At 44.8% G+C, this 71,116-nt stretch overlaps 2 protein-coding genes across 38 annotated transcripts; both read right to left on the reverse strand.

Moving 5' to 3' along the window:
- Positions 1–11,305: 11,305 nt before the first annotated feature.
- Positions 11,306–39,968, reverse strand: B4GALT7 (beta-1,4-galactosyltransferase 7). 37 transcript variants are annotated; one of them, XR_011425421.1, is made up of 11 exons: positions 39,799–39,961; positions 38,624–38,792; positions 37,906–38,067; positions 35,865–36,227; positions 34,446–34,535; positions 32,902–33,127; positions 31,706–31,789; positions 31,336–31,440; positions 30,311–30,812; positions 16,489–17,823; positions 15,718–16,063 (listed from the first exon to the last, which is right to left on the reverse strand). XR_011425421.1 is itself a non-coding variant. In XM_070233815.1 (9 exons), exons 1-9 carry the CDS (start codon positions 39,869–39,871, stop codon positions 30,657–30,659), a joined length of 1,428 nt encoding a protein of 475 aa, XP_070089916.1. In that variant the 5' UTR covers positions 39,872–39,938; the 3' UTR covers positions 30,042–30,656. The 37 variants fall into 37 exon arrangements, 13 of the variants coding, with proteins under 13 accessions (XP_070089916.1, XP_070089912.1, XP_070089913.1 ...); XR_011425423.1 differs by lacking the exon at positions 34,446–34,535 and adding an exon at positions 16,228–16,357 and having other exon boundaries at positions 39,799–39,959; XR_011425426.1 differs by lacking the exons at positions 34,446–34,535; positions 38,624–38,792 and adding an exon at positions 16,228–16,357 and having other exon boundaries at positions 16,489–17,125; positions 17,754–17,823; positions 39,799–39,957.
- Positions 39,969–42,827: 2,859 nt separating this feature from the next.
- On the reverse strand, positions 42,828–46,433 carry TMED9 (transmembrane p24 trafficking protein 9). The gene is made up of 5 exons (XM_001502151.6): positions 46,156–46,433; positions 45,886–45,986; positions 45,158–45,283; positions 44,650–44,796; positions 42,828–43,696 (listed from the first exon to the last, which is right to left on the reverse strand). The coding sequence occupies exons 1-5, from the start codon at positions 46,337–46,339 to the stop codon at positions 43,547–43,549; spliced, it is 708 nt and encodes a 235-aa protein (XP_001502201.1). The 5' UTR covers positions 46,340–46,433; the 3' UTR covers positions 42,828–43,546.
- Between the last annotated feature and the right edge of the window lie 24,683 nt (positions 46,434–71,116).

The following is a 71,116-nucleotide window of genomic DNA, read 5'->3' on the forward strand; positions in this document are numbered from 1 at the left end:
CGTTGTGGGTCCTTCTAGTTGTGGCATGTGGGACGCTGCCCCAGCGTGGCTTGATGAGCAGTGCCATGTCCGCGCCCAGGGTTCGAACCAACGAAACACTGGGCCGCCTCAGCGGAGCGCGCGAACTGAACCACTCGGCCACGGGGCCGGCCCCAGTTCTTTTTATTTTAAAGGGTAAAAGTGTTGTCGTTGTTGTTTTTGTTAGGGTTAGGGTGCCAATTCAGAACTTCTTGCTCTCGGGTTAGTTCCATATAAGGACCTGTCCCAAACAGTACACTTTCCTTTTCTCTTTTAAAACCACTGTTTTTCTCTAAAGAGGTTAAAATCGAGTCTGGTTGACATCTTAATCACTCTTCTTTAGTCTCTTCGTTCTGGGTGATCTCCACAGCATTCAAATAACCAAGTCTCAACTAAACCACAGAAGTGAATGCGCGATGCCTGAAGGGCATACTCGCAGGCCATGCTTCGAGGCGCAGATTAGCCTCAGGAAGGCCTCCAGAAAGAGGGAGAGCCTTCTGTTCTTCCTGGAAGACGTTTAGAGTCCTACAAACTTTCTCCCTGGAGAAACGCAGGTCAGAGGGTGGCCATGAGGAGCTCTTCCACCAGAACAAGCTATTTTAGTCTCCTAGCCACAATACATGGCCAGGACGAGTATGTCAATGTTCCCCAGAGCCTCACGCTTACAAAAGATCAAGCAAAATTCAGCTTTGCAAGAAATTGCTGAAACTAAAAGGTATGACTCTGAATCTCTTCTAGAAATGAAGCAGGATCTTCCCAAAGGGCCTGTTTAATGCTTCCTCAGAAAATGGGTCCATCAGTGCTAGAAAAACTCAAGCGCCTCCAGGAAATATGAAGCAGCTGGATTATAATGAGGGTGCTCTGGGCAAAGGCGTTCAAATTCTGTTAAAAAACAAAACAACTCCTATGGCCATATTGAACATCTGGGGGAGACGGTTTCCTCTGTATAGGCTGTCACTGGGTCGCCCAGCACTCTCCACGGTTTAGTTAAGCTTGTGGGGGAGGGCGGCAGCACAGATCATAGGGCTTTGTAACTACCATTAGATTTGACCAATGTACCTAGAATGTTTTCTCTGTTTGTTCTAGAAAAATAAACTCCCCCTAGAGTTTCTTTCTGTTGGGAACATACTTAATCCCATCAGGGGTCCTCCCTGGGAAGGGAGACAGTATGCAGGAGCAGACGCTGTGAAAAGGAAAGTGAGGGTTTATCACAGAGAGAACAGTGCCAACACCAGGCCCTGGCAGAGGGGAAAATTGCCCTGCTGTAACGAGCAGGGCCTAAGTCTGGGGTGAAGTCACACAACACAGAACCGCAGGAAAATGCAGACAGACAGGGTTGGAATCCCAGCCTCCTGCCACTCACTCGTGGTAGAGACCTTGGGCAAGGAGCTTAGCCTCTCTGAACCTGTTTCCCTACCTGCAGAGTAGGGGGTTTCCTGGCACCCAGGAAGTGAAATGTGGTCGTTATTGTTATTACTCATGAGAATGTACAATGTGAGAAAACTCTCTAAAAGCAGAGGTCTGAGTTAGGACCTAAAAGCCAGAAACATCTCAGGTTCTAATCTCAGAAGGTGTCTAGTCATCTGCACAAAACTCAGCCATGGCTTCCGTTTGTGCTTAGTTCATCCAAACTGTGTAAGTCATTCAGGAGCGACAGAGGAGTGTGCTGGCTTGGAACTATCCTGGGTGAGAAAAAAAAGTGTCACCGTGCTTTAATTCTCACGAGCTGTGATAGCACCTTGACTGGCAGGAGCTGTGGATGGAAGCGATAAAAGATATCTCAAAAACAATGCTCTCATTCTTCAAGAACAAAAAGCCTCCCTTCATCCGGGGGTATGCTGAAGGTAACTAAATTTGAGCACCTATTTTCTGTGCTACGTGCTTCATATGTACATCATGTTGTTTAACTTACAGATGGGGAGACTGAGGCTCGGAGAGGGAAGGGAAAGCCGCACAGCTAGCGAACAGTCAGGCCAGGGTTCTAGACTAGTTTCACAAACTCAGCACTACTAACATTTGGGGCCAGATAGTTCTTTGTCGTGGGGGCGGTCCTGTGCGTTTTGCGGTATTTAGCAGCAGCCCTGTCACATACCCGCTAGATGGCAGTAGCATCCCCTGGGTTGTGACAGCAAAATGTCTTCAGATATTGCCAAGCGTCTCTGGGGAACACAATCACCCCAGGTTGAGAACCGCTGTTCTATGTGCAGAAGGCACGCACCGTCACCAGTGAACTACAGACGTGCTGTCCCAGGGGCTGGTCTGGAGGAGTCCTTCGGGCCGAGGTCAATGCTGGTGCATCTGTAGCAGCTGAACAGTTGCTTGAAGTCAGAGACCCTCAGGGAAATCACTGCTGTCAGTAATTCGTCTTCCTTATGTGTTGATACTCTAGTTACTGAGGCGCCTGTACTAATTACTGAGGATAAGTGATTACCACATGCCATTTTAAATCTGCATTCAGAAGGCCAATGGGAGTTATAATAGTCTTTGGAGTCAGGAAGGGTCCTTACGCACCGATAAAAATATGTGGGCTCTGCTTCCTTATTCTTTCTTCTCCGATAATTCCGCTTGCTCTGACTCAAGTTTCTCTCTATCCACACTTAAACTCCAAATGCAAGATAAATGCCAGAGAAAAAGATTTTTATAAGAGTGGTAGAAAAATTGGCTCTCAAATCAAAGAAACTAAAGTTCAAATTCAGACATTTCCTCTCCAGGTAGATGACTTAAGCAAGTCACTTAACCAAAGCCTCAATTTTTCTAATAATGTCTAGTTTATAAAAGAAGGAAGTACAAATTAAATAATGTCATTTATTTAATAATATCTAGTTTATGATGTTGTACATATTAAACTAGACAGCATGCATATAAATAGCCTAATAGTGGTCATAGTTACTGTTTATTGTGATTACCACATGCTAGACACTGAGATGGGTGCTTTATGCAACGTTTATAATCCTTAAAGCAAAGTTGCAAAGAAGGTATTGCACTTTTGAGTGGAGGGAACTGAAGATGGAGACTGGCAATCCACTCAAGATCAGAAAACCTGCGGTACGTGTTAGAATCCACTAAAGTCAAGAGATGGCCACATATCTCAATGATATTCCCGCAGTTAGCAGAGGAGCAAGCTAGAATTTTTTTTTTTATTGAGGTCATAATATTTTATAACATTGTGAAATTTCAGTTGTAGATTATTATTTGTCAGTCACCACATAAATGCACCCCCTCACTCCTTTTGCCCACCCCTCTTCCCCCTTCCCCCTGATAACCAATAAACTGTGCTCTTTATCCGTGTGTTAGTTTATCTTCCACATATGAATGAAATCACACAGTGTTTGTCTTTCTCTGTTTGGCTTATTCTGATTAACATAATACCCTCAAGGTCCATCCATGTTGCTGCAAATGGGACGATTTTGTCTTTTTCTATGGCTGAGTAGTATTCCATTGTATATACATATAACATCTTCTTTATCCATCCGTCAGTTGATGGGCACTTGGGCTGATTCCACGTCTTGACTATTGTGAATAATGCTGCAATGAACATAGTGGTGCACAAATCTCTTTGAATTGTTGATTTCAAGTTCTTTGGATAAATACCCAGTAGTGGAATAGCTGGGTCATATGGTAGTTCTATTTTTAATTTTTTGAGGAATCTCCATACTGTTTTCCATAGTGGCTGCACCAGTTTGCATTCCCACCAGCAGTGTATGAGGGTTCCTTTTTCTCCACACCCTCTCCAATATTTGTTATTTTTTGTCTTGGGGATGATAGCCATTCTAATGGGTGTAAGGTGATAGCTTAGTGTAGTTTTGATTTGCATTTCCCTGATGATGAGTGATGTTGAACACCTTTTCATGTGCCTGTTGGCCATCTGTAGATCTTCTTTGGAAAAATGTCTGTCCATATCCTCAGCTCACTTTTTGATCGTTTGTTTTTTTGTTGTTCAGTTGTGTGTGTTCTTTATATATCATAGAGATTAACCCCTTGTTAGATATATGATTTGCAAATATTTTCTCCCAGCTGGTGGGTTGTCTTTTTGTTTTGTTCATGGTTTTCTTTGCCTCGCAGAAGCTCTTTAGTCTGATGAAGTCCCACTTGTTTATTTTTTCCTTTGTTTCCCTTGTCCGAGTAGACATGGTATTCAAAAAGATCCTTCTAAGACTGATGTCAAAGAGTGTACGCTTATATTTCCTTCTAGGAGTTTTATGGTTTCAAGACTTACCTTCAAGTCTTTGATCCATTTTCAGTTAAATTTTGTGTATGGCAAGAGATAATGGTCTACTTTCATTCTTTTGCACCTGACTGTCCAGTTTTCCCAACACCATTCATTGAAGAGACTTTCCTTTCTTCATCGTGTGTTCTTAGCTCCTTTGTTGAAGATTAGCTGTCCGTAGATGTGTGGTTTTATTTCTGGGCTTTCAGTTCTGTTCCATTGATCTGAGTGCCTGTTTTTGTACCAGTACCATCCCGGGTTTTGTTTCTGTTGTTGTTTTTGTTTTTAGATTGGCACCTGAGCTAACAACTCTTGCCAATCTTCCTTTTTTTTTTTTCTTTCTGCTTTTTCTCCCCAAGTACCCCCAGTAGATAGTTGTATATTTTAGTTGTGGGTCCTTCTAGTTGTGGTACGTGGGACGCTGCCTCAATGTGGCCTGATGAGCGGTGCCATGTCCGCACCCAGGATCCGAACCAGTGAAACCCCGGGTCGCTGTAGCGGAGCATGCGAACTTAACCACTCAGCCATGAGGCCGGCCCCTGTTTTTGTTTTTGTTTTTTTTTTTGAGGAAGATTAGCCCTGAGCTAACATCTGCTGCCAATCCTCCTCTTTTTGCTGAGAAAGACTGGCCCTGAGCTAACATCCGTGTCCATCTTCCCCCATGTTATATGTGGGATGCCTACCATAGCATGGCTTGCCAAGCGGTGCCATGTCCGCACCCGGGATCCAAACCACTGAACCCCGGGCCGCCAAAGTGGAATGTGTGCACTTAACCGCTGTGCCACCAGGCCGGCCCCACCATGCTGTTTTGATTACTGTAGCTTTACAGTATATTTTGAAGTCAGGGATTGTGATGCCTCCAGCTTTGTTCTTTTTTCTCAGGATTACTTTAGATCTTCTGGGTCTTTGGTTGCCCCATATGAATTTTAGGATTCTTTGTTCTATCTTCATGAAGAATGTCATTGGGATTCTGATTGGGGTTGCATTGAATCTGTAGATTGCTTTAGGTAGTATGGACATTTTAACTATGTTTATTCTTCCAATCCATGTGCGTGGAAGATCTTTCCATTTCTTTATGTCACCATCAGTTTTTTTTCAGTAGAGTCTTATGGTTTTCATCGTATAGGTCTTGCATATTCTTGGTTAAATTTATTCCTAGATATTTTATTCTTTTTGTTGTGATTGTAAATGGGATTGTGTTATTGAGTTCTCTTTCTATTAGTTTGTTATTACAGTTGCATAGAAATGCAATTGATTTTTGTAAGTTGATTTTCTACCCTGCAAGTTTGTTGTAGTTATTGATTATTTCTAATAGTTTTCTAATGGATTCTTTAGGGTTTTCTACACATAAAGTCATGTCATCCGCAAACAGCAAGAATTTCACTTCTTCATTGCCTATTTGGATTCCTTTTATTTCTTTTTCTTGCCTAATTGCTCTGGCCCAAACCTCCACTATTATGTTGAATAAGAGTGGTGAGAGTGGGCACCCTTTTCCTCATCCTTTTCCTCTTCCCTAAGTTGTTATTGTCACAACTTATTCTCTCTTGTGTTGTGAGTTTGTGGTTAAAATGACGGGATTATATTTATTTTTGGTGTTTTCCTTCCCTTTATCTTTAATGTTATAATTAAGTGTTTGTTAATCTGTTCTGATAGAGAGCTGCAATTTTCTGACTTTGTCTGCCTATTTATCTTCTTACTTAAGGCTTTGTAACCTCCTTTTCTTTTCAGGTATGAGGGCCTTCTTGAGCATTTCTTGTGTGTGTGGGCTCTTGTGGTGATGAACTCCCTTAGATTTTGTTTATCGGGGAAAGTTTTTATTTCTCCATCATATCTGAGGGGTATTTTCACTGGATACAGTATTCTTGGCTGAAGGCTTTTATCTTTCAGAATTTTGAATATATCATTCCACTCTCTCCTAGCCTGCAAGGTTTTCACTGAGAAACCTGCTGAAAGCCTGATAGGGGTTCCTTTGTGAGTTATTTCCTTCTGCCTTGCTGCCCTTAGTATTTTTTCTTTGTCATTGACTTTTGCCAGTTTTACTACTATGTGCCTTGGAGAAGGTCTTTTTACATTGATATAGTTAGGAGATCTGTGGGCTTCTTTCACTTGTATTTCTAGCTCCTTCCCAAGGTTTGGGAAGTTCTCAGCTATTATTCCATGAACAAGCTTTCTGCTCCATTCTCCTTCTTTTTTCCCTCTGTAATACCTATAATCCTTATGTTGCATTTCCTAATTGAGTCAGATATTTGTCAAATAATTTCTTTTTAGTCTTAATTCTCTCTCCTTCTCCATCTGAAGCAGTTCTATATTTCTGTCCTCCAGACTCCTGATTTTCTCCTCCATATTATCAGCTCTATTATTCAGGGAATCCAGATTTTTCTTTATCCTATCCATTGTGGTTTTCATCTCCAGCATTTCTGATTGACAACTCTCCAAACTGACATACAGATTCCATGTAATCCCTACCCAAATTCCAACTTCCTTCTTTCTCCCTCAGAATTTGACAAGCTGATTCTAAAATTCATAGGGACATAAGGAACCAAAAATAACCCAAAAAATCTTGAAAACAATAGAGTTGGAGGACTCACACTTTCCCATTTCAAAATTTACTACAACACTACAATATTTAGGACAGTACGGTATTGGCATGAGAATAGACATATAGAATAGAATCTGGAGTCCAGAAATAAAGTCTCACATATATGGTTAATTGATTTTCAACAACTGTCAGCCAAGACAATTAAATGGGGAAAAGAATAGTCTTCTGAACACATGGTGCCTGGAAAACAATATTCACATGCAAAAGAATGAATTTGGACCCTTATCTCAGACCATATACAAAAATTAACTTAAAATGGATCATAGATCCATTTTATTTAAGAGCTGAAATTGATAAAATTCTTAGAAGAAAACAAAGGTGTAAATCCCTGTGGCTTTGGATTAGGCAATGATTTCTTAGATGTAACACCAAAAGCACAAGCTGCAAAAGAAAAATAGACTGGACATCATCAAAATGTAAAACTTTTGTGCTTTAAATGAAATGATGCCATTAAAAAAGTGAAAACAGTGCCAGCCTTGACAGCCTAGTGGTTAAAGTTCAGGGTGCTCCACTTCTGTGACCTGGGCCTGGTTCCCAGGTGCAGAACCACACCACTCATCCGTCGGTAGCCATGCTGTGGTGGCGGCTCACATAGAAGAACTAGAAGGACTCACAACTAGGATATACAACTACGTACTGGGGCTTTGAGGAGAAAAGAAAAGAAAGTGAAAACAGAACCCACAGAATGGGAGAAAAATTTTGCAAATCATATATCTGAAAAGAGACTTGTATCTAGAATATATAAAGAACTTCTACAACTCAATAATTTTAAAAAACCCAATTAAAAAATAGGCTAAGGATTTGAATGGACATTTCTCCAAAGAAGATATACAATGACTAATAAGCACATAGAAAGATGCTCAACATAATTAGCCACCAAGGAAACGCAAATCAAGACCACAATGAGATACTCCAAACCCACTAGAATGGCTATAATCAAAAAGGCAGATAAGTGGTGGCAATGATGTGGGGAAATTAGAACCCTCACATACTGCTTGTGGGAATGTAAAATGGTGTAGCGGCTGTGGAAAACAGTCTGGCAGTACCTCAAAAGTTAAACAGAGTTACAAAGGACCCAACAATTCCACTCCCAGGTACATAACAAAGAGAACTGAAATGTGCCCACACACAAATCATACATAAACGTTCATAGCAACATTACTTATAAGAGTCGAAAAGTGGAAACAACCCAAATGTCTATCAACTTATGAATGAATAAATAAAATGTGGTATTTCCATATAATGGAATATTACTTGGCCATAAAAAGAATGAAGTACTGATACGTGCCACTACATGCACATTAAGACATTATGCTAAGTGAAAGCAGCCAGTCACAAAAGGCCACATGTTGTGTATTCCTTTCATATGAAATGTCCAGAAGGCAAATCCACAAACCAAACGTAGACTGATGGGACCTGGGGGAAATTGGGGAGTGAATGCTTCTTTTCGAGGTGATGAAAATGTTCTAAAATTGCGATGATGGTTATACGACTCTGTGAATAGACTAAAAATCTTCAAGTGGTTGAATTGTATGGTTTGTGAATCATATGTCAATAAAGCTGTAAGACCATGGCACCAAAGAAACAGAGCACAAATCCGCACCTCAGGACCATAGGGTAGAAGGGTGGTGTGGAGTGAGGTGTCCCCACCATGAGGGCCAACACCCTCAGCGTGTCCCCACCCTTTCCAGGGACACCCTCCATCCCTACCCCCACCACCATTGTCCCCACCTGTCTCCGAGAGTCCAGCACCCTGCCCCGTGTTCACTGCTCTGAGGAGCCCCTCCCACCTGTCCACAGGGAGCCACCCCTATTTAGGAGCCAGCCCTTCCCTCCCAGTAAGTGGTCACCTCCACTCTGTGAGCCTGGCCAGCCCTCCCAGGCCAACCCCGCAGTAGGTCACCACAACTGAATCACCCAAATGAACCCAACCTTCCCAGCCCTCTAAGGGAGCTCCCTCCTGCCATGCCTGGTCCTCCTTCCTTGGGAAGAAGCTTCCCAGAGTCCAGGGAGCCCGGTCCACCCTGGCTGGTCCCCCCTCACATTTGAGTGTTCCACATCTTCCTTCACAATAGCTCAGTGACTTGGAGCCTCGTCTGGCGTGAGTGCCTTGATCACTCACTTCTCCAGCAGGACCGTTGCTGAGAAGGAATGGTGTGATGTGCCTCCATTCTCCAGGTGTAGTTTCTGCTGGCCAAAGGAAGTTCAGGGTCCAGCAGTGGTCACTCAGCTCTGGAGGCAGCAGCTCCTGACCTCTGTGGTGCATCATGAAGTCCAGCCTCCTCCTTACTGTCAAACATCACTCACGTTCTCTGCCCAGGTGCTGGGGCAAACCCACAGTCTCTGGGAGCAGCTTTTCCTGAACGAGATCAAGAGGAACAACACGTGAGCATGCCCAGCGGACAGAGGGATCAGTGGGCTTGGATTAGTTACATTCTCACTTGGTGAAGACACTGCTTCACTGAGGAGGACAGAAAGGAAGCCAGTGAAGGAGCACAGACTTTTTCCCATGAATTCGGCGAATGTCGATGACTGAGACATGCTTGGCCTCGGCCTCTATTCAAGGCACTGAGAAAAGAGCAATGAGCAAAATAAAGTCCTGCTCTCATGGAGCTTACACTATGATGAGAAGGAAGGCGGAGGAAAAAAAAACCCAAGATATTTTCAGTTATAAGGGGTATGAAGAGAATAAAACGACTTGATGGAGTAGCTGGAATGGAGCAACTCTCTAGACAGAGGTTCACAGAGGGCCTCTGAGGAAGTGACATTTTGAGCTGAAATCTGAGTGTCAAGGATGGGCCAGGTGGTGAAGGACCGTATAGATTGTTGTGTCTTTCTAGTTTTTGGAGAGCCTAGGGATCACTGAGGCCAGTGTTGAACGGGTAAGTGATTAAAATAGTCAGCCGTGGACCCCGGGCACCAGGAGAAGGGAAGAGGAACTGAGCCACGAGAACTGCCGTTGCCCCAGAGGAGGAAGCAGCAACAGGACCAAAGAGGCTAAGCACTGACCTGCTTCCACCTCCTCTTTACAGATAAGGAACCAGAGATTCAGAGAAGTTAAGCAACTTGCTCGAAATCACACAGCTAAATAGTGGTAGAGCCAGGACTGGAACCCAAATCTCCTGGCTGCTAGTCTATAATCGGAAGATATTCTTGGGTGGGAACGAGACCCCAAATCTGAGCCCAGAGCCTGGCTTTGAACTCTGGCTTCTGTGCATCCAGGTCTTGGGGTGAGATCCTTGGAGGGAGTCACTGAGGCTCTCTGGCTGTATTCTCTCCCTACTAGTTATGGTCTTGGTATTCTGCCAGCGTACAACGAAGGACGTCTGCTCAGAGCAGGTTAACCTTCCAACACGCAGTCCTCCTTTCCCTCAGATAGTGAATTGCCATTTTAAGCAGAAGCCTCTATAAATATTTATTAAACATCAACTATGTGCCAGGTACTGGGGATATGGTGGTGAGCCAATACAGACACGATCTCTGTCATCGTGAAGCTTAAAGTCAGGGTTAGAGATATATAACAACAAAAACAGCTGCAAAATTGTGACAGTGACAAGTGTGAGGAAGCAGTGACACAGGCGCAATTGCGGGGGTGGAGGGGGTGGTGGGAATTTGATCCAGCTAAGGAGGTCTGGATAAGTTTCCTTGAGGAAGTGACACTTGAGGCGGGACCTGAAGGAGAATAGGAATTATGCACGGAAAGAGGGGCTGAGAAGAGGTTCCGGTCTGAGGCAACGGCCTGTGCAACCTCCCTGCGGCACGAGGGAGCGTGGCAAGTACGAGAGGGAGCGTGGCAAGTACGAGAAGGCCCCTGCGGCTGGAGCACGGAGTGAGGGGAACTTGCAGTTTCTCAGAAAAGCAAACTCGGCCTTCAGATGAACACTCATGGTGAAAACAACTGAGAGTGCTAGATGTGTAATCTTAACAGCTGTGAGGAGCTGACAAGATAGAATCAGATTAAAATGGAAGGAAAATGGGAACACAAACGGGCAATCTAGTGCCGAAGCCACTTGTACCCTAAGGATTTTGCTAAGCCTCAAAGTTTGGCTTGACTTTTGACGGCCTTGAAGGGCCAAAGGGGAGAGAAATCAACGCCCAGCAGTCACTCCTCAGGTGGGGAGCCCAATAGCAGGCCGCCCCAGAAACACCTGCGGCTCCAAAGGCTGGCCGGCTCCGGGCGGGCGTGAACCCGAGGAAACGAGTCTTCTTGGATTTGCTCCCTGCTCACCTTGCCTGGGTGGTGTGGAAACTTCAGCCCCGCGCTTGGAATAGGTGGTTCTGGATCAGTAGTGTCCCCAGATACCTGGCATACGCAGACATAAATCCTTACCACGGGGAGGCACCTTTACCCTAGGCCTTGATTATTTCTACAAGTGATTTTTCAGTTGCAATGTCCACTAGTCAAAGATAATTAGGCACACAAGGAAATAAAAGCCATGAGTGAAAAAGAGTAATAGCAAACAAAAAAGCAAAAACACAAAGAGTTTAGAATTGGATTTACTAGAAACAAACTATAAAACAAATACATTTAAAAGAATAAAAGGCAAGCTTGACAATATTTGTAGGGAACCAAAAAATTAGTAAAATTTCCCGTGAACCTCGTAACAACTTTGTGAGATGGATGTTATCCCAGTTTTAGATAGGAGAAACTCAGGCTCAGAAGGGTTGAGTAACTCGCCCAAGGTCTCACCCTAGTCAGCGGGGGGAGCCGGATTCAAACCCAGGTCCTTCTGACTTCAAACCCTATTCTCTTTCCACTGTAGCACAGGTAAATAATTATTTGACTTAAGGAGTGCTTAATCATCCTATTAATGACTATTAAGGAAGGTTTTCATCTTGCTCATTGTTTCTAACCAAGCTGAGGCTAATCTAAATCTGTGATAGTCATAAAGCTTATGCAAATTTTTACACGAGTCAAGGTCCAAGTGGGCAGGTCATAGATTATGGGACGGTGTGGCCTTTAAGCACAGGGGATTTGAGGCCACCGTCTTAGAGATTTCAAAGGCATCACAACATAAAATATCTAATGTATAGATTTGTCGATGGTTACTGATTGTTGAACATGGGCCAGGCAGTGTGCCAGAGGTTTTCTCAAATACACTCTCACATTTAACCTCAGAGCAACACTGCCAGGTGCATGTCATGAACTCCAGTTTACAGATGAGGAAACTGAGGCTCAGAGGGCCAAAGTAACCTGTCCACCCAGGATTCAGACTCCCGTCTCCTCACTTCCTTTCTGCTATACCACAGTGTTGCCTTTCAAAAAAATGTCTCTCAAGACTAAAATCTGAGTGAAAGCCACTTTATGACTACTAGGCACTTTTAGATTTAAGCCCCAGACTAACGACTTTATGGCAGCAGGCTGAGATCAGCTGGGAGCTGGGAACCACCTGCCAGACTGTGGTTTGTGTCCTTTGCTCACCTACGCTCAGGCCACGGAATCTGAGAAGTCACTTGTAGTGGCTGCTCCTGGTGCTTCAGGGCATACACTTCCCGGGAGAGCTAAGACCCTCATGAGGAAGAGAAATGTCCCTGTATCGAGAGAGAAAGCACCTGAACATCACCTCAAGTGGTAGGTCCCCCCAAGCAAGGAAATGAGGCAGAACCGCCAGCATTTACCATTTATCAGAGCTGATCCAGGCCCAGCACTGTCTGTCTTCCTCACAACAGCCCTGCGAGGGAGCTGCCATTGCTCTCCTCATCTTACAGGTGAGGAAATTGAAGCCGCTTGCTCCGAGTTACACAGACAGTACCAGGAAGAGCCAGTGTGTGAACCCAGTGCATCTAATTCCAGAGGATTGCATCCCTCACAAAGGAAGCTGCACACCTGGCACCTACATGCTCAGTAAGGGATGGTGATGATGATGACCATGACGACAGTATTAAACTTACGAGCAAGAAAATGGATTACGGGTCGTAGTGTAGGCCTGCACTGTCCAATATGGCAGCTGCTGGCTGCAGGGGGCTGTTGAGCACCTGAAATGACTAGTATGACTGAAGGACTGACTTCTTAATTTTTATTTAAAAGCTGGAGCAGTGTAAAAATTTTTTTCCATTAAATATGACTTTATTGTTTGGGTAGGACTACATTTCACTTACCATTGCATCCTGTTGGGTATTATTATTGTGTTGTGGTGCACATGCTAGGCATGTGTGTCATTTCTAATATTGCACTAATGAAATGTTTATATTGATTATATACTGAAATGCTATATTTTTGATATATTTGGCTAAGTTAAACATATTATTAAAATGAACTTAAACTGTGCCTTTTTACATCTTTAATGTGGCTACTAAATTTTAAAAAATTACATAAGTGGTTCATTATATTTCTGAGAGCACGCTGGCATAAATCTTAAGAATTTAATTCAGAACATTTGAGATATTCTAAGCAATAGGAGTAATTTGTCGCTTTTCTGTTAAGTAAAAATTCACTTTCAGTAGTAGTGATCATTCTGTCCATAATCATTTCCCCTAGAATGGTTGATAACCTCAATAGAAGCTTCCACAGGAAGTAAAAACAAACCAAAAACTAAGATGAAAATTCCTTCTCTCTCTCAATCTCTTTTTAATAGCACAGTTGAGAGAGTAACCTGGCTGCAGGCCCGAGATTTCTTCCGTATGCCTCTGCCTTGCCCCAAATCTACTGACCCCTTTCCTGTCTCAGGACCAGGCCAGCAGCCCTCTTTTATAAACTGCCTGCAGTTTGGGGATTACCCCTGTCCTTTGGGAAGGCCCTTTCTATTTACCTTCTTTGACTTCTATAAGCTGCAGCTGTTGTTGCCCATTTTCTTCTTTTCACGGCAGAAAAAGAGTAACTGGAAACGAATCAGCCTGCCCGGTAGTCCCTTCCATCCAAATCGTTGCTTAGCTCTTAATGCATTCTACTGCATTTGACCATTGGGCATTTCCTGAGCTTTTATGAGGTCTTTGTTCTAGCCCAACCCACTGATTTCTGCCTCGAATTTTTCTTCTTTTCTTTAACCAATGAGCATCATCGGTCATAGTGGATTCTGAAAGAGATACTGGAACACCAGAGAATAGGAGCTCTCTGGATTTCCAGCTTCATCCTTACTGAGTAATATTCCAAAGTTTAAACCAACACTCTGATGATTTCTGCCAAGCAGTGCAGCTTCCAAAGTCCAACCCGACCTTCCCTCGCTCTGGAACCCCCAGACCCAGTGACGGGAGCAATCCTACCCCCAAAGGGCCTGAAAGTGTCCGAGGGCAAGGGAAGCCCAGGACGGGACTTTTTCTGAGCTCCTAGGTGATGAGGCCCGCCACCCAGCACCCCTCCTACCTGCTCCCTTTCTCCCCAGAGGCGCCTTCTCCAGGACACCTTCTGGGATGGACAGCAGGGCCTGAAAGCCACTAGGCAATGGCAGGGCCCTCCACAATTGCTACCAGTCTTGCCTTCACTGTTCAGGCTCTTTGCTGTGGAGTCATGACGTTCCCAGCTTTAACCAAACACGGCCATTCACAGGCCTGGGTAAAGACTGGCCCTTACACGCTTGGCTGACCACGTCTTCTGAAAGGCACTCTTTCTGAAGAAGAGGAAGCTTGTACTTTCCCGGCCCAGCCTACTCCCTGTCCCTTGTAAGTTGGTTCCTGGGCCAAGAAAGAGTTCTCAGCCACAGCTGCTCATTAGGACTAACCTGGGGGAGCTTTTAAGTCCCGGGGGCCCGGGCACTACGCCAGACCAACTCAATCAGAACCTCTAGAGTGGAACCAGGCACTGGCGGGTTTTTCTTTTTTTAAAGATTGGCACCTGAGCTAACATCCGCTGCCAATCTTCTTTTTTTCTTCTTCTTCTCCCCAAAGCCCCCCAGTACATAGTTGTATACTTTAGTTGTAGATCCTTCTAGTTCTGCTATGTGGGATGCCGCCACAGCTTGGCCTGACAAGAGGTGCCATGTCCACACCCAGGATCTGAACTGGGGAAACCCTGGGCCGCCGCAGTGGAGCGTGTGAACTTAGCCACTCGGCCACGGGGCCGGCCCCGAGGAGCTGCGATTTTTATTGCTCCACACATGATGCTAGGGGGCAGCCAGGGCTGAGAACCGCTGCGCTAGATTCAGGAGTCCACACTGTGTCCTTCTAGGCCCCCAGCTCCCCTGTGATGATCTCTCTTGGGCTCGTTTCATGTTTTACCTAAATTCCAATTTGTGTGATTTCAACTCTGCATTTTCATTCTTCCCAGGAGCATCAGGCAGGGGCCATTTTACATAAACCAACCAGGCCTTCGGGGCTCCGACTCTGATGGGAGGAGTCAGGAAACAGGTAGGACACATTGCCCCTCCTGGAGCAATGATTCTCAACTCTTAAAGCATATGCTGGGGCCTGCCCCAAATGGATTTAACTGGTTGGGGATGAGTTCAGGAACTCACTCTTGTTTGAGAGTTCTCCAGTTGATTCAGATGCACAGCCGGAGTAGGGAATCACTGGCTGGTGAACTCATAGATCCCAGATCATACTTGAATGTTCTCAGACATAGCTCATTTTCTTAATGTGTTATTTAAAACAAAACCCTACATTTTACTTTTTTCAAATCTTGCCATCAACTTTCCTTTGCCAGCAGAAAGCCACCTCCATAAATACCCCCATATAGGGCCTACATAGGAGACAGATCTTGAAACATTCAATGTTGGACGCGGTCCAGTTCTCTAGGAGCATCTAGTGACACATCGTAAAAGCCTAGAACACACGCATTTGTTTCTCTGTTGTTGTAGGTGTCCCTCATGTGAAGTTTTGAAACGGCCTGCATCTCTCTGTGAGGCCTTCCAAACCCTCAGCAAGCTCGGGCGCATGTTGAGGTCAGAGCTGCTGACACAATGATGGAATGTGACTCTTTATGAAACAACATACAGATGGCTCCATTCATTCTTTTGAAGCCTTTCAACGGTTACAAAAGTTACTATTTATTGGGTACTCATGTGTCAGATACCACGCACTTTATCAGATATTTACACTATCTTGTTTATTCTCAGCAGCCATGCAAGGTAGGCAGGTATTAAAAGTTCTGCTTAAAGATGTGGAAACTGAGGCTCAGAGAGGTTTAGTGACTTGCCAGAGGCGGCAGTGAATTGACGGTGGGGGAGGGGTTCACGCTTCCTCTGGCTGTGGCCAGAGCTCCAGTTCCAGCGGCCTGGCTGACCCAGGCCTACTGACTGCTCTCCTTCCACATAAGCCCACTGGCCCTTCGGTCTCTGCCTCCTCCACTTCCTGCTTTGGCTTCATTTCTATGAAAAGCAAGATGATTTAATTATGTGTTAATGAGTCTTCTAAGGCAGCAGAAAGTGAGGGGTAGATGCGACAATGTTAGGAAGCTGTTTTCTTTCCCATGCTGGGGTGAGATTCTGGGCTGCTACACAGAAAGGGCAGTTGTGGTTGGGCAAAAATTGACCTGGATGCGGCCGTCTGCTTTGTATGCTGTAAGGGTGAAAAGAAAACAGTCCCTGGGACTCGAAGACTGGTCCTGAACCTCCTTCTTGCTCCAGCTTCTGGTCCCCAGGACTGTCTGAGGTCTAAAGCCCCTGCAATGAGGGTACAGGGTGGGTCACAGCTGTGAGGGAGGAAAAGTCACCTCAGGAGGCAGGTCAGGCCCTAAAGCACTTTGGGCTTCCCATCCTTAAAATCGAGAATTTTCACAGCATGTTCCACTGACCTCAAGGCTGGAAGGAACTGAGCAGCTGAGTTGCTCTGGGCTTCCTCCTGTCCTGGCGAAGGGGCTTCTGGGAAACACCGACATCGGGCCTGGGAGCTGGGCTCTGCTCCACTGAGTTCCCAGGGAGGAGGCAACTGCGTCTTCAGGAGATCCTTCCCCGTGCTCCTCTGTGCTAATTAGGAAAAGGGAAACAGCCGCCCAGAACAGGTGCTGCTCTTCAGGGGACTGCAAGGGTTGTTCTTAAAAAGGCAATTGGTACAAATGAGCTTAAATGAAGCAGAATTAAGACTGGCAGGAAGCATGGCAGCTGCCGGCACACAGGTAAACAAGGTGGATGGAGAAAGTGAACAAAGAAGATGGAGCCAGGTGCGGGGGAGGGGGTCCAGGTTTTCAGGGCAGGACAGGAGAGCAGAGAACTGAACTGAGCAGGAGAGTTGAACTGAAACATGGGCTCTTCCCGGGTCTTGAGCCTGCCAGCCTTTGGACACGAGCCACACCATCGCCTTTCCTGGTTCTCAGCCTTTCAAACTCAGACTGGAACAAAAGCACCAGCTCTCCTGCGTCTCCAACTTGCCGACTCACCCTTCAGATCTTGGGATTCCCTTGTCCCGTGAGTGGCAATCACGTGAGCCAATTCCTTAATATAGAGAGATACATATCTCGATATAGGCTATTGGTTCTATTTCTCTGGATAACCCTGACTAACATGTCTGGTTTACTCAATGTCAGGGCCGACCACAGTATCTCACAGGATTCTCTTTCCTCTTCTGCCATCAAACCCCACTACATCCTTGAACCGTAGGCTGGATGGAGAATGTGCCCAGAACGGCCTGGGGAAAGCAAAGGTCCAGGAGGACCAGTTCAGTCCTGGGCCAAGCCTCCAACTTGCCTCTGGGTGGGTGGCAGGACTGCTCCCTCAACAGCCATGGCCTTAGGTGATAGGGCCATTGTGAAATGGCACCACTGAGTCCCTCCAGCTGGCAGCTGGCTCTCTAGTGAAAGCAACAAACCCAACAAATACTCGAGAACAGACCCACCGTCTTCTCTCTGTGTGGTGTACAGGTTGTGGGGGATTCCACCACGTCAAACCTGCCTGACCTCTCTTCCTAAGGACTCCTTAACCTCGGGAGGATTGGTACTCGCCCTGTTCCAGACCCAAAGTAACAAGATTTCTTCCCAAAGTGGGGCAGGGCCACCCCCAGCCCTTGGAAGAACTGTCAGTGTCCACAGGGCAGCCCTTCCTGCGGGCCCCTGGTACTCCTCACTTCGCGTCTCGTCGGAAGCTTCTGGGCACTCCTTCTTCAGCTTCTTTCTAGGAGCCTCTTCTGCTTGGTCCTGGAACCAAACATTCACCCACATAAGTAATCCAGTTAGACAGTCTCTCTTTCTGGCCTTAGCCACCTTCCCTCCCACCCTCAGTCCAGGGAGGACCCCCTCTGATTCAGAGGTCCCTGTACTGAGGGAGCCCAGCATCGCCCTGGCGCCTGCTAAGGAAGGGCCTCCTCTCATCCATCCTCCACTGCCCTGCATGCAGCCCAGCACCCTTAGAAGCCCTTCCCTGACCCAGGTTTCTCAACAGTGGCCTTGTTGACATTTGGGGCTGGATAATTCTTTGTGGTGGGGGGCTGTCCTGTAGGATGTTTGACCGCATTGTCTGTTACCAACTAGATGCCAGTTGCCACCTCAGCTGTAACAACCAAAAATGTCTCTAAACATTGCCAAATGTCCTCTGCCCTAACCTAAGTTCTTTCTGTTTGTTCTCTAGCGCCACAGCAGAACCCGGGCTGGGGCTGGGGGCTGGGCAGGGGTCCAAGACAAGGAGAGGAAACCAGTGGGAGGGAAACATGCCTTCAAGACCAACCCTGCCTCAACCTCCATGAAGCCGGGCCCCTCAGACCCAAGCTCTTTGAAAGCTGTCTCCTCTTGGCGCTCACCATTCAGTTTTTGCTCCCCTCCCTTTTGTCCTATATGGTAGTTTAAAGTTATTATTATTGTGGTTAAGAACACTTAACATGAGATCTATCCTCCTAAAAAGTTTTTAAGTGCACAATATAGTATTGTTGACTTTGGGCACATTGTACCCCTTTTAATAGATTTTATGTTTTAGAACAGTTTTAGATTTATAGAAAAATTGCAAAAATATTACAGAGAATTTCCCATCTACTTGCACCTATTATTAACATCTTCAATTAGTATGGTACATTTATTACAATTAATGAACCAATATTAATACATTATTTTTAACTAAAGGCCACAATTTATTCAGATTTCGTTTGTTTTTACCTAATGTCCTTTTTCTGTTTTAAGATGTCATTGAAGATACCATATTACATTTTCAAAAATTTTACTGAGGTCGTATTGGCTTATAACATTGTGTAAATTTCAGGTGTACACTATTATATTTCAGTTTCTGTGTAGATTGCATCACGTTCACCACCAATAGTCTAGCTTTTATCCGCCACCATACACATGTGGCCCTTTATCCCTTCCACCCTCCGAAGATACCATATTACATTATTGTCATGTCTCCTTAGGCTCCTCTTGGCTGTGACAGTTTCTCAGATTTTCCTTGTTTTTGATGACCTTGATAGTTTTGAGGAGCACTGGTCAGGTGCTTTGTAAGATGCCCTTTACTGGAATTTCTCTGCTGTTTTTCTCATGATTAGACTGGGGTTATGGATTTTTGGGAGGAAGGTCACAGCCATAAAGTGTTATTTTCATCACAACATACCAATGGTACATACTGTCAACATGGTTTATCACTGTTGATGTTGACCTTGATCAACTGGCTGGGATAGTGTTTGTCAGGTTTTTTCACTGTAGAGCTAATCTCCCCCGCCCCATCTTCTGTACTCTCCTCTTTGAAAGGAAGTCACTATGTGCAGCGCATGCTTAAGGATGGGTAGTTATGGTCCCCTTCCTTGAGGGCAGAGTATCTACATAAATTATCTGGAGTAATTCTGTGTAGGACATTTGTCCCTTCTCCCCCACTTATTTATTCAATCATTTATTTCTCAATATGGGTGCATGGATATTTATTTTATCCATTGGGTTATAACCCAATACTACTTTATTTTGTTGCTCAAATTGTCCCAGCTTTGGCCACTGAGAGCCCTTGAAGTTGCCACCTGTGTTCCTTTGATATATCCCCACCAATTTCTTTGTTTTAAAAGTTCTTTTACCTTCTGGAACTACAAGATGCTCCAGACTCACTTTGTAAATTTCCCATTTCAGTCCTAGAATCAGCCATTTCTCCAGGGAGCCCTGGTTCCTTTTATTGCAGAATGGTAATAGGAACCAAGACATGGGCACAGCTGTGCTCATTGCTCCTGCAGTGTCATTGCTTCTAGGTCCTCTCAGCTGACAGAACAAGGAAACATATTTGTGTATGATACCTGTGTATACACATACATCTGTAAATATTTCTATATATGTAGCCATCCCTATCTATACTAAACCGAATGTGGGTTCATACTGGTGTATCCGACTCCAGTCCATTACTACATGGATCATTCTTGTCTTCTGCTTTGCTTATTTATAAGCCCCCACTCCAACAGCGAGAAACCTGGCTCCCACCTCTGCCATCCATGTACTTAATTGCTCGATTCTGGTATATGGAATTGCTATCCCAGACTCCATATTCCCACGGGAAACAACTTTCCTAACTAGAGGACAGTGCTCATATGCAGTTCCTTCTGCCTTTAGTCTTATAGACACCACTTATTTCCAGCATTACTTAGGTCAGCACCTTCTCCCCCTCCCCCTTCAGTGAGGTGGTTTTGTACATTAAATACAGTTAAATTCTCTTGTCATAGTCTGCATTCCTTCCTGGGATTCTCTGACCTCCTAAATGATTTTTTAAATTTGCATACATGAAGGTTCACTCTTTGTGCTAAAGGTTCTATAGGTGTTGACAAACGCATAATGTCACGTATGTACCATTACAGTATCATCAGAGTAGTTTCACCACCCTAAATGTCTCCCGTGATACATCTAGTCAACCTTCCCCTCCTCTCCCCAGACCTTTGCCAAGCACTGATATCTTTACTGTATCTATAGTCTTGCCTTTTCCAGAATGTCATATAATTGGAATCATACAATACGTAGTTTCTTTAGACTGGCTTCTTTCACTTGGCACTATGTATTCAAGGTTCCTCCATGTCTTTTGGTGACCTGATAGCTCATTTCTTTTTAGTGCTGAATAATGTTCCATTGTACAGATGTGCCATAGTTTGTTTATCGGTTCACCTATTGAAGGAAATCTTGATCACTTCTAGTTTTTGTTGGTTTATAAAGCTGCTATAAACATTCACATGCAGGTTTTTGTGTAGACATAAGTTTTCAAATCAGTTAGGCAAATACCTAGGAGTGAGACTGCTGAGTCATATGGTAAGATTATGTTTAGCTTTGTAGAAAACTACCAAACTGTCTTCCAAAGTGGATCTAACAATCTGCACTCTCACCAGTAACGGTGAGAGCGGTTCCTGCTGCTCCACGTCTTCACCAGCATTTGGTATTGTCAGGGTTTTTATTTTAGCCATCCTAACAGATGTGTAGTAGTAGCTCATTGTTTTAATTTGCATTCCCTAGTGACAAATTACGTTAAGTATCTTTTCGTATGTTTATTTGCCATCTGTATATCTTCGTTGCTGAAGTGTTTTTTCAGATCTTTTGCCCATTTTTTGTTTGTTTTTAAATTTTCTTATTGTTGAAATTTAAGATCCTTTGTATATTTTGGATATAAGACCTTTATCCGATATTTGTTTTGCAAATATTTTTTCCCAGTCTGTGGCTTGCCTTTTCAGTCTCTTAACAGTTGCTTTCACAGAGCAGAAGTTTTAAGTTTTAATAAAATCTAACAACAATTATTTTTTTCATGGATCATAGTTTTGGTGTTCTATCTAAAAACTCATTGCCAAACCTAAGATCACCTAGATTTTTTTTATGTTTTCTTCTAGAGGTTTTATACTTTGCCTTTTATATTTAGTTCTACAATCTGTTTTGAGTTAATTTTTGTGAAAGGTGGAAGGTCTGTGTCTGGATTCTTTTTCTTTTTTTTTGGCATATGCACGTCCAATTGTTACAGCACCATTTGTTGAAAACACTAACACTTCTCCAGTTGTTCCAGCACCATTTGTTGAAGAGACTATGTTTGCTCCATTGTATTGCCTTTACTCTTTCATCAAAGATCAGTTGTCTGTATTTGCGTGGGTCTGTTTCTGGGCTCTCTGTTCTGTCCCAATGATGTATGTGTCTATTTTTTGCCCATACCACACTGTCTTACTATAGTTTGTAGTAAGTCTTGAGGTCAGGTAGTGTCAGTCCCCCAACGTAGTTCTTCTTCAGTGCCCCGTTGGCTGTTCTGGGTCTTGCAAACTTTAGAATCAGTTTGTTCATATCTACAGAATAACTTGCTGGGATTTTGACTGGGATTGGATTGCCTATAGATCAAGGTGGAAAGAATTAAAATCTTAACAATATTAAGTCTTCCAATCCATGAACACAGAATGTCTCTCCATTTATTTGATCTTCATTGATTTCTTTCATCAGAATTTTATAGATTTCTGGATATAGATCCTATATATTTTGTTAGATTTATACCTAAGCATTTCTTTTTTTGGTGCTATTGTAAATGATACTGAGTTTTAAATTTCAAATTCCAATTGTTCATTTGTGGTTTATCAGAAAGCAATTGAATTTTGTATATTAACCTTGTATCCTGTGACCTTACCATTATCACAATAATTCGACTTTTTTTGTCTATTCTTTGAGATTTTCTACATAGACAAACACGTCACTTGTGAACAAAGAAAATTTTATGTCTTTCCTCCAAATCTGTATGTTTTGTTTCCTTTTCTTATCTTATTGCAGTAGCTAGGACATCCAGAATGATGTTGAATAGGAATGGTGAAGGGAACATTCTTGCCTTGTCCTTGATCTTAGGGGACAGTATCCAATTTCTCACTTGATGTTAGCTGTAGATTTTTTGTAGATGTTCTTTATCAAGTTGAAGTCTCTTTCTATTCCTAGTTTGCTAAGAGTTTTTATGATAAATGGATGTTTGAGTGTGTCAAATGCTTTTTCTGCATCTATTGATATGATTGTATAGTTTTTCTTCTTTAGATTGTTGAAGTCATGGATTACAAATGGTTGATTTTTAAATGTGGAGCCCATCTCACACATATGGAATAAATCCCATTAGGCTGTGGTGTATAATTATTTTAATACATTGTTGAATTCAATTTGCTAAGATTTTGTTACAGATTTTTGGATCTATGTACCTGAGAGATATCAGTCTGCAGTTTTCCTTTCTTCTAATGTCTTTATCTGGTTTTGGTATCAGGGAAATGCTAGCTTCACAGGCAGAGTTAGGAAGTATTCCCTCTGTTACTATTTCCCGGAAGAGGTTTTAGAGAATTGGTATCATTTCTTTCTTCCGTGTTTTCTAGAATTCACCAGTGAAACCATGTGGGCCTAGTGATTTCTTTTTTGGGAAAGTTATTATTGTTGATTCAATTTCTATAATATATATAGGCCTATTCAAATAATCTATTTCCTCTGTATGAGTTTTGGTTTGTGTCTTTCAAGAAATTGGTGCATTTCATCTAAGTTATCAAATTTGTGGGCATAGAGTTGATCATAATATTCCTTCATCCTTTTAACATCCATGGGATCAGTAGTGATGACCCTTCTCTCATTTCTGATATTAGTACTTTGTGTCTTTTCTTTTTTCTTAGTTAGGCTGGCTAGAGCCTTATCAATTTTATTGACTTTTTCAAAGAAAAGATTTTGGTTTCATTGATTTTTTTCCTATTAATTTCCTCTTTTCAATTTTATTGATTTCCACTCATTTTATTTCTATTCTTTTGCTTGCTTTAGGCTTATATTGGTCTTTGTTCTCTAGTTTCCTAAGTTGGAAGCTTATATTATTGATTTTATATCTTCTTTTCTAATATATGCATTCAATGCTATATATTTTGCTCTAAGCATTACTTTCACTGCATCCCACAAATTTTGATAGGTTGTACTTTCATCTTCATTTAGTCAAGAATATTTTAATTTTTGACTCATCTGGTTTTTAGAAGTGTTTTATTTAATCTCCAATTATTTGGAGATTTTCCACCTATGTTTCTGATTTTGATTTCTAGTTTAATTTCATCTGAGAGCACATTTTGTATGGTTACCATTCTTTTAAATTTGTTAAGGTGTGTTTATGGCCAAGTACATAGTCTACCTTGATGAATGCTCCATGTAAGCTTGAGAAGAATGTGTATTCTGCTGTTGTTGGATGAAGTATTCTATAAACGTCAATTAGATTCAATGGATTGATGGTGGTGTTCAATCCAGTTATATCCTTACTGATCTTTTGCCAGCTGGATCTGTCAATTACTGGTAGAGAGGTGTTGATGTCACCAACTATAATAGTGGATTTGTCTATTTCTCTGGCAATTCTATCAGTTTTCACCTCACATATTTGGATGTTCTGTTTTTAGGTGCATACACATTAATGATTTAACAATGTTTTCTTGAAGTATTGACCCTTTATCATTATATAATGCCTCCCTTTATCCACAATAATTTTCCTTACTTTGAAGTCTGCTTTGTCCAAAATTAATATAGGTACTCAGAATTAGTGTTAGCATTCTATTTCTTTCTCTATCCCTTTACTTTTAATTTATTTGTGCCTTTAAAGTGGGTTTCTTGTAGACAACATATAGTTGAGTCTTTGTGTGTGTGTGAGGAAGATTAACCCTGAGCTAACATATGTTGCGAATCTTCCTCTTTTTGCTTGAGGAAGATTGTTGCTGAGCTAACATCTGTGCCAATCTTCCTCTATTTTATGTGGGATGCTGCAACAGTGTGGCTTGACAAGCAGTGCTAGGTCTGTGCCTGGGATCTGAACCCTTGAACCCTGGGCCGCCAAAGCAAAGTGTGCGAAATTAACCACTATGTCACCTGGCTAGCCCCAAGTCTTCTTTTTTTTTTTAAGTCTACTGAGTTTGTCTTCTAATTGGTATATTTAGACCTCACATTTAAAATGATTTATATAATTGAATTAACATCTGCCGTGTCTGTAACCATTTCCTATTAGTTGCACTTGTCCTTGTTTCTTTTTCTTATCATCCCTCTTTCTGTCATCTCTGGTTTTAATTTGGAATCTGACATGATTCCATTTTCTTTCCTTTGTTAGCATATCAATTACACTTCTTTTAAAACATTTTAACTCATTACTCTAGAGTTTGAAATATGTATTTACAACTAATCTAAATCCACTTTCAAATTACACTTTACCATTCACAGGTAGTACAGGTACCTTATAACAAGCTATTCCCAATTCCTCTCTCCTGACCTTCATAACATTCCTATCATTCATTTACTTAGTCCAATACTATAGTCCTCCAACACATTGTTGCTGTTGTTACTTTGAACAGGTATCTATTACATCAATTAAGAATAGAAAAATAGAAGATTTTATTACCTTCATTTATTCCTTGACACTCTTTGTTTTTTTAATGTAGATCTAAGATCTATATCATTTCCTTCTCACTAAAGAATTTCTTTTAACATTTCTTGCAAGGCAGTTCTGCTGGCAATAAATAGCCTTATTTTTTGTTTATCTAACAAAGTATTTCTCCATATTTTTTTTCATTGCAGTAAAAGTCACACAACATAAATTTCACCATTTTAACCATCTTAAAGTGTACAACTCAGTGGCTTTTTACTATATACACAATGTCTCCTTCACTTTTGAAGAATATTTTCAATGGATAGAGAAGTCTAGGCTGATGCAGTTTTTTCTTTCAATATTTAAAATCCACTTTATTCTTGTTTGCGTGATTTCTGACAAGGCTGTAATTCTTATCCTTTCCCTGTATAAGTATGCTAGGGTTTTTTCCCCCTACAGCTTCCTTCAACATTTTGTTTGTCTTTGGTTTCTACAGTTTGAATATGATAAACCTAGGGGTTCATTTTCAGGGGGTATTTACCCTGCTTCTTGTTCTCTAGGCTTCCTGGATCTGTGGTTTGATGTCTGCCATTAATTTTGGAAAATTCTTAGTCATTATTACTTGAAATGTCTCTCTTGCTCTGTTCTCCTTTTCTTCTCCTTGTGATATTCCAATTGTTCACGTTACACCTTTTGAAATTGTCACAGTTCTTGGATATTGTTTTTTGGTCTTTTTTTTCCTCTTCGCATTTCAGTTTGGGAAGTTTCTATAGACATATCTTCAAGCTCAATGATTCTTTCCTTGTCTGTATCTAGTCTACTGATGATCCCATCAAAGGCATTCTTCATCGCTGTTACAGTGTTTTTGATTTCTAGCATCTCCTTTGATTCTTTCTTAGAGTTCCATCTCTTTGCTTACATTATCCATCTGTTCTTGCATACTGTCTACTTTTTCCATTACAGCACTTAATGTATTAGTCTTTTTGTTTTTTTAAAGATTTTATTTTTCCTTTTTCTCGCAAAATCCCCCCAGTACATAGTTGTATATTTTAGTTGTGGGTCCTTCTAGTTGTGCCGTGTGGGACGCCGCCTCAGCATGGCCTGACGAGTGGTGCCATGTCTGCGCCCAGGATCAGAACCGATGAAACCCTGGGCCGCTGAAGCGGAGCACATGAACTTAACCACTCGGCCACAGGGCTGCTCCTAATGTATTAGTCTTATTTAAAATTTCCTAGTTGATAATTCCAAAATGTGTCATGTCTGTTTGGTTTGATGTTTGCTTTGTCTCTTTAATCTGTTTTTTCCTTGCCTTTTAAAGATTTTATTTTTCCTTTTTCTCCCCAAAGCCCCCTAGTACATAGTTGTATATTTTCAGTTGTGGGTCCTTCTAGTTGTGGCATGTGGGACACCACCTCAGCATGGCTTGATGAGTGGTGCCAGGTCCATGCCCAGGATCCAAACCAGTGAAACCCTGGGCCGCTGAAGCGGAGCACGCGAACTTAACCACTCGGCCCCGGGGCCGGCCCCTCCCTGCCTTTTAGGACGCCTTATAATATACAATTTATTGGGTAAAGGGACTGATGTAAACAGACCTTTAATGTGAGGTGTGATGACGGTCTGCCTAGGAGTTGGACTGACTTTAATATTTACTGTAGTTTTAGGTGCCAGTGGCTTTAAATTCCTCTAGTGTCCTTGTTTTTCTCTACTGCCTTTGAGTTTCCCCAAGAACTTCTTCTTTAATAGTCTGTGGCTTGAAGCTCTTTCAGCTGTAATCTACTATTGTTATACTGGAGCCCTGGTGATGTGGTGGTAAGGTTTAAGGAAGGGGAAGCATTTTATGACTTTATGATTAAATCTCTTAAATCTCGTTTAGTGGGTCTGTGTCCCCAGTTGTGACCTTCACAGGTGTCTCTGAGCTTTGTCCCCCCTTCCTTAGGTGTAGCAGAAAGGCTAGAGGGGGCTGGAGTTGGGTGATGGTCCTACCTCCTAAGTGAGATAAGACTCTGACAGTCTTTTCACCTTGAGAGAAGGCTTTCCTTAGGGAGACTGCTGTGCGCATGTTTTTAAATGGTTACTTTTCTGTTTCCCCCTCTAGAGACAGGAGGGGTTTTTCTTGGCTGTGCACCATACTCAGCCTCCATCAACTTGTGAAAATCACTACTTAAGCATTCCTCCCAGTCTGTGGCTCCAGCAGCTTCTGCTCCAGGTCAGCTGAGCTTGGCTGGGACTGTGTTTTCCTGCCTCACCAGCTTTTAGGGGGGCAGTTTGCCCTGAAACTTCAATTCTCTGATAAGCCCAACAGAAGTAGTTCCTTTTCAGTTTGTTGAGTTTTTCCTTTCGTAAGGATGGGAATGATGACTAACAAGCCCTTTAGATGTTGAAGCTGAAACCAGAAGTTGCTTTTCCCTTTTTTTTTTTGGTTTTTTAATGCTCTCAAGACATGAGGGCTGAGATGGCAAAAAGGCAGTGTATATCCATTTGGCCTTCTGGGAAAGAGTGTGCAGGGAAGCAGACCCTCTGTGAAGGGAAGGCCCAATGGTATACACATCGATCGTGGCTCCTACAGATCCCAGGGGCTCAGCAGACACTGCCCACCCACCCCACCTTCACTACCTCATTCTGGCTTCATTCTCTCTTCCTCCTCCAGACTGTACCCTACTGTCCACCTGGATCCTGCCCTCCAGGTTCTTTCTATAACACATATCTAACCGTATGTCTCTCCCTACTAAAAAACCTTGCACCCCCAGAATAAAGTACAAATTGCTCAGTGTAGCATTCAGATCCTCATGGTTCCCCCTAATGTTCCCTCTGCTGCCCGCCTCCCCCAACTCCTGCACAATATTGGGGTACTAGGGATACTCTGAACTACTCCCAGGTCCCTAAACATATATGCTTCCTCCAGTCTCTCTGCCTTGCACATGCTGATCCCTCCAGAAACCCTTCCCATCCTGACTGGCAAACTGACTCCACCAGTAAGACCTCGCCTCCTTGGAGGGGTGGGGGGCTTCTCCAAGCACCAGTACATTCCTCAGGCACAGTGCCATGCTCTGGGTCCCACTGATGCCCCAAGGGACCTCTCCAACAGCCAAATCCCCATCTTACTCTAGGCAGAGGAGGCATGGGGCAGACACTCTGAATCTCCCTCATGGCCCTGTTTTTGTCCCAGAGGTGGGAGGGACACCAGACCATGTTGGCCAACCCTCCCTGTCAGCCCTCTCCAGCTAAGCAGAGGAGGAGGGAAGGTCTGGAGAGGAAGGAACATCTGTGCACAGGCACCTGCTGTATAGGCCAGAGGTGAAGGAAACTGGCTCTTGAAGGTAGATTCCAGGGGCACAAATACCAAGCTCCACCACCTATCAGCTCTGTGACCTTGGGCAAGCTACTTACCTCTCTCCTTCACCATCCTCATCTCTAAAACAGAATAAGAAATAGGACCTAGCTCTGAGGTAGAGAGGCCTAGGGGAAATACTGCAACGCAAAGCATTTCTGATGCGAATGTTCAACAAGTGCTAGTCATTACAATTACAGCAACCACGTGGGCCAAGCGCTGTGCCAGGTGCTCCTATATCCTGGCTTCATTTCATCCACGCCCTGGGCAGTGAGGCAGGGATGTTAGTTCCATTCCACAGAGGAGGCAACCAAGGTGCTGAGAAAGAAGAGGAGCCGTCTGCTTCTTCCCCTTGCCAACCACCGCTCAGCCGTCTCCCACTCTCCTAGAACGGCCTCGTGGAGGCCCGGGCTGGGGAGTGAGGGGAGTTGCAGATTCAGGCTGCATCACCATGGATGCCTCGATGATGGTGGTGGTGGCAGTGGCCATGGGGAAGTGTGGGGCCGCAGGGTTGGAGAGGTGCCCCAGCCCAGGCTGAGTCGGCTGATCTTGATTTTCTTCTGCTCAGTCCACTCCCCTGGTGCAGGTGGAAAGGAAGGAACCCCCCATTTTTCAGGTCTTCCTATGTGACAGATGAGTACAGAGCCAGGAGCTTTGATGTCACATCCATTCCCACCAACTCCAAGAGGCTGGTGTTATGCCCCCATGTTACATAAGTCCAAGACGACAGAGACAGGGAGACTGGCATACAGAACGTATGCAATTCCCCTCTCCTGGGCCTCAAGTTGAGAAAGTCCCTCCCATCACCCCTGCACCGTAACCATGGTTATTTGCCCCTCAGCATAGTGAGTGAAGCTGAACTGCTGGTTGAGGTCAATCTAAGGACCCTCGGTCACACATCTGAACAGTTATGTGGAACCTGAAGCTTCACTCATCTTTGCTTAAATCTCTTGACTTACGTACAGGTTGTACAGTGCACAATCTGTGCAACTACACACAGCAGCCCTGAGATCATCCTCAGAGACAGAGTGTTTTTGGACCAGAGTTGTTGAATCCACCCTCCTGAACTCTGGGAGCTCAATCTCTTCCCTCTCCAGTATTTCAGCTGCCCTACAGTTAAGCAAACCAACCTTAACTGGTCCCAAGTCTCCTCTGACTTCTGCCCCAAATCTCTGGCAGTCAGACACCTTGAAGGAGTGATTTACCTTGCAGGGTTCCTCCGCTCCCACTCTCTCATTGGCCCCAGGCTTCCCTCCAGATGCTTCCTCCAGGTCACTCCCCGATTCCATGGCCTCCTTCAGCTCCCCTCCTTCACCTCGCCCTGGCATTTGGTGCTTACTGCTAGTCCTCCTCCTACTGTGGGAACACTCCAGGGATTCTCCTCCTTCTCCCACCTTCCTCCTCCCATCGCACAAATGTGCTCCTCCGTCCCTCAAGCCGTGACCGAGTCATTGCCGACGCGCCCTGCCTACCCTAAGTCCAGTCCTGTGGATCTGTTTCTGTGCATCTCCATGAGGCAGGATGAAGCCCTCCTCCCAGAGTCAGAGCCCACCAGAGTCTGGCAGTGGTCAGACCACCCAGAAGGGCAGCAAAGCCTGGAGGGCTGTGGGAGGTGGCAGGAACCTGTGCCTTTGGCTTCTCTCCCACCTGACTTCCCCTGGCCGTGTCATCCCTAGCCCTGCCCCAACTCCTTGCCAGCTTATAACTAAGAGAGGTGTTACCTTTTGCCACACCCCATTCCCCTAAGCCACAGGTGACAAACTGGTGGTCCACAACACATTTTGTTTGGCCTGCCATACTTTTTTAAAGTTTCAATTCATTGCTATCATTTTAAAATTAACCGATTTCACTTAAGAATCCAGAATTCTCGTTTCTTCTGAAAAATCAGAAGATCTGGCAACATTAGGCCCACACTCCTGTATGGTGACATCCAGCTGGAGCTGGCTTCAGTTGTTCCCTTTCTGTGGGGCTTGCATTCTGGTTTCTGCAGCTGTGTCCCTCCCAAACACCCTGGCCACCCACGTCAGCAGCCTGGGGTCTAACGGTACCTCTGCAGGAGGCGGTCCAGGGGAAGGAACAAAAGCCCGCAGGTCTCAGCACGTGAAGGAGGGCAGAGCAGGGCAAGCAGGAGGCCGGGCAGAGTTCCAGGCAGAAGCCACATCCTAGCCTCTTCCATCACTGTTTATTGCCAGCAGCATCCCAGGCACCCTGTGTGTGTCCTGTCCCAGCTCAAGCCTGCCTCTGGGAGTGGGGCTGCTGCAAACACAGGGCTTGCTGTCCACTACTTCAGGCCACTGCATATCCTGCTGGAGCTGGCCCGGGGCCTGAGGCTTGGTCCTGGTCCTGAGAGGCAGTGCAGCCTAGAGGCACTGGCTTCCTTACTGTCCAGCCAACTCAGCCAAATGTGCACCAGGGGGTAGCTGCCTTGTCGCAGTCCAACATGATGTTGAGAACAGTGCAGGGGGCCCCTCCCACAGACAGTGCTGTACGGGAATCCACACGGTACTTCACGGTGCTCAGGCCTCCCTCCCGGTCCACCTTGAATTGCTCCTGGGAAGAGAGGGCAGAGAGAGCATATACTTAGGGCTTTGTGGGTGCCAGCTGTCCGCTGATCCCCCACAACCTCGTCATCAGCGGTCCTGTGATTCCCACTGAAGAGAGGAGGAAATGCTGCTCAGAGATGTGAAGCTTCACCCACGGCTGCCCCCCACTGGTAGGCAGGAGAGCAGGGATTCTTCAGCTGGACTAACTTGGCTTCTGGAGAAGCGGCTGTTTGAGGGATAGGGACTCCTGTGCTGCAGGTCTGCTGCGATTCTGGCACCTTCAGCTGAGGCCCGCCCCCTCTCCAGCCTGCAAGGACTCTGAAGTCTCGGCTGACCCACAGTGCCCAGCGCCCAGCCACCAGAGCAGGGCATCCCAGAGCAGCCACCAAGCAGAATGCCCATCAACTGGCCTGGGCCGAGCAGGGCAGGATGGGGCCATTTGGGGCAGAAGGAGAACTTGTGAACTGTTTGGGCCTGTTGGTTATCCACATCACCACCTGTCCATCCCCAGTCAAGGGACCAGCCAGCACCTGTTTTTGAGCTGCGATGCGCTTCTGGTCCCTCTTCCGCCAGGCTGGGTCATGCAGGTGGTGAAATGTCTTGTACCCAGTTGTGATTCCCGAAGGGCGGAAAAGCTAAGGAGGCCAAAGGTGGTTGGGTCAGGCTGCCCCTCCTGGAGCCCTGGCCCTCACACAAGTCCTCTGGACTCCTACTGCATGCCACAGGCAGGGGCCTGCATTCCCATTCTGCAGAAGTGGTGTGCTAGTCAGGGGGCAGGGCTGGGATTGGAACCAGGGCTGCCATCTCCAAGCCCCAGGAACTTCACCTGAGGACAGAGAAGGAAACCTTGGGGCAGCCACAATGATGGAGGAGGTAGCAGGGCCCTGGGTGGGGTGTTACCTGGAGCCCGGCTCCTTTGATGCGCCGGTAGAACTCGTCGTCCTCGCGGCCCCAGCCCCAGAAGCGGTTGGACATCCCATTGCACTGACACAGAGACAGACAGCGTCACTTGCCCCATCCTCCCAGGGGCGCTCTTTGGTCTCCTACTATTCGGAAGTACCAGCCCGAGCCAGGCTAGGCCAGGCCAGGCCCGGCCCCCTCCCCTGGTGGTTCCGGACACCCAGATGCTTACAGTTCCTACAACCTCTGTGGTACAGGGGGAACAGTCAGCACATCCCAGTCCCTTTGCCTGTTCTAATGGGGCCTTGAACTTGTGTGAGATGATTAGTTTCTCAAAAGCGTCTGACTGGTGGGAGGGGACCTCTCTGGGGAGCTGGTGATGGGCAGAAGTGCCAACTCCTGCTCGATTTCTGCCTGCTTCCATACTGCCATTTCTCCTACGGTGGCTCTGCCCAGGTCTCTGCCTCTGTATGAGAGAGGGACAGTTTGGCTCTACGGCAGACGCCTATTTTTGACACCCAACTTGGAGCTTCATTTACATAAAGCTGGTTTCAGCCACAGCTTGAAGAGAGGAGCAGGAGATGGGGGTCTAAGCCGCTCAGTTCTTCCCACCCCACCCACCCACCTTCACTCCCAGCCACAGTGACTGACTCAGGGATGGGCCCATGACTCAAGTCGGGCCAATCAAGAGCCAGCGCGAAGCAGTTCTGGGGCTCTTATCTGGGCTGTTGGGGAAGGGGGCTCCATCTTCCAGTGGACTTGGGCCTAGATGGATGCAGGCTGCAGCTATAATAACCACCTTGCATCCTGAATGTCTGAAAATAAATCCAGTCTAGAGAAGGCAGAACTGAGAGATGGAAGGTGAAATGGTGCCTTGGTGAACCTGTCTCAGAGGCTGGGCAGGCCGTACCTGCAGCCAGACCCTCCATCCCCAGCCCTACCCAGAGCTTTCCACTTTCCCCAGTCTCTGAAGCCAGCTTGCACGGGGGTTTCTGTCACTGCGGCAGAATCCTCCCTGGCTGACTTGCTCAGCCCTGCTCCTTTCTCATGTCTCTGACTGCTCCTGGGTTCCCCTGCGGGGCTCAGGCAGGACTCCTCCACCCGCAGGGCCCCAGAACTGCTGCTCCTCCTGCCAGCGCCCCCACCCAGGAGGGCGCTCCCTGGTTCTGAGCAGGGCAGGCTGGGCTGGGCCTCACCAACTGGTAGTGCTGCTTGGAGAGCAGCAGGATGCCACCGACGTAGGTCTTGTAGTGGTAGAGCGGGTGGAGCTCTGGGGAGGCCACGTGGAAGGGCCCAGCCTCAGGGAAGCCATAGTCCAGCTCCTCGTTGAGAGGAAGCAGATCCACATCGTGCATGGCGATGTAGTCCGTGCTGTTGCTGCTCTCCAGGAAGCCCACGTTGATGAGTGCTGCCCGGTTGAACCTGTGCAGGGCGGGCAGTGACCTTGCTCTCCCCCAAAGTCTGCATGACAGACTGTCCTCCACAGCACACCCCCAGTGCCTACACCCCCCTCCAGCCCAACCCTGCCTTCACTGTGGGGCTGCCCACTGCACGTCTGCCCCTCCACTCATCTCACAAAGGTTTGCTGAGCACTTCCTGTGTGCCAGACACTGTTGAGAGCTCTGGAGATGCAGCAGTGAGAACTCAAAACTCAGCCCTCAAGGAGCTGACTTTCTAATAAGAGGAGACAAAATCAATAAGCAGGTAGGTAAGAAGCCAGACAGTGGGAGGTGGCGTGGAGAAGAGTAGAGCAGGTGAGGAGAAAGTTTGCTGGGGTGGGGCGGCTGTTCTGTTAGACAGGTGGTTAGGGAGCACCAGGGCCAAAGGGTGACATGTGAGCAGAAACCTGAAGGCATGAGGGAAGGAGCCCAATGGAAATTGGGGGAATGGGGCTCTGAGCAGAAGGGAGAACGACTGCCAAGGCCTGAGGCAGGAGGAGACACCAAGAAGCCAAGCATAGCGCATGGAGGGGCTTAGGGGATGAGGTCAGAGGGTGACAGGCCCCTGACAGACTTGGGCTCTGACCCTGGGCGAGATGGGGAACCTTTGGAGGGCTTAGAGCAGAGGGCTTCCTGCGACTTAGGGTTTAAGAGGATTGCTCTAGTCGGGGTGTTGAGAAAAGATTGGAGGGAGATGGGCTGAGAGGCCATTACAATCATTCAGGCAAGAGATGGTGGTGATTTCGCTCAGGGGAGTGAAGACAGTGAGAAGTGGGCAGATTCTAGACGTATTCTACTGAGGGACTGGATGTGTGTGAGCGGGGGAAGGAGGAACTGAGGATGACCCCAAGGCCTTCTGGCCTGAGCAAGTGGAAGCGTGCGGCTGCCCTGTGCTGAAATGGGGATGGGGACAGGGGAAGCAGGTCTGGGGTGGGTGGGGAATCAGGAATTCAGTTTTTACCAGTTAAGCTTGAGAGGCTTCTGAGACTACCAAATGAATGGTTGCTCAGGCAGCTGGATGTGCAAGTCTGGAGTTCAGGAGAGAGATCTGGACAGGGACACAGACTTGGGAGTCACCAGGAGAAGAGATGGGATTCAATGCCACGAGATGCCCCAGTGAGTGACTGTAGCAAGAACCGGGGATGCCAAGCACTGAGCCGCAAGGAGCACCCAGGTTGAGGGATCAGGGAGATGAGGCAGAACCAAACAGGAGGTGGGAGGGGTGGCCAGTGAGGAAGGAGCAGAACGAGAGAGCTGCCCCAGAGGTCAAATGCAGAGGTTTTAAGAAGGAAGTAACTCACTTGGCAAACGCTGCCGAGAGGTCGACAGGATGAAGGCTGAGAACTGGCCTTTGGATTAACAAGCTGGGCTCACTGGTGATGTCAATGGAGCTGTTTCAGAGTCATGACAGGGTAAACGTCTGAGTGGAAGAGGTTTGAGAGAGCGAAAGGGAAGGAGCTTTGCTACAAAGGGAAGCAGAGAAATGAGGTGACAGCTGCGGGGGATGTGGGATCAAGGGGGTCTTTCTTTTCCTTTTTTCTTTTCAGATGGGAGCTACTTCAGTATGTGTGTAAACTGATGTGAATGCTCCATGAGGGAGGGAAAACTGACCATGCGGGAGAGGAGGGAGCCAACGGCTAGAGTGACGTCCTTGAGTAGGAGAGGGGGACAGGGATCCAGTGCCAGAGTGGAAGTGCTGCCCTGGGAGGAGCTGGGACAGTGCGTTCACGGGGACACATGCACAGAAGCTGGTGGGCCCATCCAGGGGGCAGGGACTTGGGAAGTCCTCTTCCAGTTGGTTCTGTTTTCTAAACAGAAAGCAAAGTCAGCAGCTGAGGGTGAAATGGGGGGAGTGAGGAGAGGAGGTGTGCAAGGCTGCCGCGGGGAGGGGAGGCAGCAGACAGAGGAACGCGAGGCTTCCAGGCAAGGCTTCCTGAGCCAGGGCTCATTGTCAGCAACGCGAGCAGCATCTCTGGCCACTTCCAGCCACCCAGGGGCAGATGTGGAGTAGTCAGAGTTGGGTTTCGTGAGGCGGAAGTTATGCCAGGCAGAAGGGGGCAAGGGAGTTGAGGCGTGTGCGGGAGAGTGATTTTAATGCTGAGCCACGGAATCCAAGTTAGGTAAGGAGAAAGTGAGGACAAGGAAGGTGGGCAGTGAAAACTGGGAAGACCGTGGACTAAAGGGCCTGGTGGGGCCCAAGAATTGCTGGAGTGTGTCTCCCAGTGGAGTGAGTTGGCAGGAAAGGAGGTGGGGGTGAAGTGTGAGAAGCTTGAATTGTGACCACGGAGGGGAGCAGTTTTTGGTAAGGGTAAGGATTTTAGGATAATGCCAGACTGTGAACAACTTTAAAGCCTGGTCTTGAGCCTCCCTTTCCCTATTCCCTACAGCCATCCCACCCTTCTACTGTGCTGGCCGAGACACCATCATCCCAGACGACTATGAAACCACCCAACAGGTCTTCCCGCCCCTTCTCTTGTCCTGATATAAGCTATTCCACATACAGCAGCCACAGAGATCTTTTAAAAATGCATATCAGATCTGGGCCCTCCCCCAAAATTCCCATCACGCCCAGTGAAAGAATGCTCCCTCCCATGCTCCTGCCACTGCGCCAGGTGGCCCACTTGGCATTGGACCACTGCTGAGAAAGGGAGCAGGCCCTAGAGGCCTGGGCAAGGTAAGGCCCCTGGAGAGGGGGTGCTGGGTCAGGAGGCAGTCCCTACCTGAAATGATCCACCTGGTTGAGCACATAGATGTGGTGCTGGATCTTCTTCCTGCTCAGGAAGCGGTGCATGTGGGGCACAAAGACCAGGAGCTCCTCAAAGCGTTCACGGAAGGGCACCAGCACTGCCAGGCGATGGGGACCCCATGATGCATCTTCTTCCCAGTGCTCAGGGGGTGGCTCTGGGGGGCACACCCGGGGTGGGCCTGGGGTCTCCTGCCCTTGTCCCCTGGCTGCCCGGGCCATGTCACCAGAGCAGCTGAGCTGCAGCCAGAGCAGGGAGAGGAAGCCCAGTAGGAGACAGGCAACGAAGAGGTGGAAGACGGAGCATTTCCGGGGGAGGCCACTGGGGAGCAACCTGGACCTAGGACAAGAGCAGAGACAGGTCAGAAGGACAGGGCCGAGCTGGGGCCTTGTGACAGACCCCTTCTCTGGTTTCCCCACAAGTAGGGCACACATGACTTGTCTGCCCCAAGCGCCTGGGAATTAGTGCAGAAGCAACTTTAATGCTTTTGCTGATGCTTCTACTGGGCATCAGAATCCTGCTTACCACCCTAGGTCCAGCTTGTGCCATCCCACCTCCAAGAAGTCCTCTGACCACTCTCGGGTCACAGAGCTGCCGCATTTCCTTGATGCTCTCTTACTTTCTGTGGGTGAGTCCTGGTCAGACCGTGAGCTGCTCGTGGGCAGGGACAAGGCTCCTTGTCTCTTGCACTTGCCGCTCCTCAGGACAGTGGCTCATGTCTTGAGCTGATGGCAGGAGTCCCGCCTTAGAGACCCCACCCACTGCCTTCCATACCTGCTCCCCTGCAAGTTCACCCCCTTGGTTTTGTCCTGCTTCTCACACCAGAAAGCTCCCCAAGACAGAGATGTGTGCTGGCATCAGTCCCCGTGAAAAGACCAATTGTTTACTCTGGAAAGATTGGACCTGCCCCCAAACCAATACAAAGCCAAACTGACAGTGGCAGTTCATTGAACAAGTCTCAAAGCTTCAGTCCAAGAGGCAGCCCATGTGACAAGAGATGAGAGACAGATGAGGGAAAGAAAGATGAGGGGCTGCATACAGCACCCAGGCTCATTTCAGAAATGAAAAACAGCTGAGTATCTTAGACACTGGGGTAGTGTGGCTGCGAGAGACGGCCCTTTCGGTTAGAAAGTACTAAGAAGCAGGCGGAATTTGCCTGATTCCTTTGTCCCTCTCTCTGGAAGTTTCTGAGGAGGAGCTGAGGAATCCAAGACAAGGGAAGCTTCCTCTATACTACTCCCCCTGAAACAATCTGCAACCTCCTTTCCAACCTTTACGAGTCACCAAGTCACTACCAGGTCTTACAGACTCTACCTCCTAAGTGTCCCTTTGCTCCTTCCTCACCCAGTGCCTCTCTTTTAGCTCAAGTCTCATCTGGTCCTTGCCCTTCCACCTCACAGATGATCCTCCCCTGTTTACAAGATAATAGCAGAACCCTTGGCCCGAGAGTCAAACCCCTCTGTGACCTGGCCCCAGCTGCAGTTACCCCTTGCCACTCGCCCAGTGGTATCATACTGGTTAACTCAGAGCTTCTCCACTCACCATACTCCTTCCTGCTTCTGCCCTCACACAGCCTGCTTCTTCCGCCTGAAATGCCCTCCTTATTTTCTCTGCCTGGAAGCCCCCCAGCTGATCCTTCAGGACCAAACTCCAATGGCATGGCCAGCACCATGTGACCCCTGCCCCCATGTGCACACAAACTGAGATACACGCTCCTTCCTTTGTGTTCCCATGGCATCTGGTACTTCCCTCTTTGAAGCCCTTACCCACAGGCAATCAGATTCCTATCTGTGGCCCCAGCACTCGTCAGACAGCAGAAGGCTTGCTAAGTGAGTTACAGGAAGTGTTCAAGCAGTTAGGGCATGCTTTAAGTCACAAACTAGAGCCAGGCCAACTCCTGCCTTTCTCTAGAGGCACAACTGCCAACCTGGAAGCCAGCATCCCTGAAGCCAGGCCAGGTCCCCCATGCAGCAGAGAGGTGGTCCGGTAGGACATCCTTGCAGGGCTCCTAACTTACCCCCTGTTGTCCTGTGGTGGGGGTTTGCGCTGGGGAGCAGCGGAGCCCAATCCTGCAAGTGGCCTGGGAAGGCTGGAACCTCTACAGATTCTTTCTCGCCCTCCTGGCTCTTTCTGGGGGAGAGGTGGAGACCGGGGAGATGGACACAGGGAAATATCCCACCTTCGGGGGAAGAAGCAGTGACTATTATCCAGGGGTACGGCAGTGATTGGGCATTCCATGCACTTTCACATGCTGTTCCTTCGGTCCAGCCTCCTCTTCCCACCACGATCACGTTCCCATGGGCAATCTGATCCTGCCTCTAAGGGCCCAAACCGCTGAGCAACCGAATTCAGAGCTGAGTCCCAATTCCCCAGGACAGTGGACACTGAGAACTGTTGTTCCTGGTGCCACCTGGTGGCCAACTCCAGATGTGCAGACCTAGCTGCTCCCAGGCCCAGGCCACCCTGCTCTGATGGGTAGATTGTCTCCATCAATCTATAGGCCCAAGGCTAGTAAGAGGCAGATTCAAACCCAGGTATGCTGGCTCTAGAGCTAGCACTCTAATTGCTCCATTAGCCTGCATCTGTTGCATGGATCTTTGTACCCATGTGTGAAAAGTACGAACTGACATCAATACATTTTTCTGGGAACAAGGTTATGTTCCAAAGGCTTATGGAAATGGATCAGGAAATGGAAATTCTCCTCCGTTACCCTTCATTTCTTCCCTCACACAAACCTTAGTGACACAAGGTTTGAATCATCAGCTGCTCTGATTACAGAATCTCCAAACTGCAAAGGTAACTGGAAGACAACTAGTCCCTCCTCTGTGTCAGGCACAGCGTCAAGAGTTTTACATGTGTCATCCTCAGTCCTCATACAGCCCTGCAGGGTGGATGTTATGATCCCTGTTTCAGAGATGGAAAGGCTGAGGTCAGAAGGATTAAGTGATCTGTTTCTGGTCACATGGCTATTAAAGAGGATTGCTGTCCATGCCTGATTCCACAGTCCAGGCTTTCTTTCTATTGTATTCCTTTCTTCTTATTTCAACACCAAGTCTGAAAAATCCCTAATGGCAAAGACTCGTGCCCGTTCTATCCCGGAATCTTTTGGCACCTGGCAAACTTAAGAGAAATAAAGGGAATGAGGTATCATTCACTGGGTGGAGTCCCACTATCATGTGTTCTGGGTGAGAAGAGTTTTGGGGGCACATCTCAAGACTGAAGTGTGGGTGTCTTCCCAAATTTAAGTGGCCAAATAGCCTCCCACCCACCCCATTCCCCTTCTACTTTAATAGGAAACATCATTAGCTAAGGTCTGAGTCCAGCTCACACCTAATGACATGGGGCAGGCCCCATCCAAGTAGAGCTGCACAGGAAATGAACTAACGTTCTGTGTGAGGAATGCCTAGTAAGCGCCAGGCAGAGCATACAGAGCTTCTGTCTGCTGTGTTCTTCTGGGTGGTCAGCAAATGACGGGGAAGCATGAAGACGGGCGGGTAAAGTCTGAGGCTACATGGATGCAATGGGGGAGGCAGAGACCAGAGAAACGGAATAAACACCCTCAGAGACTAGGGAGAGACATAAAGACACAGATCCACTGAGAGAGGTCAACGGAGTCAGAGAACCGCACGAAGACAGACAGAGGCCAGTGGAGAAACACAGAGAGAACCATAATGAGAGAAAGACTTGTAAAGACAGAAACAGAAATTCAAAAAGGGGAATCAACGGAGAAATACAGAACCCCGGAGTGACGGAGACGGGTAGAGACAGAGACCCACACAGAGAGAGACATAGACCCTCAGAGAGCCCGCAGACACGGAGAGGACGGCCTCGGGCTCCTACATTCCGCGGGCCGGCCCAGAAAGGACTGGCACCCGGGAGGACGGGGCCCGGACCGGCCGCCGCCGCTCACCTGCCGTCCTCCCAGGGCAGCTGCGCCGCTTTCCTCCGGGAGGGGAACATCGTTGGGGGAGGCGGCGGCGCATGGAGCTCGAGCTCCCAGCCGGGCCGGGCCGGCCTCCCGGGCCTACGCGGCGCCTCCGCCTCCTGCCCCGCCCAGGCCGCTCCGCCCCGCCCTTCGGTCCGCTGGGTCCACCGCTCCGGCCGCACCGTCTGCTCCCCGAAGCTGCCGCGTCAAAGGTTCCGCGCGCGAGGAACACGTGAACGCTCCAACCGCCCGAGTGACTGCTAGCTGCCCTCTACACTCCGAGAAACTGAGGCCCCTCAGGGAGCTCTAGTCACTGGGCTCGGACTGCATTGAGACTCTGGGCTTCCAAACGAGCGCCCTGGGACAATGTGCGTCTTCCTCCTCGTCCCAAGGGAAGGCGGGGAGCATCTGGGCATCCCTGCTGCCAACCCAGGTGCATTCTTCCTCCGCAACAAGCTTGGAGGGGGCAAGGCCAAGCTCAGGGCTGTCTTGGGTTCAGCCGATACCCCAAGTAGTAGTTAGGAGTCAGGCACTAAAGACTTATTGACTGGATGAGAAACCTGACTCTGCCAATTCAGCTGCTTTAGGTCAAGGCACAATCTCTTTGCGTCTGTTTCCTCATCTGAGGGTATAAATGGTGCCTGATGTACATGGTTGCTGTGAGGATTAAAGGAGAAAATGCAAATACTTGGTACAGTGATGGGTGCAATAGTCAACTCTATATAAATGATAGTGATCATCCAGGAGAGGGCTACTTTGTGGAGCTGAGGTGAGAACTGAAGAAGGGAATAAGGAGATTGAGTTCCCATGTCTGCGCTGTCACCGTGCGAACTTAGCCCCAGCTGGGCCAGCCTCCCACCTGTGAAGAGAGCGGCAGAGTTATTAGAATTGATTTCCTCTGCTCTTCCAGGCAAAATTTAAGTTTCTTAATAAATAGCTAACATCTATTAAGTTCTTACTACGTGCCAGTCATTGTTCTAAATTCTTTACTACTGTCATCTCATTTATGAGTATTGTACGTATTATGCCCACTTTAAAGATGAGGGAACTGAAGCAGAGAGAGGTGATTCAGGACGTGAGCCGAGACAGTGTGGCTGCACTATCTGTGGTCTCAACCACTCTGCTTCTGAGAGGACTTCCTTCTGAGTGGGAAATTAACCATTCCCAGCAGCCCCCATTCTCCCTTAAACCCAGCATACAACCCCCCTTCCTGCTGAACTCTCCCAGGGCACAGCACTGTACACCACAACCTTGGCAAATCCAACCTCGGCCTGACTGACGCCCTGCAGAGACCAACTCGGTAAGGCCAAGGATAGAAGCAGGGAGAGGGGACTGTGACCTGGAGAGCACAAGCCCATCTAAAGGAGACAGCTACCATTCAGTCCAGCTAAGTGTTGTAGTCAGGATGGAGCCCCCCTAATGTCAGATCTGATTTATCTCAAGAAATCAGATTTCACATAAAAATCCAAATAACTAACTTTAAACTGTGACATCCACAGTCATGTTGGTAATAACTACCCCTAATATGATGGGATGAGAAAGGCACTTTACTTCTGCAGTCTTCCTTTCAAAAACCCAGAACTTATCTAATCATGAGAAAAAAAGCAGACAACTTCCAAATGAGGGAAATTCTACAAAATACTTGACCAGTACTCCTGAAAACTGTTAAGGTAATAAAAAACAGTGGAAAGTCTGAGAAAATGTCACAGCCAAGAGGAGCCCAAGGAAACAAGACAATTAAATGTAACATGGTATCACAGATGGGATCCTGGAACAGAAAAAGGACATCAGGTAACAACTAAGGAAATCTGCATAAAGTATGGTCTTCAGTTAAAAATAATGTATCACTATTGATCCATTTAATTTTAATAAACATACCATACTAATGTGCGACATTAATAGGGGAAACTATCTTCACAATTTTCCTGTAATTCTAAAGCTGTTCTAAAAGGTTTCTCTAGGGGCCAGCCCAGTGGCGCAGTGGTTAAGTTCGCGCACTCTGCTTCTTGGTGGCCCGGGGTTCACTGGTTCGGATCCCGGGTGCAGACATGGCACCGCTTGGCATGCCATGCTGTGGTAGGTGTCCCACGTATAGAGGAGGATGGGCACAGATGTTAGCTTAGGGCCAGTCTTCCTCATCAAAAAGAGGAGGATTGGCAGTAGTTAGCTCAGGGCTAATCTTCCTCAAAAAAACAAAAAATTTTTTCTAAATGTGGACACCTAGGTGGCGATATGAGTGCAGATTACATCCTCCTAGCAGTTCAAGTAGCCTCCAGACTTGTCTCCTCACCCCCAATCTCCTTCTCACACACTGCTGGATAAACCTTCCATCAAATTTTACATTCGGGGTCTTCTCAAATTTGAACAGTGGATAATGTCCAAATCTCTTACCTGGAGCTCAAGGCTCTTCTAACTCTAACCAACCTTCCTTTCCAGCTTTCTCACCCTGACCCCCACCCCCCTACAACACACACACCTCCAGCTGCAACCATGCCCATCCAGCTGCATAGCAACGGTTTGCCTCTGCTTCCCCCAACCACTCCCACCCTGCCTTCTTTCCTCAGAATCCTTCCTCTCCTTCAAGGGCCTTGCTGAAAACCCGTGCTATTGGTTATGTTCATCAGTATCCTCATCCCCACCAGCCCAGGGATTTGTCCTTCCCACACCTGCAGCATTCCTCTGATGAATGCACACTACCTCCCCTAACGAGGCACTTCCTTGCAGCACCATGACAATTCGGTCCACCTATTCTGGACAAGCAGGACAGCACTTCATAAGGGAGCTGGTGCAGAGGAAATGTGGATTTGAGGTACCCAACATACTTGTTGGATTGTCTTGGCAAAACATACCTTCATACCTGCCGCAGGAAGGTATGGAGAGGATGGAAAGAATGAGGTTCACAGGTGGGTCTTCATCTTGGAATGTGAAATGCTTTGCCCACTGGGAGAACGGACATTCCCTGAAGCACCTTGCAGTGTTATGCTCACTGATAGTAGAGTAACTTTACACTGGACAAGAAGTCAATTTTTTTTATTGGGAAACCAATGTAACAAACCTAGACTTATCGAAAATGAAATCAGTAACTAAGACTCTGCAGGCCCCGTCCCCAACCAGCACCAAGGCCTCTGCTTGGCCTGACCCCAGTTCCTTGAGCCCCAAAAAGGACAACCATGTGAAGAACCCAGGGTCAACCTCAGGGGCACTCTCCCACACTGCAACCCCCTCCACCCCAACCTCAAGTGACACACACACCCTGGATCAGCAGGCTGGGTCTAGACCCAAGGGGGGAACAGTGAGGTTCCCAGGGTGGCAGGGAATCACAGCTGCACCTCAACATGCCCCCAATCCCCAGGTAGCAAAGGAAGACAGAAGGAAGACTGGCTTGCCCACCCGCTCCCCTCCCCACAGCCACCCAGATGACAGCCTCACGTCCCTGATCAGTAACACTGTGATTCTGAGGTGCCAATGGGGTTCCCAGTGGCTTCACCAGCCCCTGGGTGATTACTGCAAAAAGCTAGAGCCCAGGGGAGAGGGCAGGCATTTGCCCCACCACCTGCTCAGTAATAGCCAGCCAAGCTGCTGCCCTCAGCTTGTGCCTGGAGTGCCTGTGGCCCCTCTCCCCTCCAGAACATCCACGGCTGGGAACCAGCCCTCCTGCCAAAGAGAAATCAGTTCCACGAGGCCCTTTCTCCCCCAGCCTGAGAGGAAGGATGGCCTGTGAGGTCTGGGATGGCTACACGAGTTTCTTGGCTTCAAAGAAGCTCTTGAGGTGTCGCATCTGCCAGACGCCGATGGCTACGAGGATGAGGGTCTGCAGAATGGACCACCATAGCACTCGCTGGTTGGTGCTCTCGCTGGTCTGCCGGAAGCGCTCCTCTCGCCACTGTGGGAGAGGAGAAAGGAAGAGGAGCCTGAGTTGGCTGGGCCCCACCTGGGGCTGTTAGAACTGCTGGGTTCCCTCCCCGGAGGATGCCTCAGGGCCAACCGGCTTTGCCCAGGTTCCGCCTGCAAAGAGCCACCCCACCTGGGGACTGTATCATCCTCACCAGCTAGATGACCTCAGGCAACCTGCTCATTTCTCCTAAGTCTGTTTGCTCACCTGTCAGACACAGCCCTCACTGGGTCCTACCCTGGAGCCTAGGGGAGAGGTAAAGTAGTTGTAGTATCATGCCACCTGCTAGAACTGTCCTGAAGCACTCGGGAGTGGACTTGCTCTGAGCCCACTGCCCAGGTATCCCAAATTGCTCCTTGAAGACTGTAGGCACAGGTTGCAAATTGGTGGGCCACGGGATGGATCTGGCCCATACATGGGTTTTGTTTGGCTCACACAATGTTTTGCCAACATTTAAAACCCCGGAAATTTCACATTAAAAACCTGGACGTCTAGCTCCTCTTCAAACCCAGGGCTAGCATTTCTGCAAGGCAGCCCTCAGCTGACAATCAACTGAGGTTAGATAGGTCACTGTCCTACCAGTCCTTACGATCTCAGATTCACTCACTGTACCTGCCTGGCTCCTGGACACAGGTGAGTTTGAAACACCTGGTCCTGGGAGCACCTGGAGCCATGGAAACAGCAGCCAAGGTACTGGTATCAATTTCCACTCTGCCACTGTGTATGTGTAACTGTGTGATTTACAGCAAAGACAGCCTCTTAAGAGCCTGTCTCTCTCCAATTACAAAGTAGAGTTAGTAACAATCATCCCACCTTTTAGACTTGCAATGCAGCTCAGACAAGTAAGTCCCTTGGGTTTCATAATGAATCTGACATGCAGCTCCTGGGTGAGTCAGTTGGCAGCTTCTGGGAAGAAGCCCACCACTCCCGGCCCAACCTCTTACCCGCTGGTAGTTTTGCTCTTTCTGGATCTGTTCCACTTGCTCCACCAGTTGTCGCACTCGTAGCTGCAACTCACTCAATTTGTCTTTGGCAGCAATTTCTGCATAGTCGTTGGCATGTTCACCCACCTGGATGTCCAGGTGAACTCTCTGGGGACAGTTAAGGAAATTAAGGAGAATCAGGCAGCTCTGCTCCATCTTCCTGCCAGGGACTGACAGCTGGTCCCCCCACCTTCCTTCGTTTGCTCATTTAGCCAACACTGACTGAAGCCTCCTCAGTGTCTAGCCCTATGGGGCTCCAGGCACACCGGCAAGAATGAGCCTTGGCTGACGGTCTGACCAAGGCATATAAAAAGAACTCAGCAAACATGCCCTACATGTTCACTGGAAACCCAGTCTTGTTAGGTGACACAGAATCCGACACACTCATTGCACATCCACAGCACCACCAGTCCCCAGCCTGACCAGGGGCTAGAGGTTGACAGCCAGGAGTGACACTGGGTCCACTTACCAGCATGCCTCCAGCAAAGAGGGAGAACTTGGTGGAATTGGAGTGCAGACAGATCTGGTGCTCACCAGGAGTATGAGAGGTGAAAGTGAACCTGCCTTCAGAGCCATACTGCCGGGCCAGGATCACCTGGAGAGAAGGGGCTTCAGTGAGTATTATGTAGCTTGTCTGAGAACTATTTGGGGCAGGGGTGAAGAGTATGACATTAGGTTGACATGTGACCGCTTTTGGGAAGAGCTTTCCTTTATTCATAGCTCATGCCCTTTCAACTCTTTTGGTGTGATTCTTTTTTTAAATGGAAGGTGACAGCTACGTCTTTGTCAAAATTAAAAGCTGCTCATTCTTTTCCAAAAGTACGCTATTCTGTGAAATCCTGAAGTCTAGCTGTCACAGATTTAGAATTGACAAAACTCATTGATTCCCAGCACCACAATTAATCCACTCATCACACCTATAAGATAGATGAATTTCCATTTCACAGACGAGGAAAATGGCTCGGTGAAGGTATCTGACTTGGCGGAATCATGCAGCAGTGAGAAGTTGAGAGGAGCAGCTAGCTAACACTGCAGCAGCCCAACTTTGGGCTGGAGTGAAAATCCGGGATCTTCTCACACCAACTGTTTTTACCAGTTTAGCAGATGTGGAAACTAGGAGCGGAGGTACCAGAGCCTGCTGAGTCTGGCGCTGAAGTGCACAGCAAAGGGCTCGGCGGGGCTAAGGGGCCGGCTCACCTTGTCCTCTGGGTCCTTCACCTCCACGAACATGCCAAGCCCGGGGGTAGCCGGCTGGTACTCTTCCCGCTGTTTGTCATACAGTTGCGTCCGGTAGTTTCCTGCAGGGAAGCCGGGAGGGCCCAGGTCAGAGAAGCGCGAGGGAGCGCTGAGTCCGCGGCCGCCAGGGCACCGGGCGGCCAGCTGCCCGGGGCTCTGGACGGCTGACTCTCCCGCACCCTCCGCCCCAAGACTTCGGTCTGGTTCCAAACTCTCCCCCTCCCCCCGCACCTATAACCATGGTCTCGTCCGGAATCTCCTCAATAAAGCACTTCTTCTCCGTCTCCCCGATGTGGAAGTAAAGCGTGCCTCCGCGGGCCGCAAAACACAGCAGCAGCAGGAGGGCCCGAATCACCCTGCCCAGTCCCGCTCCGGGCCAGGGCCCGACGAACAGCACGCCCTGCTCCGCAGCCATCTTGCCCCACCTGCTCGCGCAGCCGCAGCCGACCGCGCCACGTAGCCCAGCCGCCGCCGTGGGGCGTGTCGGGACAGCGAGTTCCGCAGAGTGGACTACAAGTCCCGAGATGCCCCGCGGCCGCGGCGCGGCAGTACCTGATTGGGGCGCGGCTTCTACCTGCGACCGAATTGGGGCCCCAGAATTGAAAGATTCTTTCCGCTGACCTTCGTCGAGGCCCGGTGACTGTTGATGATTATCAGCTTTTTACAGATGATGAAAGTAACGCAGTTTGTTTGAGCCGGCGGAGCGAATAATGAGCAGAACAGGATTCGAACCGAGGATCCCCGACTTTCCTCGGCATAGCATCTACCACTTGGTTTGCTTCTATTTTAAAAAATTGAACTTTGAGAAAAATGACACAAACAATGCAGGAATTTATCTTCGGGAAAAAAAATACCAAAAAGAAAAAAGCCATGGCCTCCCCTTACCTCTTCTTTGCCACGCGGACCACCCCTCGTTCCCCCAGGCCTCATCCACTATTAAATCTGGTCTGTATGCTTTCACACCACCACACACTCATCCACGCAGGCTTTGCTGCCGGATTCTGGCCATGATGGCTCGTCTCCGGACCGGGTTTCTGTGTCCCAGTGACCTGCAGGTAAAGGGATATTGGTGGGGGACTTGGGGCGGAGCCGCCCAGTTTTGGAGAGCTCTGCATTCATTTTGAGATCAGCAGAAGTCTGGGTTTGCCCGTCGTGTCCTTCCTGGATTTTATCTAAATTTCTGTGTATTTTGGCAGCTCTTCGGAATTAGCAGTTTATGACTGTGCTACATGAAGGTTTCACAGAAACTTCTCTTTTTTTGTTTCATTTGGCCCTAGGGAGGGAGGTTTAGTGGAAATGTGTTCACGTTTTCCCCCCTCATTAGAAAGTCTTTACCTTATTTTTCTTAACAGTAACAATATTCCATAATATGAATGTACCTTATTTTTTTTTTTTACCATTCCTCTGATGAAGTGCTTAAGATTTCTTTCCTCCTAATTATTTGCTCTTATAAATAACTCTGCGATAAAAATTCTTGTTCATTTTCTAAAAAGCGTTACTGTAGAACATAGTTTTGTTGATAGCGATCACAAAATTGTCCTCCCCAAAACTTTGTATCAATTTACAGTCCCACCAGGAGTGTGTCAGAGAGTTTACTTCCCCACACCCTGGTCAAATGTTAACCTTTTTAATCTTTGCAAAATCAGTGGATGAAAAATTGTATTTCACTGTCCTTTTGAACTTTTCCTTCCTTGGATACTGACCATTTTTTGTTGGTCATTTGTTTTCTTCTATGAATTGCTGGTTGTGTTTTTCTTAGTGCTATTGTAACTACATACTTTACTCCTGATGTAACCTCCATTCAGAATTAATAAATGATAACATTTTATAATAATAGTTTCAGGTATTTTTAAAATTAAACTTTTTAAATTGAGATAATTATAGATTCACATGCAGTTGTAAGAAGCAATGCAGAGAGATCTAATGTTCCCATTACCTAGTTTCCCCCATTACAACATCTTGCCCAAGTATAATACAATATCACAACCAGGATATTGACATTGATACAGTCAAGATGCAGAATATTTCCATCGCACAAGGATCCCTAATGTTGTCCTTCCTATTATAGCCACACCCAGTTCCCTACCCCTTCCCCCTCCTTACCCCAACCACTGCTCTGCATTTTCCGTTTCTATAATTTTGTCATTTCAAGAATGTTGTATAAAGGGAATCACACAATATGTAACCTTTTGAGGTTGGCTTTTTTCACTCAGCATAATTCTCTGAGATTTATTCGGCTTATTGCATGTGTCAACAGTTTCTTTTCACAGTAAAAAGTAACCATTACACACAATGTATAAAGATATAATTTTGTGCTATCAACAACTGAAATGGGTGAGAACAGAGCTGTTAACGGAGCAGAGTTTTTGTATGTTATTGAAGGTAAACTAGTATAAATTCAAATTAGAGTGTTATAACTTTAGGATGTTAAATGTAATCCCCATGGTAACCACAAAGAAAACAGCTAAAGAATATACACAAAAGGAAATGAGAAAGGAATTTAAATGTTTCACTACAAAAAATTAATGAAAAATAAGACAATAAATACAAGAAATGAGAGACAAAAAAGCTATATGGGAAATAGAAAACACATAACAAAATGACAGAAGTCCCTCCTTATCAATAATTACTTTAAATGTAAATAGGTTAAAGTCTCCAATCAAAAGACAAAGACTGACAAAATGGATTAAAAAAAAAATGACCCAACTATATGCGGTCTACAAGAAATTTGCTTTAGATCCAAAGACACAAGCAGGTTTGAAAGTGAAAGAATGGAAAAGGATATTCCATGTAAATAATAACCAGAACAGAGCAGGGTGGCTATACTAATATCAGACAAAATAGACTTTAAATAAAAAAAAGTTACAAGAGACAAAGAAAATTATATATTAATAAAAGATTCAACACAGCTAGAAGATATAATGATTATAAATCATTACATAAATATTACATATTTACATATGTAATAACAGACCATCAAAATAAATGAAGCAAAAAATGTCAGAATTAAGGGAGAAATAGTTCTACAGTAATAGCTGGAGTCTTCAATATCCCACTCTCAATAATGGATAGAACAACCAGACAGAAGATAAGTAAGGAAATAGAGGACTTGCACAACCCAGTAAGCCAACTAGATCTAACAGATGAATACAAAACACTCTACCTAACAACAGAATACACATTCTTTTCAAATGGATGTGGGACATTTTTCCAGGATAGGTGAAATAGTAGGCATATATTGAGACAAATTAAGTCTCAATAAGTTTTTAAAAGATAGATATCATACAAAGTATCTTTTCTGACAACAATGGAAAGAAGTTAGAAATTCATAACAGAAGGGAAACTGGAAAATTCACAAATTTGTAGGAATTAAGCAACGGATTTTTTTTTTTTTTTTTTTTTTTTTTGGTGATTAGAGCTATTCACTTATTTATTTAACCACCATGGATTGAGCACATAGTTAGTGCCAAGCCTTATGCTTGGTGTTAGAAATATGTTGGTGATTCAAAAACAGACACATTCTACCTAAAGCAATCTATAGAGTCAATGCAATCCCAATCAGAATCTCAATGACATTCTTCACAGAAATAGAACAAAGAATCCTAAAATTTATATGGAACAACAAAAGACCCAAGATAGCCAAAACAATCCTCAGAAAAAAGGAACAAAGTTGGAGATATCACGTGCTCTGAATTCAAATTATACTACAAAGCTATAATAATCAAAACAGCATGGTATTGGTACAAAAACAGGCACACAGATCAATAGAATGAATTGAGAGCCCAGAAATAAAACCACGCATCTATGGACAGCCAATCTTTGACAAAGGAGCCAAGAAGATACAATGGAGAAAGGAAAGTCTCTTCAATAAAGGTGTTGAGGAAACTGGACAGCTACATGCAAAAGAATGAAAGTAGACCATTCTCTTACACCATACACAAAAATTAACTCAAAATGGATTAAAGAGTTCAATGTAAGGCCTGAAACCATAAAACTCTTAGAAGAAAATATAGGCAGTACACTCTTTGACGTTGGTCTTAATAGTATATTTTTGAATACCATGTCTACTCAGGCAAGGGAAACAATAGAAAAAATAAACAAATGGGAATGCATCAGACTAAAAATCTTCTGCATGGCAAAAGAAACCATCAACAAAACAAAAAGACAACATACCAACTGGAAGAAAATATTTGCAAATTGTATATCTGACAAGGGGTTAATTTCCAAAATATATAAACAACTTATGTAATTCAACAAAAAGAAAATAAACAACCTGATCAAAAAATGGATATGAACAGACATTTTTCCAAAAAAGATATACAGATGGCTAACAAGCACATGAAAAGATGTTCAACATCACTAATTATTAGGGAAATGCAAATCAAAACTACAATGAACTATCACCTCACACCCGTCAGAATGGCTATAATTAACAAGACAAGAAATAACAAGTGTTGGAGAGGATGTGGAGAAAAGGGAATCCTCATACACTGCTGGTGAGAATGCAAACTGGTGCAGCCTCTATGGAAAATAGTATGGAGATTTCTCAAAAAATTAAAAATAGAACTACCATATGATTCAGCTATCTTACTACTGTGTATTTATTCAAGGAACATGAAATCAACAATTCAAAGGGATTTATGCATTCCTATGTACATCGCAGCACTATTCACAATAGCCAAGATGTGGAAGCAACACAAGTGCCCATCAACTGATGAACGGATAAAGAAGATGTAGTATATGTATACAATGGAATACTACTCAGCCATAAAAAAGACAAAATCATGCCATTTGCAACAACATGGATAGACCTTGAGGGTATTAGGCTAAGCAAAATAAGTCAGACAGAGAAAGACAAACACTTTATGATTTCACTCATATGTGGAAGGTAAACACATAGACAAGGAGAACAGATTAGTGATTACCAGAGAGGAATGGGGTGGAGGGAGGGCAAAAGGGGTAAAGTGGCACACAGTATGGTAATGGATAAAAACTAGACTATTGGTGGTGAACACAATACAGACTAAACAGAAACTGAAATGTAATAATGTATACGTGAAATGTACACAATGTTATAAGCTAATATGACCTCAAAAAATAATAATAATAAATTTTTTTAAAAGACACATTCTCTGGCCTTCTGGTGCTTACAATCTAGCAAAGGAGACTGCATAATTGTAATTATATACTTTTTTTCTCTCTAAACAACATAACCAATGGATCAAGAAGAAATGACATCTCTAAAATACTTAGAGATGAATGATAATGAAAACACAACATATCAAAACTTATGGGATACAGAGAAAGCAGTGTGCTAAGGGGAAAATTTAAAGCTCTAAATGCTTACATTAATAAACAAGAAAGATCTCAAATCAACAACCTCACTTTACAACTTAAAGAACAAGAAAAAGAAAAACAAACTAAAAAAGCAAGCAGATGGAAGACAATAATAAAGATTAGAGCAGAGATAAAGAGAAATAAAGAATAGAAAAATAATAGAGAAAATAAATGAAATTGACAAACCTTTAGATAGAAGGACTATGAAAAAAAGAGAGAAGTCTCAAATTACCAAAATGAAATGAAAGTGAGGACATTAGTACCAATTCTAGAGAAACAAAAAGGATTATAAGAGAGTACTAGGAAAAATTCTATGCCAAAAAATTGTATAACCTAGATGAAAAAGACAAATTCCTAGAAACACATAATCTACCAAGACTAAACCACAAAGAAATAGAAAATCTGAATAGACCTAAAACTATTAAGGAGATTGAATCAGTAATAAAAAATCTCCTAATGGACAAAAGTCCTTATGGCTTTGCCAGTGAATTCTACCAAACATCTAAAGAAGAACTAACACCAATTCTTCTCAAACTTTTCCAAAAAATTGAAGAAGAGGGAACATTCCCTAACTCATTTCTAATTCATGGATTCAGGGTAATTCAGCATTAACCTGATACCAAATCCAGACAAAGACAACTGCAAGAAAAGAAACTACAAACTAATATCTCTTATGAAAATTGATGCAGAAATCCTCAAAAATATATCAGCAAACCAAATTCAACAGCATATTTTTTTCTCCCCAAAGCCTAGCACATAGTAGTACATTTTACTTGTAAGTCCTTCTAGTTCTTCGATATGGGACTCCACCACAGCATGGCTTGATGAGTGATGTATAGGTCCGTGCCCTGGATCCGAAACAGTGAACCCCAGGCCATTGAAGCAGAGCATGTGAACTTAGCCACTACACCACCAGGCCAGCCCCTAGCAACATATTAAAAAGATTTTACACCATGACCAAGTGGGATTTATTCCTGGAATGAAAGAGTGGTTCAACATACAAAAATTCATCAATGTAATACACTACATTAAGAGAATAAAGGGGGGGAAAACGTGATCATCCCAATTGATGCAGACAAAGCATTTGACAAAATTCACTAGCCTTTCGTAATAAAAATGCTCAAACTAGGAATAGAAGGAAACTACCTCAACATAATGAAAGCCACATATGAAGAATCCACAGGAACATCATACTCACTGGTGACAGACTGAAAGCTTTTCCTTTAAGATTAGGAACAAGACAAGGATGCCCACTTTTGCTACTTCTATTTGACATAGTACTGGAAATCTTTGCCAAAACAATTAGACATGAAAAAGAAATAAAATACACCCAAAATGGAAAGGAAGAAGCAAAATTATCTCTGTTCACAGATAATATGAGCTTCTATGTAGATAACCCTAAAGATTCTAGAAAAAAGCATATTAGAACTAATAAACAAATTCAGCAAAGTAGCAGGACACAAAGACAAAAAGTCAGTTGCATTTCTAAACTCTAACAATGAACAACCTGAAAAGGAAATTAATTTTAAAATTCCATTTACAATAGTATCAAAAAAATAAAATATTTAGGAATTAACTAAGAAGGTAAAAGACTTGTACAATGAAAACCACAAAACATTTATGAAAGAAATTATAGAAGACATAAATAAGTGGAAAGACATCTCATGTTCATGGATTGGAAGACTTAATATTGTTAAGATGTCAATACTATCCAAAGCAAGCTACAGAGTTAATGCAATCCCTATGAAAATCCCAGTGATGTTTTTTGCACAAAACCCATCCTAAAATTCATAGGGAATATCAAGGGACCCCAAATAGGCAAAAGTATCTTGAAAAAGAAGAACAAGTTGAAGGACTCACATTTCTTGATTTCGAAACTTAGTACAAAGCTACAGTAATCAAAACAGTGTGGTACTGGCATAAAGATGGACATATAGACCAATGGAACAGAATAAAGATTCCAGAAATAAACCCTCACATGCATCATCAAATGATTTTCAACAAGGGTGCCAAGACCATTCAATGGGGAAAAGATGGTCTTTTCAACAAATGATGCTGGGAAAATTGAATATCCAAATGCAAAAGAATAAAGTTGAATTCTTCTGCCATAAACAAAAATTAACTCAAAATGGACTCATGACCTAAATATAAGACATAAAACTATAAAACTCTTAGAAGAATACATACAGCAAAAGCTTCACAACATTAGCTTTGGCAGTGATTTCTTAGACATAACACCAAAGGCACAGGAAACAAAAGAAAAAATAGACAAATTGGACTTTAAGAAAATTTAAAATTTTTGTGCATCAAAAGACATTATCAACAGAGTAAAAAGGCAACCTACAGAATGGGAGAAAAAATTTGCAAATCATATATATCATAAGGAATTAATATATAGAATATAAAGGGAACTTCTAAAACTCAACAACAAAAAGACTGCAAACAACCCAAATCAAAAATTGGTAGAGGACTTGAATGGATATTTTTCCAAGAAGATATTCAAATAGCCAATAAGCATATGAAAAGCTTCTCAACATAACTGATTATTAGGGAAATACAAATCAAAACTACAATGAGACAGTACCTCACATCCATTAGAATGGCTAGTATTAAAAAAAACAGAACACAAGTGTTGGCAAAGATTTAGTGGAACTGGAACCCTTGTACACTTTTGATAGGAACATAGAATGGTACAGCTGCTGTGAACAGTATGGTGGTTACTCAAAAAATTCAAAGTAGAATTACTATATGATCCAGCAATTCCACTTCTGGGCATATGCTCAAAAGAATTGAAAGCAGAATCTCAAAGAGATATTTATATACTCATATTTATAGCAGCATTATTCACAATAGCTAAAAAATGGAATTCCAAGTGCCCACTGATGGATGGATGGATGAGCAAAATGTAGTATATACACACAATGGAATATTATTCATCCTTAAAAAGGGAGAAAATTCTGATATATGCTACAACATGGATGAACCTTGAGGACGTTATACTAAGTGAAATAAGCTAGTCACAAAAAGACAAATACTGTATGACTTCATGTACATGAAGTACTTAGAATAGTCAAATTCATAAAGTAGAATGGAGAGATGACATCACCAAGATGGCAGAGTGAGTAGTCTTCTTTGTCTCTCCTTCTTTGAATCTACAACTAATTGGACATTCATTGGTTCACAAATGATATCCATATAGCATCTCAGGATGCCTGAGAGACCCATGCTGCTATACATTGGAAGGTGAATGGACTTCACCCTGGGAGGAGATGGAGATAGGTGTAAACTCTCTGACCCCCGACCCCCGGACAGCCTAATATCTGCAAGCAGCTTTTTTCCAGCGGACTCCCCCATAGCATCGCCATGCACCAAGGGCGCGAGTGTGTGTGCACTGGCAGAGCGATGGTGGGAACAGGTGACTACAGCCCTACCTAAGCACCCCACAATTACACCTATGCCCATGGGGAAACTCCAGGATCCTGCACCGGCAGCAGGGAAAGCCTCTACTCACCATTAGTGGAGAGGCCCGCCCAGCATTCAGAATGCCAGAAGGCTCCTGAAGAAGAGGATCCCAGGCAGGGCAGAAGCCCACCAACTGCCGCTGGACTCACAGACTCTGGCTGTGTCCCAGAGGGGGCAAGGGGCACCCAGAGATCCCGTGGGAGTTGTCAGAGGCTGGGTGGAGCTCCGGCAGCCCATCTCCATGGCCCAGGGGGAAACTCCAGGGTCCTGCACCAGCAGCAGGGAAAGCCTCTACTCGGCATTAGCGGAGAGGCCCTTCCCAGCATTCAGAACACTGGGAGGCTCTTGGAGAGGATGATCCCGGGCAGGGCAGCAGCCTACCAACCGCCTCTGACTCATGGACTCTGGCTGTGTCCCAGAGGGGGCAAGGGACACCCAGAGATCCCGTGGGAGTGGCCAGGGGCTTGGTGGAGTTCCAGCGGCCCAGCTCAGCGGCCCAAGGGGAAACTCTACGGTCCCACAGCAGCCTCAGAGAAAGCCTCTGCAAAGCACTAGTGGACAGGCCCCAACTGGCAATCACAAGGCTGGAAGGCCCTGGGGCAAAAGTAGCACAGCTAGGTGAGCTAACCACAGACTGTAGAAGATACCCGTAGCTCTGCTGGGACCTATAGTGGACAAGTGAGATCTTGTGGGCTCTGACAGTGACAGAGCTGCGAATAGGTGATCCTGCTCCCGGCTGCTGGGAAAGCCCATAACACCGCTGCAGACCCCAAGGAGGGAGCACATCTAGGTGGTCTGCAATAGTAGGCACCAGCAGCCTGAGGCCCCCTTGCGATTGCCCCCACAGCTGATGAGGGACCCCACAGGACCACTGTGACTATGAAGAGGGGCCCAGGTCCAGTCAGCAACAGCTGACAGGGTTCCTGGTCGGTGCAGTGTAAACAGCTGCTCCCCCACCACACCAGTTGAAACAAGTGGAAGCAGTAACTAAACTCTATCTCTATGCGGAGGCACAAATTCATGCCATCAAGCAGTATGAGAAAATATATTAAATCTCCAGAATAGAAGAAAAATGACAAGTACCCAAAAACAATCCCAAAGACAATGAAATCGAGAACCTAAATAACGATGAGTTCAAAAGAGCCATTATTTAAAAACTCAACAAGTTAAAAGAGAATACAGATAGACAACTCAGCGAGTTCAGGAGCTATGTCACAAAAGAGCTTGATACTATAAAGAAGAACCAATCAGAAATACTGGAGATGAAGAACACAATGGAGGAGATTAAGAAAAATCTGGACTCTCTGAACAGTAGGGTCAATAATATGGAGGACAGAATTAGCAATTTGGAGGATAGGAATATAGAAATGCTGCAGACAGAGGAGGAGAGAGAACTAAGACTAAAAAGAAATGAAGAAACTCTCTGAGAATTATCCGACTCAATTAGGAGATGCAACATAAGGATTATAGGTACACCAGAGGGAGAAGAGAAGGAGAAGGGGGCAGAAGGCCTGTTCAAAGAAATAATTGTGGAGAACTTTCCAAACCTGGGGAGAGAGATGGAACTTCATGTGACAGAAGCCAATAGATCTCCAAACTTTATCAATGTAAGAAGACCAACCCCAAGGCATATAGTAGTGAAGCTAGCAAAAGTCAACAACAAAGAGAAAATACTAAGGGCAGCCAGGCAGCAGAAAATAACCTACAAAGGAACCCCCATAAGGCTATCAGCAGATTTCTCAGCAGATACCTGACAGGCTAGAAGAGAGTGGAATGATATGTTCAAAACTCTGAAGGACAAAAACCTGCAGCCAAGAATACTCTATCCAGTGAAAATATCCTTCAAATATGATGGAGAAATAAAAACTTTCCCAGATAAACAAAAGTTAAGGGAGTTCATTGCCACAAGACCTCCTCTTCAAGAAATGCTCAGGAAGATCCTCATACCTGAAAAATCAAAAAAAGGAAAGGGGTTACAAAACCCAGAGCAAAGGAGATAAGTAGAAGGACAATAACAGAAAGTAGCAGCTCTCCATCAGAACAGGCTAGCAAAAGTTAAATAAAACATTGAAGATAAAAGGAAGGGAAACACCAAGAATAAATATGATCCTGTCATTTTAACCACAAACTCACAACACAAGAAGGAAGAGGAAAAAAAAATCTGACAATAACAACTTAGAAGGGGAAGAGAAAAGGGATGGAACATTTTAATTTAAGGAAATAAGAGGCTATCAGAAAACTGACTATCTCATTTATAAGATGTTTTATACAAACCACCTGGTAACCACTAAACAAATAACAAGAATAAAGACACAAATTACAAATAAGAAGAAAGCCAATACAGAAATTTACCTGCCTGAATTAGTAATCCAAAAATCATGGGACAAGAAACAAAGGAAATGCAAGAGAACCAGAAAACAAGTGATAAAATGGCAGCGGTAGGCACCCACATTTCAATAATCACTCTAAATGTAAATGGATTGAACTCTCCAATCAAAAGACACAGAGTGGCAGGATGGATCAAAGAACAAGACCCAACAATATGCTGCCTCCAGGAAACACACCTCAGCCCCAAAGACAAACACAGACTCAGAGTGAAGGGATGGAAGACAATACCCCAAGCTAATAATGAACAAAAGAAAGCAGGTGTCGCCATACTTATATCAGACAAAGTAGACTTCAAAGCAAAGCAGGTAAAGAAAGACAAAGGGGACAGTATATAATGATAAAAGGGACACTCCACCAAGATGACATAACACTTATAAATATATACGCACCCAACACAGGAGCACCAAAATATATAAAGCAACTATTAACAAAACTAAAAGGAGACATCAACAACAATACAATAATAGTAGGGAACCTCAACACCCCATTAACACCAATGGATAGATCATCCAGACAGAAAATCAACAAGGAAATTGTAGAATTAAATGAAAAATTAGACCAGATAGATTTAACAGATATGTATAGAACGCTTCATCCAAAAACAGCAGGTTATACATTCTTCTCAAGTGTGCATGGAACATTCTCAAGGATAGACCATTTCTTGGAAACAAAGCAAGCATCAATAAATTCAAGGGGGTTGAAATAATATCGAGCATCTTTTCTGATCATAATACTATGAAACTAGAAATCAACTACAAATAAAGCTAGGAAAGGGGCAAAAATGTGGAGACTAAACAACATGCTACTGAACAAACAATGGATTATTGAAGAAATTAAAGAAGAAATCAAATATTATCTGGAGACAAATGAAAATGAAAACACGCCATACCAACTCATTTGGGACACAGCAGTCCTAAGAAGGAAATTCATTGCAATACAGGCTCACCTCAAAAAACAAGAAAAATCTCACATAAGCAACCTCAAACGACACCTAACAGAATTAGAAAAAGAAGAACAAACAAAGCTCAAAGTCAGTTGAAGGAAGGAAATAATAAAAATTAGAGCAGAAATAAACGATATTGAAACAAAAAAGACAGTAGAAAGGATCAATGAAACAAAGAATTGGTTCTTCGAAAAAATTAACACAATCGACAAACCCTTAGCCAGACTCACTAAGAAAAAAAGAGAGAAGTCTCAAATAAATAAAATTAGAAGTGAGAGAGGAGAAATCACAATTGATACCAAAGAAATACCAGGGATCATAAGAGAATACTATGAAAAACTGTATGCCAACAAATTGAACAACCTAGAAGAAATGGATAAATTCCTAGACTCTTACAACCTCCCCAAACTGAATGAAGAAGAAATACAGAATCTGAATAGACCAATCACAAGTAAAGAAATAGAAACCGTAATCAAAAACCTCCCCAAAAATAAAAGTCCAGGACCAGACGGCTTCTCTGGAGAATTCTACCAAACATTCAAAGAAGATTTAATACCTATCCTTCTCAAACTACTCCAGAAAATTGAGGAAGATGGAGCACTCGCTAACACATTCTATGAAGCCAACATCATCCTGATCCCCAAACCTGACAAGGACAACACAAAGAAGGAAAACTATAGGCCAATATCACTGATGAACATAGATGCAAAAATCCTCAACAAAATTCTGGCAAACTGAATATAGCAATACATCAAAAAGATTATGCACCATGATCAAGTGGGATTTATACCAGAGACACAGGGATGGTTCAACATCTGCAAGTCAATCAACGTGATACACTACATTAACAAAATGAGAAACAAAAACCACATGATCATCTCAATAGATGCAGAGAAAGCATTTGACAAGATCCAACATCCATTTATGATAAAAACCCTCAATAAAATGGGTATAGAGGGAAAGTACCTCAACATAATAAAGGCCATATATGACAAACCCACAGCCAACATCATACTCAACAGACAAAAACTGAAAGCCATCCCTCTGAGAACAGGAACAAGACAAGGGTGCCCACTTTCACCACTCTTATTCAACATAGTACTGGAGGTTTTGGCCAGAGCAATTCGGCAGGAAAAAGAAATAAAAGGAATCCAAATAGGCAACGAAGAAGTAAAACTCTCGCTGTTTGCAGACGACATGATCTTATGTATAGAAGACCCCAAAGAATCCATAGGAAAACTATTAGAAACAATCAACAACTACAGCAAAGTTGCAGGGTATAAAATCAACATACATAAATCAGTAGCATTTCTATATGCTAACAATGAACTAACAGAAAAAGATCTCAAGAATTCAATCCCATTCACAATCACAACAAAAAGAATAAAATACCTTGGGATAAATTTAACCAAGGAAGTGAAAGATCTATACAACAAAAACTACAAGACTTTCTTGAAAGAAATTGATGACGACATAAAGGGATGGAAAGACATTCCATGCACATGGATTGGAAGAATAAACATAGTTAAAATGTCCACACTACCTAAAGCAATCTACAGATTCAATGATATCCCAATCGGAATCCCAATGACATTCTTTACAGAAATTGAACAAAGAATCCTAAAATTTATATGGGGCAACAAAAGACCCCGAATTGCTAAAGCAATCCTGAGAAAGAAGAACAAAGCTGCAGGCATCACAATCCCTGACTTCAAAGCATACTACAAAGCTACAGTAATCAAAACAGCATGGTACTGGTACAAAAACAGGTGCACAGATCAATGGAACAGAATTGAAAGTCCAGAAATAAAACCACACATCTATGGACAGCTAATCTTCGACAATGGAGCTGAGGGCCTACAATGGAGAAAAGAAAGTCTCTTCAACAAACGGTGCTGGGAAAACTGGACAGCCACATGTAAAAGAATGAAAATTGACTGTTCTTTTTCACCATTCACAAAAATAAACTCAAAATGGATCCAAGACCTAAAGATTAGGCCTGAAAGAATAAGTCTTCTAGAAGAGAATATAGGCAGTACACTCTTTGACATCACTTTCAAAAGGATCTTTTCGGACACCATAACCCCTCAGACGAGGGAAACAATAGAAAGAATAAACAAATGGGACTTCATCAGACTAAAGAGCTTCTTCAAGGCAAGGGAAAACAGGATTGAAACAAAAAAACAGCCCACTAATTGGGAAAAAATATTTACAAGTTATTTATCTGACAAAGGGTTAATCTCCATAATATATAAAGAACTCACACAGCTCAACAACAAAAAAATCAAACAACCCGTTCAAAAAATGAGCAGAGGACATGAACAGACATTTCTCCAAAGAAGATATAACGATGGCCAATAGACACATGAAAAGATGCTCATCATCACTAATCATCAGGGAAATGCAAATCAAAACTACACTAAGATATCACCTTACACCTGTTAGAATGGCAAAAATATCCAAAACCAAGAGTGACAAATGTTGGAGAGGCTGTGGAGAAAAAGGAACCCTCCTACACTGTTGGTGGGAATGCAAACTGGTGCAGCCACTATGGAAAACAAGTATGGAGATTTCTCAAAAAGTTAAAAATAGAAATACCATATGATCCAGTCATCCCACTACTGGGTATCTATCCTAAGAACCTGAAATGAGCAATCCCAAAAGTCCCATGTACCCCTATGTTCATCGCAGCATTATTTACAATAGCCAAGATGTGGAACCAACCTAAGTGCCCAGCAACTGAGGATTGGATAAAGAAGATATTGTCTATATATATATATATATATATACAATGGAATACTACTCAGTCATAAAAAAGGACAAAATCGTCCCATTCACAACATGGATGGACCTTGAGGGGATTATGTTAAGTGAAATAAGCCAGACAGAGAAAGACGAACTCTGTATGACTCCACTCACAGGTGGAAGTTAACATATAGACAAAGAGAATTGATCGGTGGTTACCAGGGGAAAGGGGGGCTGGGGGGAGGGCACACAGGGTGAAGTGGTGCACCTACAACATGACTAACAATAATGTACAACTGAAATTTCACAAGGTTGGTAAACTATCTATCATAATCTTAATTAAAAAAAGAAAGAAAGTATAATGGAAACCTCCAGGGGCTGGAGGGAAGGGAGAATGGAGAGTTATTACTTAATGAGTATAGAGTTTCAGTTTTGCAATATGAAAAGAGTTCTGGAGAAAGATAGTGGTGATGGTTTCACAACAATATGAATATACTTAATACCACTGAACTGTACACTTTAAAATAGTTGATAGTAAATTTTATGTTATGTGTATTTTACCACAATAAAAAAATTGAAAAAAGAAAATAACTGTTAAGTAGTAACCACTCTCTGGTGTTTCACAGCTTAGCCATTGAAAGACATCTGGGTTGTTTCCAGTTTTCGGTGATTACAAATAAAGATGCAATAAACATTTGAGTACAGGTTTTTGTATGAATGTAAGTCTTCATTTCTCTGGGATAAATGCCTTGGAGGGCAATTCCTGGCTCATATGGTAGCTGATTGCTAAGTTTTTAAAGAAACTGATAAACTCTTTTCCAGAGTGGTCGTACTATTTTACCTTCCCACCAGCAATGTGTATGTATTTCCACCTCATCAGTTTCTCCACATCATCACCAGCATTTGTTTTCACTATTTTTTACGTTAGCCATTCTGATACATGTGTAATGATACATCGTTGTGGTTTTAATTTACACTTCCCTAATGGCTGATGTTGAATATTTTTCCATGCAATTATTTACATCTTTATATCCTCTTTAGTTAAATATCTCTTTATGTCTTTTGCCTATTTTCTAACTGATTTTTTTTGAGTGTTGGAAGTTCTTTATATATCCTATATAGTAGTCCTTTGTCAGATAAATGGTTTGCAAATATTTTCTGCCAGTCTGTAGCTTGTCTTTTCATTCTCTTAACAGGGTCTTTTTCAGAGCAAAATTTTTAAATTTTAATGAAGTCCAAGTTCTCAATTTTTCCTATTATGGATTGTGCTTTTGGTGTCAAGTCTAAGAACTCTTTACCTAACTCTAGATCCCAAAGATTTTCTCCTATGCTTTCTCCTAAAAGCTTTATGATTTTACATTTTACATTTAAATCTGTGGTGTTTACATTTTACATTTAAATCTATGGTGTTTTTTTGTTTCGTTTTGTTTTTCTGTTTTTTGCTGAGGAAGATTCACCCTGAGCTGACATACACTGCCAATCTTCCTCGTTTTGTATGTGAGCTGCCACCACAGCATGGCCACTGACAGGCAAGTAGTGTAGGTCCACACCCAGGAACTGAACCCGGGCCGCCAAAGCAGAGCACACCAAATTTAACCACTAGGCCACCAGGGATGGCCCTGTGATCTCTTTTGAGTTAATTTTTGTATAAGGTATGAGACAGGGCAAGGCTTTTTTTTCTTTTTTGGTCTAAGGATTCTGAATTGCTTTAGCATCACTTGTTGAAAAGGCTATCCTCAAGAGAATGAGAAGTCAAGCCACAAATTGGGAGAAAATCTTTGTAAAAGACATATCTGAGAAAGGACTGTTATCCAAAACATACACAGAGCTCTTTAAACTCAACAATAAGAAAATAAACCACCCAAGTAAAAAGAATGGGAAAAAGACCTGAACAGATACTTCACCAAAGAAGATATTCACATGGCAGATAAGCACATGAAAACATGCTGATTCTGATAGGTCATTAGGAAATATCAAATTAAGACAACAATCCACCACACAACTATTAGGATGGCCCAAATCCAGACAACACCAAATGCTGGCAAGGATGTGGAGCAACAGGACCACTCGTTTACTGCTGGTGGGGATGCAAGGTGGTGCAGCCACTTTGGAAGACAGTTGGGCAGCTTCTTACAAAACTAAACATACTCTTATCATACAGTCCAGCAAGGATGCTCCCTGGTACTTAACCAAAGGAGTTGAAAACTTATGTCCACAAAAAACATGCACACAGATATTGATACTGGCTTTATTCAAAATTACCCAAACTTGGGAGCAACCAAGATGTCCTTCAATAGGTAAATGGATAAATAAACTGTGGTACATCCGGACAGTAGAATTTTGCACTAAAAAGAAATGAGCTATCAAGCCATGAAAAGACATGAAGGACCTTAAATGCATATTACTAAGTGAAAGAAGCCAGTCTGAAAAGGCCACCTACCATATGATTCCAACTATTTTCCATTCTGGAAAAGGCAAAACTACGGAGACAGTGAAAAGATCAGTGGTCGCCAGGAGTACAGGGGAGGGAGGGATGAACAGGCAGAGCACAGAGGATTCTTAGGGCAGTGAAACTATCCTGCATGACACTATAATGGAGGACACATGTCATACATTGGTCCAAATCCATAGAATATACAACACCAGAAGTGACCCCTAATGCAAACCATGGACTGTGGGTGATAATGATGTGTCAATGTACGTTCATTGATTGTAACAAATGTACCGCTTTTGTGTAGGATGCTGATAGTGGGGAGACTGTGCATCTGTTGGGGGAAAGGGTGTATGGGAACTCTCTGTACTTTCCATTCAATTTTGCTGTGAACCTAAAACTTCTCTAAAAAATAAAGTCCGTTTTTTAAAAAAGATATTTTTCCTCCATTGAATTGCTTTTGCACCTTTGTCAAAATGGGTTTATTTGTGTGGGTCTATATCTGGGTTCTCTATTCTGTCCCATTGATCTATATGTCTGTCCTTCTACCAATACCATACAGTCTTGATTACTTGATTACTACATATAATGTCTTGAAGTTGGGTAGATTCACTTCTGCCACTTTCTTCTTCTTCAAAAATGTTTTAGTTTTGCTAGTTTGTTTGCCTCTCCATATAAATTTTAGAATAACCTTGTCTATATCTATAAAAACTTGCTGGGATATTGATAGGAATTGTGTTAAACCTAATTTGGAAATAATTGCCATCTTTACTATGTATGAACATAGGTCTCTGCATTATTCGGGTCTTCTTCGATGCCTTTCATCAGAATTTTGTAATTTTTGGCACACAGATCCTGTACATATTTTGTTTAGATTTTACTTGAGTAATTCATTTTCTTTGGGGTGATTGTCAATGGTATTATGTTTTAAATTTTGGTTTCCTTATGTTTATTGTTAGTATATAGAAATGTGATTGATTTGTATGTGTTGCTCTTATATCCTGCGAACTTGCTAAACTCATTTATTAGTTCACAGGTTCTTGTATGTTCCTTGACATTTTGTATCTAGACAATCATGTCTTATACAAATGGGGACAGTTTTATTTCTTCCTTTCCAACCTACATGCCTTTTATTTCTTTTTCTAGGCTTATTGTAGTTGCTAGATTTTCTGATCCATGTTCAATATGAATAGTGAGAGTAGACATCTTGCCTTGTTCTTGATCTTAGGGGGAAAGCATTCAATCTTGTGTTTTGTTTTGTTTTGTTTTTTAGGAAGATTAGCCCTGAGCTAACTACTGCCAATCCTCCTCTTTTTGCTGAGGAAGACTGGCCCTGAGCTAACATCCATGCACATCTTCCTCCATTTTATACATGGGACGCCTACCACAGCATGGCTTTTGCCAAGCAGTGCCAGGTCCACAACGGGATCCTAACTGGCGAACCCCAGGCCGCCTAGAAGCAGAACGTGAGAACTTAACCACTGAGCCACCGGGCCAGCCCAGAAAGCATTCAATCTTTTACTATGTTTAGACTTTTTAAAATGATGTCATTGTCTTAAAATCGAGTTTTACTAAAGCACTTTTACAGGAAGTTCCTCGATCTGCTATATCTTGTGAGATGAGGAAAGGGACATTTCTTCATCTCACACATGTCATACTTCCCAAGCTATGCTGACACCAGCCTCTCTGTGCTCTGTGTCTGATGTACTCTCTGGTCTGTTCCATCAGTTTCCCCCGAGTTCTTTAAGTCAGGTCCCCAGATTGAGAGCTGCACCAGCAAGATGTAGGCAACTCTGAGCCCATTCTTTTTCTGTGAGGGGGGAGAAAAAGAGAAAGTCTTTCCAGAACCTCACCTGTCTTGTTGGCAATCTCCTCCACGGGGCATTGAACATAGTCAAAGCAGCAGATGGGCTCCAAGTCCCAAACAGTTTTCCTAAATCCAGGGCCACAGCTTGGAGAACACTCAGTGATGGGAGTCTGGGCAGTAACAGGAAAAGAACGGTCATGAGGGATTAACTAATACTACTAATAAGAAAAGGTCATGAGGGAAAGTAGAGAAGTCAGCACTAGGAGAATATGAATGTGTGAGTATGTAATATAATATAATATAATATAATATAATATTAGACTAGAATATGTGGGTATGTGGGTATAATTTGGGATACAAGTATGTAATTTATTCCTAGTATATGTTCAGGGGAACAGGCAAACTGGAAGTCAAATAACATCAGTCAGTGTTGATGGTAATTGGAGAACTTACTTTACTTTGATTCCATCCACCTGTCCTTAAGGCAGAAGCTTTCCAAGGAGGAGACCCCTACCTCAGGAGACAAACACCAGCATCACCTTTCCCCGTATCTAGGGAGCAGTCCCATGGTTCCCTTCCTCCTCTCCAGAGGCAGCAGGGCCCATTCAACTGACAAGCATTCACACAGTTGAGACCTGTTGGCTGGGATGATGGACACAGCCTCCTGAGAGGCAGAGAGCTTTGCACTGTGGACAAGCAGCAAAGAAACTGAGCCCTTACCTGGAGCCCCCCTGGACACTGGAAAACCTGAGGACTAGAGAAGGGAAGTGAAATTTCCAAGGTCACATGATCAGCTAATGACAGAGACAGTCCTGAATCCTGAACCCTGGTTTTGGGCATGGGGATGGGGAAGAATGGAGACCAGGACCTACCTTGACAGATTGAGTCATTTGAATCTATTCTTCAAAGCCTGAAACAGCTAGGACTTTGCCAGATTGGGTGCAGCGGTATCTTGCCAGTGGCAGCAGAAGCCCAATTATCTTACTTTCCTCCTAACCTAGCCTACCCGACCTGGGCCCCGACCTGCTCCACCCCAGTCCAAGAGAAGGCAAGGCTGTGAACCACCTTGCTCTCCGCCACCCACACCCCTTGTCCTATCACCCTCACCTAGTCTGTAAAGCCCTCAATGTAGGTGGGAAGAGCATGCTGCCATGGTCCTTTAGAAACCCAGTGGTATGGACTCTGGTTGGCAGGTATATTAAATATATTTTCTTATTTTCTGTATTCTTGATGCTCTGGCATTTGTGGCCTTGCTAACCCAGAGGGACTGCCCCTCCCAGGGTTAGCCAATTCGTGGAGATAGCAAACGACTCCCCTGAGAGTGCAACTTTTATACGCAAACTAACTATTCCAAAGCCCATACTGCTCAACCGCCATCTTTATTGAACTCTCACACAGCAAACTAATATCCCCCTAATCAACTCAGGGTTAGATACCAGACAACTCGGGATAGGTCCTACACCCCAGAGCCCACAGAAATTATTCAAACTAGCCAACCCTATGCCTGCTTACCTTGCCTCACCCATTCCTTCCCATGAAAACCACAATAAAGGCTTTTATTCATGCTTTCCCCTCACTCCTTCTGCCTCATGACCAACCCTGGGCTTCCTCATGTGGCCCTGCATGGCGTGGTGTACCCATTCCTCTTGGGAACAGTAAAAAACTGTCTTTTAAACGGCAATCATCTCCTGATCTGTTGGCCTCACCAAACTTGAATAATAACAAAACCTACATTTCAAAACAGAGGGAGAGAAGGGCAGCGGGAGGTGGTATGGGAGACTAGGGGAGAAAAAGAGTGGGAGGGGCAGGAGAGAAAAGGGAAGTAAGTAGAGGGTATCTGTGTCACTCTCTGTATTTATCATCTTCCTCTCTCCTCCCTCTACTTTGGTCTCCCCATCATGTTCCCCTCCTCCCTTTCCCCCGGTTTTATCTCATCAGACAATGAGTGCTCTTTGGACTTGAAGAATGAGGTCTCCCACTTGCATGAAAGATGGAGAGAAAGTCTTCCTTCAAGGGCAGGAGCAGTTACAGGTTAGGGAAGTTGACAGACAGGGCAGTGATTAACAGAAGATGGTCTGAGAAATCTGCATCTAATGTCCAGGTTCATCTATACAATGTCAGGAGTGAGGGGAGAGGATTTGCCTTTGGCGGAGCTGAGTCCAAGACGTATATGGTGCCTCGGCCAAGGCTGTGCACTTCTTTAGCCATCCAGAAGAGATGTTTGGAAGACAGAGGAGACTTTTGAGGAGAATACAAGCATTTCACTGTGGGAAAGTGAAAGGCATTTTGGCTGGAGTAGAGCTGGAATGTGGCATTTGGTCACACTGCCCCTAGAAGTCCTCTGAGTCCTGGAGCCAATGGCTTACTGACTCTCAGGCACTGAGGCACAGCTCAGCCACTCCCTTGGATTTGCCCTACCTATGGGAACACCCACAGTGCAGGAGGGAGAAAGAACCAAGCTTTCAATTAGGGTTCAGTCAGGCACAGACCTGTGGGGTGGACTTCCCAAAGTCCTGAGGAAGGATAGACTGGAAAGAGAGACAGTGAGACCTCTGAGAAAACTCACCAGTAGTGGAAGGACCCTGTCAGAGGGACCAGTGTGAACCTAGAGGGGTGGGTGAACCAACAGGGGTTGGTTCCACATCCAGCATGATGCTGTTCTTGATGTCCTTGGATTTGACATACATGCCCCCTCCAGTGCCTAGGTGTTCTGGGACAGAGAGCACAGGGAAAAGAACTCTCATAGTAAATTCCTTTGCAGAGATGGTCACAAGGAATGGAAGGTGTTTTTCTACATGCCAGGGAGGAAGAATAGTGTAGAGGCTAGTGGTCCAGAGGAAAAGACAGTGTCATGGTGGTGTCCTGGGGATAACGCGGAGGTCACCAACAAGCCAGCAGGATCTACCTAACATCAGAGCAGAAGAATTGCATGTGGCAGCTCTGATTTTTATGTGAATAACATTTTATCCCTCACGCATCCCCACCCCCACCATCTCCAGCTCAAGATGCCTAACAGGAAAAATGGGGGTGGGCCAGGGGGGATTTCACAAGAAAAGCCAGGCATTGGGTATGGAGATTTTGACTTTTCCTGTAATTATGACTCTTCCTTCTTTCTCCCCTCCCTCCTTTATCCTTGCTTTTTTCCTTCCTCCTTCATCCCTTCCCTCTTTTCTCTGTCTCTCTCTCTTTCTTCTTCCAACTTTTCTTTCTCTTCCTCCCTCTATCCCCCCTTTTCCCTCCATAGTCTCTTTCTCCTTTCTCTCTCTCCTTCTAACCAAACATCCACTGCATACTCATGCTGTTCCCAGTTCTTTGCTAGGCTTTAGGGAGCAAAGAGATAAATAAGTGGCAGAAGCCCGTGTCTTTATCTCTTCCAGCTATCAGCCCCCAAGGGACTTGCTTGAGAATGGACAATTACAATTCAACATGGTTAACACCGCAATAGAGGGATTTACAAGGCCCCAAGGAGCCCAGGGGTGGAAATACCTAAGAAAGTGATGCTGCACTTGAAGCTTTTTTTTTTTAAGATTTTATTTTTCCTTTTTCTCCCCAAAGCCCCTTGGTACATAGTTGTATATTTTTAGTTGTGGGTCCTTCTAGTTTTGGCATGTGGGATGCTGCCTCAGCATGGCTTGATGAGCAGTGCCATGTCCGTGCCCAGGATCTGAACTGGTGAAACCCTGGGCCACCAAAGTGGAGCGCGCAAACTTAACCACTCGGCCATGGGGCCAGCCCCTGTACTTGAATCTTGAAATGATGAATAAGAATTAGGCAGGTGGAGAAGGGGGACAGGGATGCAGGCTCAGGGCATCCCCCAGAAAGGGCACAGCATGTACTAGAGACCTGCCAGAATCTGAGGTCTTGGGGGAACCACAGATGGAGCAACTAAATGTAGCTCTCTAATGTCCCCTTTGAATCTCACAAATGGAACCCGGTTTCAATGGTCTTGGCAGCCAGTGTGTAATGAGATTACTGTCAAGTGAGAGGTTCCCAGAATGGCGGGCTCGTTGTTCTTATATTCCCAGCCCTGTCATCACTCAGAAACAGGATTTTTTTTGGTTTTTGTTTTTTTGTTTTATCATCAACACAATACTTTTGCTACTTGGGATGCCACATCACCCTTCCTAACCTCTGGGTTCTAGGTCTTGAAATCTTGCTGTGAAGTCACTGATGCATCATCTTCTTATGTGTATGTCCCTGCAGGCCCTGAGAATTTTCCACTTTTGTCCCTTTAGGGGATTTCTGTGGGCAGTCTGACCACTGGACCACTGCCATGGAACAGTGCTACCCACAGGGTGGTCTGAAGGTTGCTGCTGGTCCATGAATGTTTGTTAGAGGTCTGCAATGAGATAAGTACAGAAATTGAGAGTAAATGTTTAGGAAATTTATAGAAGTTTAGTATGGATGTGACATCCAAACACATGATCAGTTTCTTTTTTTTTTAAGATTGGCCCTTGGGGCCAGCCCCGTGGCCAAGTGGTTAAGTTCACCTTCTCTACTGCTGCAGCCCAGGGTTTTGCTGGTTTGGAACCTGGGCGCGGACATGGCACTGCTCATCAAGCCATGCTGAGGTGGCATCCCACATGCCACAACTAGAAGGACCTACAACTAAAAATACACAACTATGTACTGGGGGGCTTTGGGGAAAAAAAAGAGAAATAAAATCTTTGGAAAAAAAAAAAAACAAAGATTGGCCTTGAGCTAACATCTGTTGCCAATCTTCTTCTTCTTCTTCTCCCCAAAGCCCCGAGTACATAGTTGTATATTCTAGTTGTAGATCCTTCTGGCTATGCTATGTAGGACACCGCCTCAGCATGGCCTGATGAGCGATGCTAGGTCTGCACCCAGGATCCGAACTGGGGAAACCCTGGGCCACCAAGACAGAACGTGCGAGCTTAACCACTCGGCCACAGGGCCGGTCTCGATCAGTTTCATTTTTTTTAATTGTATTTAACAAACGTATTGGTTCATGAGGGATTGAAAATTTTATAAAAAACGAAACCAGTCCTTTACTGCAAGTGGCGGTGCTGGTGTAGAAGGCAATCACGATTCAGGACCGTGGACAGCACCTCAGTCTGCCTCGCAAACACTGCGTCATCGCCTCTGCCTCTGCTCTCAGCTCGCGCAAATACCCCCTGGTGAAATACTAGCTTCCCAAATCCAAAAGATGCTTGTTAGCCCTTGGCTTAACTCACCTTTCTAAAGCATTTGACTTTGGTTAACACTTGCATCTGTCATTTTTGTTTAAAGATCATTCCCAATGAAGGAATAAAAAACATTCCCCTAGGATTATCACACTGCTAAAATGAGAGGACAATTCCTGATAGCTGAAACATTAATCTTATAACACGTATTGACATTGCTCCTTCGCTCTTCAGTGGGTTCTTAGAGGACAGGAGATAGGTTATAGTCATTTTTGTTTTCGACATGTATCTTAAGGTAAGACCTGGCCCAGAGTTTGCGTGAACAAATGCCTGCCACTTATCAACTGGATGACCTCGGGCAAGTTATTATAACATTAGAGTCTACCTTATAGAGTTTTTAAAAGATTACTTCAGTTAATACACTTAGAAGTGCTTAGAACAGTGCCTGGCACAGAAGAATAAGTATTATTATTATTATTATTATTATTTTCATCACCATTATTAAGTATTGCTGAATAAACCAATGAACATCTATTATCACCAGGCACTAGATGGTGGAGAACTTCATCCCCCACCTGGGTAGGGCTTCAGCTTATATTGACATGTTTGAGTCTACACTGCTCTAACCAGGGCACTGTGAGCTTTGGAATTCTTAACATTTGCTCTTCCTGGGTCCCCATCCTGTCACGTTGGCCCCACGTTCCCATCCCTTTCAGCTGTGTACCCCTTTTCCTTTTCCAGTTGTAACCCTGCCACCTTCTTGCACCCTCCAGGCTCACCCACAACCTCATCTTTTTGGTCCCTAGTGCAGAGGAGAGGACACTGGAGGAAGGACCCCGCTGTGCAAGCGGGCCTGGCACTTCCTGTCCTCTCAGTGACTCAGCTCAATTCATCTCTTCCCTCCATATTCCCGTAGCCTTTCTTCCTCTGATCCC

The sequence above is a fragment of the Equus caballus genome, chromosome 14 (genome assembly GCF_041296265.1).
Source record: "Equus caballus isolate H_3958 breed thoroughbred chromosome 14, TB-T2T, whole genome shotgun sequence".
Taxonomy (NCBI): Eukaryota; Metazoa; Chordata; class Mammalia; order Perissodactyla; family Equidae; genus Equus; species Equus caballus.

What these genes read in the sequence shown, in the direction of transcription:
- B4GALT7 (XM_070233815.1), bottom strand. Translation starts at nt 39,871, where the DNA reads ATGCGCCGCCGCCTCCCCCAACGATGTTCCCCTCCCGGAGGAAAGCGG. An exon ending in TCAAAGGAGCCGGGCTCCAG is followed by an intron (nt 31,441 to 31,705) that starts GTAACACCCCAC and finishes TGGCCTCCTTAG; the next exon opens with CTTTTCCGCCCTTCGGGAAT. An exon ending in GCATCGCAGCTCAAAAACAG is followed by an intron (nt 30,813 to 31,335) that starts GTGCTGGCTGGT and finishes CTCTCTTCCCAG; the next exon opens with GAGCAATTCAAGGTGGACCG.
- TMED9 (XM_001502151.6), bottom strand. Translation starts at nt 46,339, where the DNA reads ATGGCTGCGGAGCAGGGCGTGCTGTTCGTCGGGCCCTGGCCCGGAGCG. An exon ending in TGAAGGACCCAGAGGACAAG is followed by an intron (nt 45,284 to 45,885) that starts GTGAGCCGGCCC and finishes CCTTCTCTCCAG; the next exon opens with GTGATCCTGGCCCGGCAGTA. An exon ending in AAGAGCAAAACTACCAGCGG is followed by an intron (nt 43,697 to 44,649) that starts GTAAGAGGTTGG and finishes CCTCTCCCACAG; the next exon opens with TGGCGAGAGGAGCGCTTCCG.